We start from the raw sequence: 72,089 nt of genomic DNA on the forward strand, positions 1-72,089 counted from the left end.
CCGTCCTATGGGAAACATCCACACCGAGAGCCGTCCAAGCCCACGACTACAGGGGTATTAGATCGTGTCAGTGTCAAATTAAGCTGCAATTGTGAACTGCTTGTCAATTCTTCTATTTTTTTTTAAACATTAAAAACATTTGACATGACTGACCTGTCAAGGACTTTTGAAGCTGCTTTTCTAAAGTAGGAGGTTAAAAAAACGATATGAAAGCATTTCCTGTGCAGTTATAAGAACAATGAAAAGCACTTGAAGTTCTGACTCTAGAAGCTGATCTATGGCCTGGTCTCCACCATCAGGATAACATGTTGCCCCACAATGCTTTGCAAACTTGCAGACAATCTGCATGTACAGTCTTGTCTCAGGATCTAACTCTATGAAGTAGTTTGTAATCACGCCAAAGTGCTTTTGATACCAATTGTGAATAATGCTTAATTATATTACAAATGACTTTTGAGACATTGCCCTAGTAGTTTGTCATCCCAAGAGGCTTGTTTAAAGTATATGTGTTTTTCTTTTCTTTTTTCTTTTTTTTTAGCCCTGGCAGTCACATGCAACAATAAGTCATTAGCAAGATGTCAACAACATAGGTGCTTTAAGATAAGCAGTGCCCTCTGTTAATTTGGTTAAGTCAACAAACGCTGGCTACAGACAAGCTAAGTGAGTTTAATTCTGTAAAGGGAAAATCTTTTGGGTGAGGTGGGGATTACTGGCAGTAGGTTTGGGGAGGAGGGTTTTGGGAGGAAAGGGGGAGGGGAGGAGAAAGGAGGTGAGAGATTTGAAAGAGAGTTCTTGCTTCTTGTTGAGTCCAGCTGGGCTCGAGGGCCTTTGAAACACAATGTGCTCAATGAGCTGCAGAACCAACTAACAAACTAATGGCCCGCTCTGAGCGACTCTACCCCCTTACACACACACACACACACACACACACACACACACACACACACACACACACACACACACTGGAACAGTGAATGGGTGGGTTACAGGGGCTTGTTAGGAGGAAAGAGATTGGGAGAAAAGAGGGATGAAGGGACAGGATTGGGGCTATTTAGGAGAAACGGGGGAGATGAGAAGGAGAGAACAGAGAGGAAGGTATTAAAGATCTGAAGCCAGAAAGGGTTTCATCAAGACTGGACCTTCATTGTGGTTCCTTCGGAAATCTGGAATGAATAAACCAGATGCAAAAAGACGTGTCGTGGAACAGATTCATTTTCTTTTGTCAGATAATCTTCCTGGTGTGAAATAATTGGCCACGCTGTTCGTAAAGTACTGTATGTGCTGACTGGACGTCTGATAGATTGTTGGTCAGCCTCAAGGCTCTGATCTGTTGGCGCCATCGTTTTACCCAAAATTGAACTGTTTCTGGAAGGGCGAGGAGACAGTATGACAGCTAACTAATTCACAATCGCTGCATCACTAACAGTGAGTAGGAGCGCACACATGCAGCCTACATGCTGAGCAAAACAATTGCACTGCATCTTCTGTGTACTGTGTGTCACTGAGAGCTCCACAGATACACACACACACACACACACACACACACACACACACACACACACACACACACACACACACACACACACACACACACACACACACACACACACACACACACACATGCTTGCACTTTCAACCTATTGAAGCTTTCATGATTAAGTGAAGTCATTCCACCACAGCCCCACACAGACTTCTTCAGATAAGAGGCTACTTTACCAGTGAAATAATAAAGGAAGGGGAGGAGGGCTTGTTGGAGCTGATGAACATCTGCTCCTCTTTTCCTCCCCTTTCTTTACCCCCTCCTCAAAACCTCCCTTATTTCACCACTGACTTGGGTGCATGTGTGTGGGGTTGTGTGCATTTCTGTGGGTTTGTGTTTAGGAATTTGGAGGAGAATTACCTTGTAATTGTATGTAATCAATAACAAACTAACAGTACCCCCCCCCCCCCAAGCGTCATTGTGGTGATACTGTTTGTAGACAAAAGAAGTAAAACAGCGCAAGACCCTGTGGACGACAAGGCCTTTACAACATCTCAGATACTCAGCAATATTCACTGACTTCTCAATAAATAAAGAACTTAATATGCCCCACTCCCACATGGGGAAACACATGCACATCCAGAACCACCACACAGTAGGATTCTGCTCACAGGGCAAAGGTTATAATCCAACCTCTGGCCTCTTGACACAGCCTCCTCGTTCTCCTGCCGCTGGAATTCACTCCTGTGGATTCAATTAGGAAGCGAGAGAGGTGGGACCATTTAAAAACAAGTTGACAGACCAGCATCTGCAGAAAGACAGGCAGAGAGGATGAGTCGGGCGGAAGAGAGCAGCGGTGGAGAGCTAAGATAGAGAATCATAGTCATAGGTTTTGGGGAGTATTTCCAGTACAGTATATTTATGTTCTTGACTTTGGAACTGAACGTTCAACAATTACATTCAGCTTAAATATTTTGGTGTTTAAAATAGTTGGTTAAATGTTTTTCATCACTTAAGTTATGCCGTGTAATTTATATTTGAAGATAATTTCAAATATTCACGGTAAAGTTCATGGTAATAAAGTGCTGTGGGTTCAGTCACAGATTGTTTCCAAATGTAGATTCAGTGAAAGTTCAGGTTATATATATATATATATATATATATATATATATATATATATATATATATATATATATATATATATATATATATATATATATATATATATATATATATATATATATATATATATATATATATATATATACATAAGAAAAAAATAAATAAAAAAGGACATAAATATATGTTTACATCCTGTGGATGTTACACGTTGATCTTGCTGGTATTTTCTGTGTTACACTGCCCCCTTCTGGATTCACGTGTTACTACAAATGATCTCATTGGCATTTTCCTCACATCCTTGGATCGAACCAGCTCCTGGTTAAATGAGGAGCGTCAGACCACAGCCATCACATCTCTTACTTAACGTACAAACTCTGGATTGATCACTCCACAACCTAATTATGCTGAAGACACTCCTGTGGTGTGCATGGAATTGATGACTCACTGAAACCTTGTCAACCTTTAGTTAAGCATTAGATCCAAGAAAATCCCTCATGATTGCACCGTATCTCCCTGAATCCATCTTCCCCTCTATCAAGATGAACTTCCCAGTCTTCACCCGCCGGAAAACATCTCCTGTCCCTTTTCTGGTTTCTCTACATCTCATTACAAGCTTCCTCACTCTAACACACCACTAATGAGACCTGTTATTGACAGGTTCATGCAAAATTCATTCAGATAGGATCAGACAGGCTATAAATAAGATGTTCCAATGTTCAAGTGCTTGCCATACGGCTTTTGTCATTTTGGTGAATTTGGATGGACTCATGACAAAAACAAATCATTTAAATTCATTTCAAGGTGTCCTCAAATAAGATATGAGAAGAATACTGAAAAGTCACATTTTTTTATGAGCAGTGTTTAAAAACATTCTATATCAAAGTTTGAGCTCAATAATGAAGACGTTGTACATGATTTTTAAGAAATTAAGACATTTTAAAGATATTATTATTACTATTATCATATCATTATCATGATGGTGAATCTTAAGACCTAGTTTTGCTGTATAAAGGAAATGTTGTGTTGGGTGGGAAGGGGACAAAAAGAAAAAACCTCTTGCACTGGCGTGGCAGCACCTGTGTTCAACTAGACCAGGGGTCGGCAACCCAAAATGTTGAAAGAGCCATATTGGACCAAAAACACAAAAAACAAATATGTCTGGAGCCGCAAAAAATGAAAAGTCTTGTATAAGCTTTGGAATGAAGGCAAATGGTGAAAGGCGAAATGTCGAGAAAAAAGTCGAAATGTCGAGAAAAAAGTCGAAATGTCGAGAAAAAAGTCGAAATGTTGAGAAAAAAGTCGAAATGTCGAGAAAAAAGTCGAAATGTCGAGGAAATAGTCAAAATGTCGAGATTAATGTTGAAGTACAATCTCGAGAAAAAAGTCGAAATGTTGAGAAAAAAGTCGAAATGTTGAGAAAAAAGTCGAAATGTCGAGAAAAAAGTCGAAATGTCGAGATTAAAAAGGAAAGGAAAAAGGAAGAAAAAAAAAGAGAAAAAAGGAAAAAAGAAAAAAGAAGAAAAAAAGGAAAAAAAAGAGAAAAAAAGAAGAAAAAAAGGAGAAAAAAAAGGTCAAACATTTAAAAAAAAAAAAGCTCCAGGGAGCCACTAGGGCGGCGCTAAAGAGCCGCATGCGGCTCTAGAGCCGCGGGTTGCCGACCCCTGAACTAGACTCACAGCAGTCTGACCAGCACTTATCCATGCTGGACCCTCCTATGTGATTTCTTGCTTGTGTTGTTCTCTCAAATGTAAATCGCTTTGGATAAAAGTGTCTGCTAAATGACAGTTGTAGTAGTAGTAGTAGTACTAGTAGTAGTAGTAGTAGTAGTATGATTATTATTGTTTTTTATCTAAACTGCATGTTGGCAACATTTCTAGTTATTTCATATTTTAATTGATCTTCTCCTTTTCCTTTTAAAGCTTAAACCACTTTAAATTTCAGCATACTTTGTATCGAGACAATGAAGAAATCAGGAATATAAAGTACCCTTGTGGTAGGTAAGTTGTTATGTCGTTACATCTTTACAGAATGATGATTTAATAGCAATACTAGATGTGAGGATACAATTTCTTTTGCACTTTTACACAAAAGGGTTTACATCAGACTTGTGTAAAAGTAATTAGGAACTATTTCCTGGTTGAAAAATGTATCTATCACAGAGCAGTACTGAGTAGGCTATTATGTATAGGAAGACATGTTGGATGTTGGATTGACCAGCAGTGGGAGCCACTGCTCTATGTCCCTGCTCCTGTCGCTGGAACCTGGTGTCCTCCAAGTTTGATTAATTTGACTAATTTATTCTACATCCCTTTTATGCCTATGTCTGTAATGTATCACACTTTTTTCTTTCTTTCTCCAGTAAACTGAGGTTAAGAGGCATTGCCTAAGAGTCAGCATGGAAGAGGGAACACAGGCAGAAACGGGAACTTGCACAACCTGGAAGCCATCCAGCCACTGTTTGCAGTTCCTGGAGATCCAGCTGAACCCAAAACAAAACAAGCAGCCACATCATGGCTGCAACAACAGCGCTGGTTGAACACTTTGTACATTTGTCAACCTGACATGTGACCATGGAATAGCACAGACATAAAATAGGTTCCTCCCAAGAAACAGGATATGTTAAAGAAAGAGAAAAAGGGCTCATGAATAAGGGAATACATCTGCCAGATGATCTGTGTGGTGTTATATATTTAAAGGACAAAAGTCAAAGGTACATGGGCTGTTATGAAAGTGTAACTTGAAGAGTTTACCTCCATGTTCACATTGCAGATTTTTATTTGGATATAAATATAAAATATTTTTTTCTTCTCTTTTTAAATATATCTACATCACACAGCCGAGAATCTGGGAAAAAAGAAGTTTGCAAATGTAAGAAGAGTTGAGAGTGATGTAAGATGTTTCCTTACCGAAAGGCCGCCAATGTAGAACGAGCGTCATCGGGTGCTGTGTTGCAACGATTTTATTTATTGAAGAGGAACAGACAACATAAGCATCACTCTGCTAATCTGCAGTGTCAGACATTTTTGTGTGTGGCATACTTCCCAGGAAAATGTCACCATAAGTTTTTCGTCAGTTATTTGTCAGAACTAGTTAAGATGAAGAAAGCGCCTAACGTCACATTTAAAAACTTTTTTATTTTATTTTTTTTTACAATGGAAAAAGAAGAGGGATTTTCAGTGTTTGGAAATGCTGTGGAAAAACAACGTTTAACAGTTTTTATTATATTTATTTCTCTGGCAGTTCCAGCAGTTACTGTATGCTAAAATAGAACTGGGACAAATCAAATTGAAAATCAAGTTCCTTTAGGGAAAGAAAATGCTGTTTTTTGCCCACAATGATATGGCTGAACAGATGAGGAGATTCTCTCTCCAGACTTTCAAGGCTTGGATAGTTGTAAAGCAGGCCAGACTTTTCCACATAATCTGTAAGAACGTGCTTTAGAAAGCTTTCTGTGTATTCACATTTCTGGTATTGATAATATTAGCTTCACAATGGTAACACACTGTGACAGGGTTCAAATTGTTTGCACATCATCCTGTCATTCCCAAGTGGTATTCCCATCAAGAGGTTGGTCACGGTGAATTAGGTTCTCCTTTTGCCCTAAGTGTGTTTATGCATAGCTGGGAGTGTTTTCCAGCAGGTTTACTCTTCAGTCCATTCATAACTCCATCAATGTCCCGTAACTCACCACAGTTTGTTTGCAACCATCCCATTCCAGGCTCTACTCATGTCAGATTTCATGTTAGCGGTGGGAAGTTTATGTGATTGCACTGAAAGGCCTTGTTTCTATCTCTGAGCTGCGTAATGAGCAGATGTGGCTTCAGTGCCTGCATCAGTATCCACATGAAAAGTGAGCCAAAAGGATGACTCCTGCTCCGCATCTTCTCACACCCGGGCTCAGCCGACTGTTTCCAGGCAACAGCTCATAATATTGATGAGTACATTGATTAAAAAGCTGTTGATGGAGCTGGAGTCTTTTCGCAAATGACGTCCACTTTATTTTTATTTGTAAACTGGTATCCAGGAAACTTGTAAAACAAAAAGAAACCATATGGTGGATTGTGTGCACCTGTGGAAGTCCCGCGCAGGCATTTAGACATGATTTTTTTTCCATTTCCTTGTCCTTTCTCATTGAAAAACTGCCAAGTTTCAAATTTAAGTTTCAAAAGGCCTCTTTGAGGTTTGATGGCTGTGTACGTGTTAAAGGAGCCGTCTCTGCCACAGTATTTTTTCCAACTTCCCCTGTAGTTACCATGTTTTGTACCAGCCTGCAACACTGCCATATGCCTTTAAGTCATGGAAATGACATTGTTTCATAATTCCTTTGACGTAGCTTTGCACTTGACGTTCAATGTTTGGCACAGATCAACGATTATTGATTAGAGTTTTCTGTTTCAGAGACCGTTGAAACCTGACCTATTTCTTTCCTTTTTTTCTCTCTCTTTTTTTTTAAGAAACTCTTTCTGTATATATATATATACATATATATATATATATATATATATATATATATATATATATATATATATATATATATATATATATATATATATATATATGACACACTTGGTGTTACAGGGTTTTTTGTATTGATTGTAAAAACTTTTTAATGTTACAGAAACATGGCCCACAACTGAGAGAGATGTACACATGTCTAGATCCCCCAGTTAAAGTCCAATATTATGGACTCTTATACTTACAAATGTTAAGTTCTTAAAGATCATTCACAAGCAAGAAAATACAGAGTCTGATTCAGCAAGGCCTCGCTCCACAGCCCACAAGCTTTCACAATCTTTAGTGGTTGACTTTAATTTTCCTGGTGATGAGCGTATCTGTCATTTGATCCGGGATTTACAGAATGTTTGCAGTCTGTTCTCAAAGAAGAGAAATGTAGTTTGATTGCCTGAAGAGTGTGTTATTTTTGTAATTTTATCCTCTGTCAAGCCCCATCAGATTCATGTAAACTTGGTGGAGTGGAATAATCAAACACAACTACACAACAGTATTTCCCACCATAGCTTTTTTCTTTGCACATTTTTAAACTGTAAATGGTTCAGTGAGTCGAGGGCTAGGGGTTTTAGTTTGGTCCACCATGGGGCCTTTTTCTTTTTCTTACCTGCAGATTTCCACAACCACAAAAGCGTGTTTCTTAATGAAGCCATGATGATGAAGAACCACCATTTGTTTCCAGCTTAAACCCAAAAATGAATCTCTTTTAAACTTTTTAAAAGTTGTGTAGCCTAAGTAACCAAAACCTGGGCGTTTCCCGATACCCCTTAGCAGACATTCTAGTATGGGTTTCATTTCTGAGTGTGGTATGTGACTGTCTCTCACTAGAGAAGTGTAGACCTCTAAGTTACGTGCGTATCTGAGTAAAACTACAGTAAAACATACCCCGAAACAACCAAAAGCTGCCTTCTGCTGAGGAAAAGCAACGAAATTGTGCTGCTACCCTGGAGAGAACAATCATGAGGAAGCCCCATCAATTCAGTCCTGTTGTAAACCCATGCTCTTTAACGTGTTGTCAGGCTGCCAAACACCCTGCAAAGCAACATAAAATCCTTAGCTTCCTCTTTTTAGAGTCGTCACTACCTGTAATCCACCTCAGTCAGCGAGTCACTTTCCAAAACATCGACTCGTGTCTGTGTTTACATGCTTACAGTTCATGCAAAACTTCCCAGTTTGGGCTGTAGCTGCAGGTCAGGAGTGTGTGTGTGTGGTCGATTCTCGAACCAGAGTGTTGAGTTTGCATAAAACTGTAGTTTCTCTATTTCCTGAAAGTGCTTGTGAAATCCCAGTGGAAGGGAGGAAGCTGTGGGCCCGGTCACTTGTGTGCTCACGTTGAACACAATTATGTTGAGACACAGATTTTTATGTAACTGACAAACTGTTGTAAGACAACAACATAATAAAACTATTAGAGGGTAAATATGGTTGAGAAACACAGGAGATCACTGTTGCCTTTTTGTAGGCGCACAGTACCTGTCTTCTCTTTTTTAGTTTTCAGCCCCATCTCGTGACTAACCGTTCATTCTGTGGTCATTTATGAGAGGAAGTGAGTGTTTTCGTAGTTTTGTTTACCATGACTTGTCTAAACGTATATGTCATTAATGCCTATTCTAGTGTCATTGTCTAATGTAGAAACTTGAACGCAGTCAAAATCAGTTCATTATGTGTATTTTATTGTATAAATATATAGCCATTCATGGTTATTGACATTGACCCCGTATGTTCTCCCTTTATCTCATATTTTACTCCTTTCCTGACCGTTTCCTCCTCCTCCCTGGCCATCTCACGATGCTTATTTTCACAAGTGTGATTTCTGCTGTCGTCGGCAGAGCTCGTGTCACTGCGGTATGTGTTCCTGGGAGGTCAGCCAAGGCTAAACACACATGTGCCTTATCCATTCCTTTCCTTTTAATAACTGAACTCACCTCACACACACACACACACACACACACACACACACACACACACACACACACACACACACACACACACACACACACACACACACACACACACACACACACACACACACACACACACACAGCTAAACATTTCTTTTTTTTTTGACCACCTGTTTAAACATAGCACTGTGTATAAGTGCATGAGTATGTGGGCGCTTGCTCACAAAGAGGCCTTTTGTGCTCCACACTTCGAAGTCCGTGCTGTGTCATGAATTGGCTCCACGGCCACAGGTCCTCTGCTGATTTTAGCTTAAAATGAAACACCCGGGCCTAAAATAAGACGGTCACTTACCAGAAGCAGCTGAGCCATGACAGTGCACCCTCAGCTGTGACTCTAAAGATAGATACCTAAATCACAATATCTACAGAGACAGGGCACAGAGGATATTGCCAAAAAATGCAATGTGGGGATATCATCATCTGGAGGGGTGATTATTCTGATCATATAATTTGAAAAGCTATTTTCAAAGAGGTACTGCACTTCTTATTTTTTTCTTGAGTGGTAAGTTAGAATAAATCATCTAAATTAGATAGGACATTAAATACGATTTTCCTCCATAGTGCAGTGTGCATGATATTTGATTGATCCCCTGTGAAAATATGGCCCATCAGAGTTTTATTTGGTGTATGTGACTTGGTTGAATGCATTTATAATCCCTGAAGGGAACATATAGCCTATATATTCAGTAACCGTTGCCTTCAGTACCCGGGCTGAATCATTTTTTGATATTGACTGATTTTGTATATTTCTTGTATCAGCTCAGAGGGATAGATAGGTTGGTATAACTTAGGTTTACTTTTCATAATAATAATTTCATGACTACAGCAAAACTCAGTCACTTTTATTTATTATTATCATTATTTAAAAGAGATATGCTTTTAGGGGTACTGTACAGCTTTTCCAGCATAACCACTTTGTCAGTTGTTAAAGATAATACATATATAGGGAGTATATCCTGTTTAGCATAAAAGTTGCACTGGAACCGATTGACCTGCATGTGGGAGGAAGCAGACATGGGACGTAGGAGTTTAAAAAATCCCCACATTTACAAGTTGGTCTAGGTGAATGTTTTAGCAGACAGCTACATAGCTACAGAGCGACATGTACCACCCGATGTGTTTACGAGGATTCATCAACTCCATCAAATGGTTTCACGATCTCCATATCTTGTTTTCTATCATCTACTGACAGAAACATTTAACTGTCACCTTCTCATTAGGGACTTTGTCTCCGGGCTGTTTGTGGCGCTACGATAAGTTGTCAGTAAAAGCAGCTTTGTGCTTTGCATGGAAACAGGTGTGATGAGGGTGGTAAGGAAACCCAAGTTGATGCTGAAATGCTGGAGTAACCCCTTTAACAGTTCAGATTATTAACATAAGAAAATTATTCATAACAATCTCAAAACTGAATTCTGACATATCACACTTCATTGTATCAGTCTCATGTTGTGTTTAAATGTAATGAACACAGTGTAGTTGAGCGTGAGACCCAAAGTCTCTTGTGGTCTTTGAATTTAGCAAAATATGATCATCCTCCTCCTCATACCACAAAAGTGAACTCAACCCCCCCAAAAACCGGGCTATATTAATGCAGATAAAATAGTCAAAGGGCCACACATTATCAAATTCAATCAAAACATTAACAGTTTAAAATGTACCTCTATCGGCACTTCTTTTGAAAACTTTGCCAACATACGGAGGTTTGTTTGACGTTGGCTTCTACAATAACAGTGAGCTAACTCTTGTTGCCAGTTTTCTTCCTGGAAAGTCATTTGGAGGACATTATCAAGGGTTTTCATATCTAGCTTATCTTTCAGGGGTCTTGAAAGATAAACTTTCTTGCTTTGTCGAACCTACGGCCGTTAAATCGATACTTGTGACGAAATGAGGTTAAAATCTGGACATTCTAAGTTTATATCACTGGTTTATGTTTCAATTGAGAGGTGAGTCAAACGCTTGTGGTTTCAATATGAAGGGAAATTAACTGGCTTTTTGCTGCATCACCGCAGAAAATCCTGTTGTTAGCTGTCACACTTGGTCAATGTCAGAATACATGTTAGTTAGTTAGTTAGTTAGTTAGTTAGTTAGTTAGTTAGTTAGTTAGTTAGTGATTTATTCCATGTCAAACAGATGTATTTGACTTGATATCATCGCCACTCTTTAGCTTTGTGTTGTTTTAACTTTTCAAGCTGTTGTTTTTTAAACAGACATGGACTTTTGCTTCTGTTAAGTTTAAAAGAGGTTGCTTTAAATGGACAAAGCCCCGTCTTTTGCTGTCAGTCTGTCTGCACACGGAAAGGATCCGTCTGTGACATCAGCGGCTTCCACTCAAAAACCCCCCCGAAAAACAAATAAAAAGTAAATCTGCTTTCTTAAATTCAGGCCTCAACATTACTCTCACATGAAATGGTGCGAAGTGTCACACTGTTTAAAACCAAACCAGCCGTTTCTTTGGGGGGATATTTCAAACATGAAGTCATTTGGCATTTAACACTGAAAGCTGTTTTTATTCCTCTGTGCGAGTTACACAGCTGTAGTTAATAAACCCACAGACACAATGGTAATTTATTTCATGCCAAAATAAGAAAAGGAAAAAAACAGGAAGTGAAGTCTAAAAGGAGAAGCGCATACTGAGTGCGAGCATGAACAGGAAGTGTGCCATGAACATGTATGGGCCAGGCTGTTGTGAAAGATCTATTTTAAAAACACAAATAGATGTGAAACTAACTGAAGGGACTTTCTTGGCACCTTAATGCAAGAATTAAGAAAAAGAAAAGAGAATAAACAGTCTATAGAGTTTACAGAGAGGCTTGTTAATCTGGTACTGGGACACAAAACTATTGTCTAAATCTCATTGTTTCACTTACTCTCAGATGTGCTGTGATTTGGACCTTCAAACGGGTCTCAGAGCGCGGCTTAGGGACGGGAGGACTCGCGTCACCAGACTGCCGCGCTGTTCACACTGATCAGCAACATGGGTGACAGCCTATGGGTCATCCAGCAACTCCAGCAGGGCTCCAAACTATGTTTTGTTTGTTTTTATGATCCAAATAATATACATTATACTATACAAAAACACACACAAGAGAAAACACAGGAAATGGCACAAAGCCCTCTCTTTGTAGAACATTTAACATCATCTCCCCCCTTTTTACATATTTCTTATTCCCCCTCGGTGACTTCACCTCTTGCTCTACTACTCTTCTACTCTTCACTGTTGTAGTTCAAATGTGCAGTCGCCGACAGATACATAGAATACCATGATGCCAGACAAATGTCTAAACAAATATTAGGACGAAATGGGCTTGAGTAGTAAGTAGTTAAGTAGTAAACAAATAACGATCAGGTAACAAATGGTCTCAGTTTTGTTTCCACTCCAGGAAGTCCTGGCAACATACCATTTGGGCTTAAAATCGTGTAGTGTGAAGGCGGCTTTACTGACATTTGCAAGGTCTCTGTGTTGGTGGCGAAGCACTTCTGGAAATAACCCCAGTATTTTCACCACAGAAATGTTATCAAGATTGAGGTTACCTAAATATATTCAGACCAAATAAAATGTAAAACAGAAAAATCTTAACATCATGTTCGGAGACAAAAAAGGAGAGCCTTGATGATGTTAGCTCACTGCAGCTTAAACATTTGAAACAACACTATTGAAGGCAAAGCCCATTCACATGTATTTCTATAGTACAATTCAACAACAAGGTAATTCACGGTGCTTTACAAAGACATAAAAACATAAATAAAAATCACCCGTGTAGAAAAGAGTTTAAAACAATGATTAAAGACAGAGACATGTTAAAAAGAATTAACAAATGAGATGCAAGAAACAAAGGTGAGGTATCTTTTATATAGACAAAATTAACAGGCTATTCGTACTAAAATGAAATTGCCATTTCATAGATATTTTTGTTTGGGTGTTTATTGTATTTTTCTTTGTTTCTTTTACCTTTTCTTTTCCTTTCTATTCTTTTTCTATTGATTGATTTGTTTTGGTGATTTTGTATTGAGGGGGAGGATTTTTTATAAGCCCTCCGGGCTTCTTTTCCTCTCCTGCACAAATTATTTGTCCTTGTATGATAAAAAAAAACTTTACTGTTGTCATTTTGCAAATAAATAAATAAAAATAAATAAATAAAATAAAAATAAAAAAGGTTGCAGTGCATTATGGGAGATTACTGAAATGCAGCAGTAAATAAAAAGATTTTCAACCTTGATTTAAAGCAACTGAGAGTTTCAGCAGCCCTGATGCACTCTGGAAGTTTCTTCCACAGGTGAGGAGCATAAAAGCTGAAGTCTCAGTGTGTTTTGTTCAAACTCTGGGTACAGAAAGTAGGCGTGACCTTGACAATATGAGGGTTCTGGTTGATTCATAATGGACCAGGAGATCAGAGCTGTATTTTGGCACTAGACCTTTCAGAGATTTAAAAACCAACAGCAGAATTTTAACTTTATTACTTTTTATCTATTCTGTGACAGACAGGAAGCCAGTGTAGAGATTTGTATAGGTCATAGGAAATAAAACATGTGCTTAAAGATGTCCTCAAAAATAGCCATTTGACTTTTGAGTATATTTTTATTTATTATTTAGCATATGGGCAGGGCCCCAGCTCAGAACACATACAGTGCATATGAAGCTGTATTTATATAAATAAATGAGCAGATGTGTGTGTTTATGGTATGCTGGCGTGTCCTCTGTTGCTATATAGAGCACTTCCATAACACACTAATTCATAGCTTTACAGAAGGCTGCAGTCCAACTCATGAATTTGGGTTTTCATGCAGCCCATTTTAGTTTTCAGAGCACTTCACACGCAGAGGCCCTCTTACATTCACTTCTTGTTTTTTTAAAATAGGAACCAACTAAATTATAACATGTACTTGCTGTTTCTGTGGATAAGAACATCATGTGCTTTTTCATGCTGGCAGTCGTGACTTCCTACTCTTCCAGGCATTGTTTTGTTAAGATCAAAAAACAAACATTCTGCTTGTGTTAAGCTTAATAACATGCTTTGTTTTATCTAAGTGTACCTGCAGTGTCACCAGAGAAAGTAAAAGTTCAGAGAGGAAAAGTAGAGCGAAAGGAAAAGAGAAGTGGCAAAGAGAGCCAGGAGAGGGGGAGTTCAGGGAATTTTTCTGCCTTCGTCCCTGAGCGGTTCCTGCCCCCCTTTTTTCACCCCCCTCTCCCTTCACTGTCTCCTCCCCCTGTTCCCTGTTGTGCTTGCGTCACAGAAATGAAGTCGGAGGAAAAGGAGGACAAGAGGAGGGGTGTACTGAAGTCTGTAGCTGAGGAATGTGGCAGAGAGAGAGAACATGGCTATAAAAGGATAGCACTTCCCCTCTGCCGCTGTGATGTCACAACTCAACTATTTCCTCCTTCCTTCTCGACAAAGTCTTATTTACACCCTCTCTCCTTAATTTCACTGGAGCTCTAGAACTTCCATTCTTGATAAATCTGCAGTTAGCATGAAACAATGTGTTTTTTTGTCTTTCTTTTGAAATGGTGTACGGACTGATCAATCAGGATGCTGATCGAGAAGCCTCATATGTGCCAACACTGCTCATATGAGATGTTCCTTCATTGCTAAGAACATTTTCATTTTAAGTATATGATCCATTTTGCCAGTTCAGATGTACTGCTTTTCCTCTTCAAGACCAAAGAAACTCTTGATTGATGATTCCTAACCGATTTGACAGTTTGCATTGATAAAACATGACGTGTATTTTGTGTGCAGTTGCTTGGGAAAAGTTACACTGCAAAGACGGAACGTATATTCATCTTGTAGATGTAAAAAGAGACTTGTTTTTCTCATGTTTTATGCAAGACCTTTTACTTACAAACAGATCACAAAGTGCCTGTATATTTAAATGAAGCCACAACACAGGAAATGACAGTATTTATTTTGCTAGTATCAAGTGAGGGTTGTTTTTCAGCTTTTTTTTTTTTTTGTCTGCTGTCGTCTGTAGTTAGGGTTAGGGTTAGTGTTGACTTCCCCATATCATGGAGACTCAGTAAAACGTTTAGGTTTGACATCATGTTCAGGCCCAAAACCCGAGGACCACACAGTCTCAAACTGAAACTGCCTTGTTTTAACCTCAACGGCCGACATGTGCCACAGACGTATGAGGTCAAAACGACATGCTGACGCAAATGGTTTGCATCTGTAGCAAAAAGTGAAGTCAAAGGTTACCAATGTGCAGCTTTAGATTAATCACTGACAACCAGTACTGTCACAAGGAAAATGTTTCTTTTTAAAATGTATACAGCTGTAAAATAACTTGAAGAAAATGCAAAACTGTCTACATACTGAAATTAAACATGAATCGGACAACCTTTGTTCAAGTCTTTGAGTTTGCAGGGAGTCTTCGTCAACGGGTCTAGTTGAGATTTTGGTCTGGACTCCACTTCACAATGACGATGATAATGATGACTGTTAGCTATTTCTTGTTCCCTGTAGCTCTATACTTTAAACCATAATCTTGGATAATTCAATCAAAAGAAAAACAAAGTATAACCTTTTTTCACCACGGCTTTAACAAAAATGAAGCCAAAAAATGATTAAACATCATATGTACCACCTGACTGCTTAAACAGGATTTAAGAAGGGATGTTGCCAGTATTTTGTTAGTCTAATGTGCAGCAACGACTACTTCCCTAAGGGCATTGCTTATGTCCTTCCCTTTTTGTATTGTACTAAATATACATCTGAATGCAGAACAGCAATCTAGAGGGTTATAAAACTGAGTTCAGAGTCCAAGTTCAGCAGCCGACAGCGAGAAAGACTATTCACAAGTGGAAAGAATTCCAGATAGTTTCAATCTGCCCAGGAGCAGATGTCTCAGCAAATTTACCCCAAAGTCAGACTGTGCACACAGAAATATGAAAAAACCCAATAAAACAAAGCTACAGCTACAGAACCTGGGCACCTTCATCTCTTTGAGTAAACAGGGACTCCCATGAATAGTATTCTCGGGGCAATGACACGGTGGCCCGCTGCTTTTACACAAATAAGACATGAGATTAAAAGACGCAGTTCACTCATGACTGGAGGCCCAGTTCAGCACTAGCTGAAGGATTTCCTGCCAACGGTTTGATATCTTCTTTCAGAATGTTAATGTACTAACCACCTGAGCTTAAATGTATTTGTGAGTCACTACTTTAATTACTCACACACCAACACAGACACACACCACTGTTGTGACGAGTGTACCATTTTGCGTGTATCTACCCCCCTCCGACTTGTCTTGCGGCACTTAAGTGTGAGTCATAATAGGAACTCTGCAAAACATCAATCTTCACACTTCTCTACCACCTACATCACATGAAACACAATATACAGACAAAAATTAAATGTGCGAATGTCAAATGGGATCACTTGTCTTCATAGACCCTATAAGTCTCCTCCACTTTCCATTATTCTCTGAGTATGGTTTGCATCTCCTGTGGTGGTGCTGCTGGAAAATCTGAAATGAAAGGAAGGTTTCAGAAGGAGCATTGGGAAAAGATCGGATCATTAGTATTCCAATGTTTTATGGCACTTTAACTCCTTTCACTTTAACTTGTTCCAAGAAAATGTTAATGCTTTCCAGTGAACAGGTTAGTGGAGGAAAGATTACATAAGGTATACAGTCATAATGTGAATGGCTGTTGATAGTTTGGGGTTAAAACCTTAACACTTTATCCTCAGGTTGTGACAGGAAGATAAGGAGGGAAGGGAGAGGGAGTGTACACACTGGAGTATGACAACACACACACACACACACACACACACACACACACACACACACACACACACACACACACACACACACACACACACACACACACACACACACACACACACTTTTCAGGTCATCAGTCCCGCTTGCTAGATTCCGACCTGGAAATGGGCTGACCTGGAACTGAGAAAAGGCTGCTGACAGAAAGTCCTTATTTTACCTGGAGATGTAAACAAACTCAAACTCTTCACAACTTAGGTTATTCCCTAAAAAGCAGACTGTTTACTGCTTATTACCTTTATGCAGTTTTGAAGTTTACAAGTCGTCTGCCCCACCATCTTCAGATAGGCTGAACTAAACCTCTAAACCTGTCTTACTGTGATTGTGTAACGTGTAGCTGCTTTAACAAGTCTATGTCTTGAATGTAGGGTGTGCGTCTGTGTGTGTGTGCACATGTGTGTACGTGTGTCTCGTGTACAGATCAGGTGACTTGGGTAAAGAGCAGCAGCAAAATAGCAGCAGCTTTGTGGTTGATCATTAACAGTTTCACAGTGGGGGTGGTGACATTTTTCCTGTGTTAAAAATGACTGTGAACAAAGGGGGTATGAAACAAAAAGTCAAAAAGTATAAATGTCAATACTTCAAAAATGCCCCCAGCATTTTTCAAACATTAAAGTTTGCTTTGCCGCTCAGACCTGACTTTGGTGCAGGTTACGTCAGAAAGCCTTTTTGAAATTCTCTGGAATAAGAACTCCCTTTTCCTCAATACTCAGCTTTGTAGATTTCCACGGATTTTCACTTTTGTTCCACAGGATTCTTGTAGCTTGATGACGTTGATCAGTCTGGTCTAATGAACAGACGAGGAAGTTCATGTTTGCGAACACACAAGCACTTACTGATCTTCTCTTTTTTGGTTTGCTGTTTACACTATGTGGTCATTGTCCATCACCATAGCAACATATCCTGCTATTGGTTCAAAAGAGAACAAGGTTTAATGACACAATGTACTCTGGTGGCCCAGCCTGAGCTTTATTTAGGCTCTTAAATCAAGTTCTTTAAAACAATCAATTAATAATAAAAAAATATATGTATATATATATATATATATATATATATATATATATATATATATATATATATATATATATATATATATATATATATATATATATATGCTATATATATATTTCTCCCATATTTCTCCCATATTAACAATTTAAATTCAGAATTTGAATAATCAGTATCCAAAATACAGCACATGACAAATAAGTATAAGTTAAGAGGTATACTTGAAATACATCCTTTTAAATTAAATTTGCTGATTGCAAAATGTTTTTTTTTTTAAAGTGATAAAAGCCAAACAAATGACTGCAAAGAGTTTAATGCATCAAAACAATGATGGAGAATCACATACCCAGTTTGGTTGATATGTGGATTCTGATATTCACAAGCAAACCAAATGCAGAAAGTTTTATTGACTCTTGCTTAAAAACTAATCTAAAGTTGTGAAGTGATAGACCATTAGTGATAGGAAAATGTAAAAAAGAAGCTTTTTGTTAATTGTTAAGTATTAAGTATAAAGTAAGTATTATTAAGTAATTATTAAATAATTATTAAGAAATGTGAATGGTTTTCATGTTCTACTCATGAGGGTAGCGCATATTCGTCTGATCTTGTTCACGTCGTAGCTGTTAGTGAAAATCCCCACACTCAAATCCAGACAGAGATGCACTCACCCCATCCCAACAAAAACAACACACTTACATGGTGTGGAAGTGGATGCAGACCATGTGACCGTTTTGACAGCAGCCTAAATGGACCCATGAGAATTTAGCTGAACTGCACCAAACAGTTGAAGCGTAATGCCAGATCTTCCAGACGGATATGGAATAAGTGAGAGTAACTGGCGCACAAGTTACAAAGAAGCAGCCACAGCCCACACGTGTTCTTTAGAAATCTCATTTAAATGATCTCCCACATAAAGACTTCAAGCAAGATCTTTTTTTTAACAACCTACACAGTGCAGGAGTCATAATCAAATTGGAGTCAAGAATGTAAACAACAAAACTGCTTAGACACACATCAAAGATTAGCCGCAGTTGTAAAATGTTGTCGGTTCAAAGCAAGTAAAACTGAAATTAGACTATTATAGCTTAATTTCAGTAGACCAACCAAGTGGTTTCATGCACCAATCAGCCCTAAGATTATTTTAATATCGACCAGGCTCTGACAAGACACGAACTGGACAAAGAAGGTTTAAAAGTCTCCTGGAGAATCTGATGGATTTTAACAACAGATCCTTTGGGCACTTTTTATCTTTCACTTCATCTGTGCTTCCTGCAGATGCCTTCACATCCCAATAGATTCTGGATCCGAGGAGTTTGAACACCAACTGAAGGCCTCTGGTCGAGAATCTGATACTATGCTATAAGGAAATGTTTCCTTATGCTAACTGTCATGCCTGAAAAGTGTGTTTCCAGCCTTCTTTCATGATACCCACTGCTCCGACTTGTGAAGGTGGTAGCTGTGGAAACGTGCAGGTTGCACAACACGTCTCGCTAGAACTGCAAACTGGAAATTGCAAAAGGGTGATTTTGTGAACTTCTGCTTAATTTCTGGATGTCTTACACAATCCAGCACATGCAGCACATGCGGCACACGTCAGCACTCGTCAATCAAACTGTTTGAAAACTAGAAATGTCGGCAGACCATTTCTACTGAAAACAGCTTCTTGTGGCACCCAGATCATTTCCTTAACAGAGATAACACGCACATCTAAAGAATTTAGAGTGTGAGAGTTCCTCATTTCTCCTCATTGTTTTTAGTCCCAATTCGCTACAAGAGTTGAATGATGAGGATCAGACACTAACTAATCTTTAGTTGTGATCCACTTGTTGATTTCATGAGGGTAACGCTCCCTGCGTCGATTATAAATCACAAAACTGCTTGAGATTCTTAATTATTGACCAACTAATGCCTTTTAACACAGGCCAAGAGCAGAAACCTTCCTCCAGCAGCCATATTTCCTGTGTTTATTTATCCTGTTTCTTTTTTCTTTTTCTTCTGTCATTTCTTTGTTGATCTCCTTGGCAACCCCAGTCTTGCTCAACAAACTAAATCTGATCAGAAAAGTCTGCAAATTTGTCAGAATTTACGTAACATCTGAAGTTTGTTTGTTGAGCATTTGACGTCTCAACACGCCTCAACACTGAACCATACTTTATATTGCTTGTGCAAAATATTACAGCATTTACCGGGAAATGATAAGCTGCGTGATGGTGTGCAATGGAGAGGTGAACTACCGGGAACACAACAAAGACAGTATATGGAGCATATCACAAAACAACATTGGGAAGGAAACTGAAACGAAAAAAAAAAAGTACTATGTGATGGAAAAGTCACTCTGTGAGTTCATTATGAGTCCAGTCCGGTCAGACCAGTATTATTATGTCTGTGTAATTTGGGTTTAGCTGTCTTACGCAGCTGCAAAGACGATGTTTTGAGAAACTGAATGTTATTTTGTCTAAAGAGCTCCCAGCTCTATTCTGTAAAACCGTCTGTGTCACTCCTGCATTGAAAGGTCAGATGTACGTTTTGACCCTTTAGCATGCAAAAGATAATTAAATAATTCACTAAGTTGAGCAATATTTCCAAGTCTTTATTTAAGACTATATTATTTCAGACTTACTCAGATACTCCAGTCACCTAGGGGATAAGATGTTTTTATGCAGAGATACTAGATACTTTTTTTCCCATCACATAGTAGATTACTTATTTTCAGTTACTCAGAGTGTCAATAAAGAGCTTTATATCTAAATTAAAGTCATATTTGACTCAGCAATCTAACATTCTAAATGAAACCAACGTGGGGAGGTGCTGCTTCTCTTCAGGGTCCCCTTCAGGTTGACTGGGATTCTTGCTGAAATTCACATGTGATGAATCTATCTGTATGTTTCTGTGACAAGTGTGCAAAAGATACCGTGGTGGAGAACATCGTGTTCACTTTATGAGACTTAGATAATACGAGTAAAACAAATAAAAGAAAAGAAAGGGATACTTTTTATTTTCATGATGCAATTTATTTTGTCCTTTTTAGGCAATTAAAAATATAAGATTCTCTCCTTTTTTTTTACTGTTTTTTTCTCACATTGGTATTTCACAGAGCTCGAAATATTTCTCCATAAATAAGTACAAAATACATATTTTTTTCTTTAAACACAAATAAATATAATAATAAATATGTTAGTTTAAGTTAAACAACACAAGGCAACCAATAACCAAATGGAATACTGCGGTGTTCCCTGAACCAGGCTGTCAAACAAACAGGGGGTAAATAAATGAAGGTGTGCAATTTACAAACTGGCAAAAAGAACATGACGTTTTACAGACTCAAATCTCATCAAGTGTGTCAGGACACAGATATTCAGATCTAAACCCAATGACATATCTTTGTTTTCAATTAACACGATAAGGTCTCAGAAAAATAACACATACATCCTAACATGCATACTTTCAAACACACACATTCATCAGAGTGAAGCTTTGGCTGAATGCTACAGGGACTTTTTCCCATTTGAATTAGCTGTAAAGTGCATATCATGGACACATGTCAGGTCTCACTGATTAAGGCTACTGAACCAAACATACTGTTTGTGGCACAGAAGATGAATAGCCTACAAGGCAGAGAAAATCGTTAAGGCACAGGCATTAATGATTATCGCTACAGATAAGCCTTTTTGATCACAACAGATTTGTGGTATGTATAAACCAGGGCGCACTGGTCAAGTCAAGACCTGCAGAAGAGGTAATTCCCATGGAAGACCACATACAAAGGTCTATTAGGCTACACAATATTTGTAAGTACAAAAATAGAGTCTGATAACATTTGGGTACTAAAATTATCTCTGTATCTGTAGTTTGTGAAAGATAAGTCAGATTTATGTATATATATATATATATATATATATATATATATATATATATATATATATATATATATATATATATATATATATATATATATATATATATGTTTATATACAGAAATATAAATTTAAGATCTTTAAGTGTTATTGCTTCTACTTGTCCTGAACAATAATAATTTTGAAGAAAGTTCAGGAACACAGAAAAGTGTCACATCTTTTTTCTTTCCCTTTGGATCCATTTAGTCAGACAGGGATAGACGCTCAAACACAGTGAGCCTCTTGCTGGCAGATCCGTCAAACGTTGGAGACTCGGTCCCACTGGAGCTGCTGCTGCTGTAGCTGTCCTCCAGGGACTCCTCGGAGGAGAAACGCTGCAGTCCAGTGGGCTTCATGAGGCCTCCGTGGCTCCCAAGACCAGGAAACAGCAAGTTGCCGTCACGGAGAGGCCCGTCCTCCCCTTTGGTGAAGACTCTGCCGTTGCTGCTGTTAAAGTTATTTCCATGGCCACACACACAGTGTGAAGCCTTTGGCTCGAAGATGACAGGAATGCTGTTTATGTCTCCAGTGCTGGCACGGGTTTGATGGCTGCCAAACTGGAATGCTGGTGTTTCTCGTTGCATTGATTCACTGAACACAGGAGAGAGGAGATCAGCAGGAGGTGGGGAAACAGAAGGAGCACGGCTGAACCCCAGGTTAGGATCGTTGAGGGATGGGAATGATGGAGGGGATGAGCTGCGGGAAGAGCCCATGAAGCCAGCGAAGCTGACACTCTGCCGGAGCTGGTGGCGGGGGTTGTGGCTTGCCATCGGAGCCGGTTGCCGCTGGAATTTGCCAGACATTAATGGACCTCCACTGGCTCTCTCCTCGTGGATGAAGTGGCAGCGTGAGCCGTAGGGGCAGTAGCCAAAGTTGTAGAAGGTTCTGCAGGGCTCCGTCTTATACTTTGGGTGACGGTACAGTCCTCGTAGCTCTGCCTCGCCGTGGGCAAACTGGCACTTGTTGCCGTACTTACAGCTGCCAGTCTCCTGGAAGCCGCGGCACAGCTCTGTCTTGTAACGGTTAGAGGACAGCATGGGCGGGAGCTGAGCTTGGAGGTTTGATGAAGGCGGGAACCCAGGTGGGGGAGCCACAGTAGTAGCAGAGGCTTTGGGAAAGGAATCCAGGTTCTTCATCTGTCCAAACGAGGAGAGCAGGCTGCTGGTGTACTCTGTCAGGCTCATGGAACGGTCAGCCCGGAAGGGGAGCTGCTTTTGGTTTGAGACAGGGTCGTTGCTCCAGATGTTGGGCGACCACAAAGAGCTCCCATTGTCTTCATTGTTAACGTGCTCAGTGCTCAAGCTGAGGCTCGAAGCTGAAGGATGGGAGGGGTGAGAGAAGAGGGAGGTTGATCGGCTCAACCCGCTCTGCCCGTGGAGTTTGATTTGAGACTGTGTTGGGACCAAGGCATCGTTCAGGGCCAGATTCAGAATGTTCTGCAATAGATCAAATAAAGAGTTACTATACAGATATATAGATACTTTTACAAGTCCTATAACATTCAATCTAAAATCTTTTTATCAGATAGATCATGTGTACAGATAGTTCTTAGTTTTTCAGCAATAGCATTTTCAGCAATAATGTCGTAGCCTCCAGTTTGCAGTTGCATTCGTCACAAAATACAAATGTGGTTAATTGCAGCTCTGTTGCACTACATAAGTCATCTGATATTGGAAGATCGAATTGCAAGAAACATCTCGGCTCTAAATGTCTCCCTTATCTGATTATCTAAATAAAGTGAGAAAACCTTCAAATACTAAAGTCGATTCAGTTGTAGTTCCCTCTCCCATAACCAGGGGTTAAGAGAGGAGAAAGGCAGGAACATAAACAAATAAGCTCTTAAAGAGGAAGATTAAAAGCTAAAACATAACAACTTAATATATATGTATATTTCAACTAGATTAAAAACATCCTATATTTTGACTCACCTTTGTGATGATGTCATCAAGCATATCGGACATGCTGTATCTCTTTAGACACAGGAAGAAGGTTCAGCTGTTATCCACACGTTAGTTGTTGGATCCCTGTGTCCAGACTTAACTCTTAACTCTTTGGGAACTGTGTATTTATAGGCAGATTTGGGTTCCTCCCTCAAATAATTTGGGGTTTCCATTCGCTGTGTTCCCGCATGGCCCTCCCTCTGCCTCAAGTTTCAGGGTGAGCTCACAGATGGGCGGGACAAGCTACCCCTCCCAGAAGAAAAAAAATAAAGAGAGAGAGAGAGAGAGAGAGAGAGAGAGAGAGAGAGAGAGAGAGAGAGAGAGAGAGAGAGAGAGAGAGAGAGAGAGAGAGAAGCAGGGAGGGAGGAAAAAAAAATAAAACCATATTTTTTGTCAGCTGGGTCAAATGTTTCAGTTTCATGGAGTTGTGAAAGAAAAGCGGATGATTTATTCAGCTCTTATGCAGGCTCTGGACCGAAGCCCTGAGCAGCTTACACTTGTTTTTCTTCTCATTCTGTTGAAGCACATTCTTGTGAAAGATTAAACACTTCCTGCACTGTTCCACCTATGTGAAATAGTTCAGTATTCTGAAGCACTCGCATGAAGTGGTGAAAAGGGATTGTTTTTTTGTCCCAGCATTTTCATCCCAGATGTACAAGTAGCGTTTTCTGCGCTAAATGTCTAAACATGTCATCCAACCATCTAATGACATGTTTACAGTATACGGTCCTGTATCTTCCAGTGACTAATACTGCACTTTCAGGAAGCATTGTAAAGCATGTAGTCACATATCACACAATGTATAGTTTCTGAGTGTTTTAACCACGTACTGGAGAGAATATATTACTATCGTTCGTGTTTACCAGAATACATATATTTCCCATTATACCCTCTAATTTTAGTTCAGTACTTCTGATAATCTGGCTGAGTGATGAGAGGGACCAGCAGTTTCACAGCAAGCAGAGGTATTGATTTGCAGCAGGCAGAAACCTTTGGGCTGTAAACAAGATAGGAGTGAGTAAAAGTAAACAGCAAGAACAAACAATCTAATCAGAATTAACTTGAGGACTGAACTCCAACCTGCTCTTCAGAGATTAAAAACAAAACAAAGCCCTGTTTCCCGCTACCTTACAACTCTTTTTGTGATTTTAATTATTATGTCAAATTTGATGTATTATTATTATTATTATTATTATTATTATTATTATTATTATTATTATTATTATTATTATTATTATTATTATTATTACTATTATTATTATTATTATTATTATTATTATTATTATTTACTCTTAAAACTCCAGTCAGGTGCTGCCATAAAGCTTTGTTGAGGATGTTTTTTAATGGAACATGTCCCACTTTTGACTTTTCATCTCCAAGTGACCTCACGAACAAAAGTGTTAGTCATCAGAATCATATTGTTGGCAGCTGATAATACCATTGCTGAGTTGTCGGTCACTCACGCCAGCCCCATTTGATTTTAAATACCACATATTCTCCTGTTGTCTCTTGTCTGTACACTTATCAAAGAATAGAATATATATATTTTGATATTTATTTTTGGTTTTATGCATTGCTGTGTATTGTGAAACTATACCCTGTGGAGATAATATTTTGAGCTTACCAGTAAGTTCTGGTAAAAAACACACACCGATAACTGCATCTGCTCGTTTCTGTTTTGTTTCTATGAATTTCTCTGCGCTCATCAGCCCATCGGGAAACAACTCAATATTCTCTGTATTTAATCTCAACGGCTGCTGCATGTGTCACCCACTCACATGAGTCACGATCAGCGCGCGACATGATAGTACACACATGCTGCAAGTCCAGAAGTCACTCTCAAATTAGTCTTGATGCGTGAAAGTGTCACGAGGGAAACGTAACCACAAACTCCTCTCAAGCAACTTCACAATCTGGTTTCATTTATACCTGAAAATAAAACTAGGAGTTACTCAAAGGTTGCTGCTGGTTTTAATAAAGACAAATGTTACACTTCATAACTGCCACTACTGGGAGGTGAAAAGTTCCTTTGTTAGATCAACTTTCATGCTCTCAGTCATTTGCATTCAGAGGCGTGTTGATTTTTGAAAAGCAAAGTACATCCTCAGCCAGCATAATCCTGCTCAGTTGAACCAAAATATTTTATGAATTATTTGAAAAAAATACAACTTCAATACACAAAAGAGGCAGTATATAAATAAGCTCAGTTAAAGCTCAATTTTGTGAAACTGGGTTATAAAACCGTTACGTTTCAGCATTACTTACATACAGAATGTGTGTGTGTACTTTACCTGTTGAACCCTGGGGGTTATTGGAGGGGAGGTTTGCTTAAATAGACCTATCCTAATTAAACCAACAATATCTTCACAATTATCAGGACAATATGCATAATCTTGGTGTCAATCCTCCCACAGCACTTCAGTAACGTTTTACACACATAAACTGATGCATTCAGCTGGTTAATGGCAGCACTGGGTCTGGAGGGGTGTAGGAGTTAAGTGTATAATCACATAGTGACTTCTTCATTAGAAGTTTATACATCTCATTTGTTCATTTAGAGCTTGAATGCCAAGAATCTTTCTTTTAGACAGATTAGTTCAAGCGCTGATAGTAAACTTGATCAAACATTCTGAATGAGGCCGCAGTTTCAGTAGTTTTAAAAAAAGAATATAGTTATTATTTTGCTTTATTCTTTTTATTTCTGTCACATAATTCTCCATTTGATGTTTTAAACGATTTTGGAAATTCTTGATCCACGCAATCCCACTGTCACATCTCTCAGAGCTGTAAAGCCGACAGCCGGACGAACTGACGGGATGGCCGAAACCAAACAGGCCTCTCATGTTCAGCTATTAATACCTGCTGTATAAATAAGTTACCTAAATATAAATCTGACAACATTTATGAGCCCAGAGGCTGTGGAAAAAAAAAAAAATTGTTTCCACCTTTACGGACTTTTCCTCCCAGGCCGGTGTGTACACTGGCACGGACACACACAAAACAAAAAGCCAGCAGTGACAAATACTTGTTTTTGTAATTTGCATGTTACAGTGGTAACTTTGCTCTACCGGTTTTTTTCACATGATCACAACCTCTAAAGAGCATTCCTGTGAATGGAGACTACCAGGTTTCTCTGTGGTGTGTGCGTGTGTGTGTGCACGCGTGTGTGTGTGTATGTGTGTATGTGTATGTGCTTCTTTCACTGGTGACTAAGTGGGTGAGGGATTCATGCCAACCTTTCCATTGGGGGTTTTTCTTCATCGACATACCAGCATACGCACTGTTAAGTCTCGTAATATGTTAAGATATTATCACTGAAAAGCTGTGCCCGTGGGACATGACGGAGGGGAAATCTGTAATACGAGAAACAGAGTTAATACTTTGCAAGCCTGTTACTAATCCACAGGAAAAAAAAAAAGAAGAAAAAGAAACCATGTGATTTAGCAGAACATGGAAAACTGTGGAACTTGGGTGTTTGTTTTTTAAATCATAACCAAAACCTTCTTAATTTATTAAACGTTTGAATCAGCGATATTCTTGTGTTTGTTACTTTAAAAAATAAAATAAAATTGCAGGTGTCAAAGCTCGACAGCAAATACTCTTTAAGCTTTAGTTTAATTTCTACAGGGAGGAAACCCACACTGCAATTATGGGGCTTCATTTACACAAAGCTAAATCAATCACTGGCATGAAAGATGATGCAATATAACTGCATAGTGCTGTAAATGGATTCTTGTTTGCCATATTGTTAATGTGAATATAAGATCATGCTGTCATATGGTGCCTGAAGTGAACTGTAGAGGTCATACAGAAAACGCGCCTTAGTCCTATATCTTTGTACTCTGTTATCTGACTCAGCCGTAAAGTTAGATCATTAACTAAAAGGAGTGTGCTTGCCCTTATCTATCACGTAGCATCTGCTTCTACACTGAATTGCTTCAAGTGACCATAGCAATGGGTGAAAATGTGCTGAGTCAGTTCAGTCCAGTGTCCACTCATTTCACTACAGACAGTTTGTCTTTGTTTCACTTGCACTACACATACCAAAACGACTTTTAGATCTTAACTTTTGCGTGACTTTAGTGCTTGTGGTGAAATACATTTTAAGCTCTTTGTCTTATTTGGCCCCAAGAATGCAAGTAAAGACTCCCATGGCTTACTGGAAGTCACTGTCACTTCTCCCACAGCTGTGATCAGATGTTTATTGAGAAGTTACACGCTCCTTCTGCTATAACAGGGGTGAGATGAAACTCTGTCTACTGCTTTGGTCCAGTTACATACATAATACATCCTTTGGTACGTATCAAGTGAACCCATGAGAGACAAATTACGGGGGACTTTTGAGGAGTCTGACTCACAATTGGTGACTTCAGATTGCAAAGTCATGATCATATGTTTCATGATCACAGGCAGGTTTAGTCAGAAAACACCCAAAGCGTTCTGAGGTTTCTTTTAAGCTGAAACAAAATTGATGCAACTATCCAGGTCATTAATAACAAATTTTGTCATATTCTACTTTTTTTTTGCATGGCTTATCCATGTTAGACTAAAGGGATTTATTGAGGTTATATTTGGAGGTTAGTTGATTTTTCCTTTCATTCAAGCCTCTGCCCTCCCCGTCCCAGTTTTACCAAAAGCTCTTTGACAAATACAGTTTGGCCTGCTTGTGTCTGTAATAACGAATACTTTACAAATATTTAACAATGCCCTACATAAGATTGCTATGGTGACATACAAACATTGCACACCTAAGTGGGAACAGGTTCAACAGTTCCTTAGCAACAGCTGTGAAGCAGGTTTGTAAAACTAATATAGCTCCCACAGAAATATGATGAGGCTGAGCTGCCCATGTGCTTCGATTTCATAAAAAGCGATTCATGAAAAGAAATGGAGGGATAGTTGGAGGAGAGGTGGGATCATGAAGAGGGGTGGGAAGCTGAGTCAGGTGCTTAAGTGGGTAAACTCTGTTGACATTATGAGCAGGGGAAAGTACCTGCCTCTCCAGACTACTGGTACACTCATAATGTCTGCGTCTTTATCTCATGTCATGTAAATATAGACGTTACTTTGTAAGTTCACGTGATCATGATGGCAGGCTTTTGAAATCGTGTACTGAGCACTTTGCATGAAAATGTGGTGAAAATTTCATGCAAAAAATGTTTCCCTAGGGGCTAAATTAGTTTTCAAAACAATATAACTGCCAGGGATTAGAAGCACCGCTGGAAATGTTGCATGGGATGTGAAAATGAGTGCAAGAATTTCTTACATGGGTCCCCAGTAATATGACTCATCTTCTTTTTTTAAATTTAAATCTTTTAAACTTTTTTTGTGGACAAAAAACTCAAGGATTAATATATTAAATGAACCCAAATGAATACACATCCAACACTTAGTGAAGCACGACTAGATGAAAAAACTAAATTGATTTAAAAAAGCAAAATTGGACAAGTTGAGTTAAAAATGATATTCATTAATTTTTTTTACAAAATTATCCTCAATATAATGGCCATTATTTTGTTCACTTTTAAATGTAAAGCAAATATTTTTTATACAAAAAATTGTGAAATTTGTGGTGGTCAAACTTAATTACTCCCCCCAAACATTTTTACCTTCAAACCATACCTGAGCAATCAATCACCCTTCCTCAACAATTCAAGAGCAGGCATTGTGTCAATTGAAGCTACTGACAGAGAGAAACTCATATCAACTTCTTGTCAACTGCTGTTTCAACACTAAAAAGTTAGGAAATCTGGCCAGAACTCAGGCAGAAGCTGATTCAATTCAAATTTCAGTTTCGGTTAATTTGTCCAGGACCAGAGCCACTTCGCAACAGTCATCTGATGGCACTTTGCACAGAACTCAAAGTTTACAAAGTTAGCCCAGTAAATACAATTCAGGTCAGTCTAATTTATTTGTAATATATGTATAAGTAAATTCCAATTGAGTCCTGAAGTCAATATTCATATGATGTCAATTCATACATAAATGAACATGCTATTAGCCTAGCTCAGGAAAAGACCTGGTTAACAGGTTTAACAAAAGCTTCTGAACATGATGTTTCTAATGGCAGTATTGTTGTGTTTGTCACAGTGGATTTCATGGTCATTGCCAGAGAACTCCAATGTTCATAAAGCAACACAGTCTGAAGCCAGACTGAAGTTTCCCATGAACATCTGGGTCTGACTTTTGAAAGTTTGTTCTTCGGTCTGATGGATGCTGATCTTTTTTCCAAAGCAGTAGACAACGCTTCAATAAAAAAACACAGTTCCCACACTGAAGCATGGTGGTGGCAGCATAATGCTAATGGGCTGACTCGCTGCTTCAAGCACAGCAAACCGTGTACGTGTACATGGGAGCATGAGAAATGAGGATTATGTTGATATTCTGAGGAAAAATGTGAAGAGATCTGCTGCCACTCCAGCTTTAGGTCACTGCTGGGTCTTCATACAACACGATGACCCAAAACATACATCTAAACTTGTCCAAAACTTTATGAAGAACACCAAAAATCAAAGAGTCCTTAAAGGGAAAGTTCCATTTTTTACAACCTGGACCTTATTTCTGGCATTTTTTATGGTCGTATACTCACCCAGAAAAGTTTGGTGTCATTTGGAGTCCTTCGGAAGATATTAGGAGTTTTGTGCGAGCCGCTTCTCCATATAATGGTAGCGCCTGGGGCACAGCGGGACACAGACGATGCAGCGTCTAAATAACACATGATTGCCGCGAAACTCGTTCATTTCTTTTATGAATCACTAGATCTGCGCGCACTCTGTGCGCGCACTCTGTCCTCCGTTCAGTGAGCTCTTCAGCCGTATACTCTGGCTCAAAACGGTAAGGACGTCCATCATATTCAAAGTCGTCGTCCTCAGAATTTGACAAATATTCAGACATGTTTCAAATAACTAACAGTAAACTAACAGTAGCGAACTCCAGCTGTACACGGAGCTGCGTCTGGGATGCGCGCACAGAGATACAGGTCAGAGGTCTTGTTTACAAACGGATTTCTTTGTTACACACACAGCCCCGGATGTAGACAACAGGTATGGAAGACGCGCAGAAGCAGATCTAGTGATTCATAAAAGAAATGAACGAGTTTCGCAGCAATCATGTGTTATTTAGACGCTGCATCGTCTGTGTCCCGCTGTGCCCCCATTCGCTACCATTATATGGAGAAGCGGCTCGCACAAAACTCCTAATATCTTCCGAAGGACTCCAAATGACACCAAACTTTTCTGGGTGAGTATACAACCATAAAAAATGCCAGAAATAAGGTGGAAAAGTTACATAGTGCTGCTTTAAAGTGGCCTTCTCAGGCCCGGATCTCAATCCCTTTGAGAGTCTATGGAGGGAGCTCAGGGCTAATGTCCACGCTTGGAAATCCCACAGTTTTTTAGCCAAGCCTGGCCAAGCATGGCAGTAATGTATTATCATTTAACTTAATGAAAAATGAGTTTGTTCTTTTGGAACGAGATTAACTATAAGCACTTTTTGGTCATGGTCATTTCCATTCAAAAGCTGACAGATTTGTTTGATTTTATAAAGGGCTAATAATCTTGACCTTGTTGTTAACTCTTCTCTCTCTATCTGCTTAGTAAGATTGCAGTGGTTACAGAAAATTCCTATCTTTTGTAACTGCTTGGGCAAGGATTTACCTGTCAGAGGGATTGCCAACATTGTCAGATGTCTCGTACTCTGACGGTGGCGCTGTCAGATGTAAAACGTTTTTTTTTTTAAATTAGTCATCAAGTACTGCACATGCGTCAGCACTTAGTAGTAACATAAGACCCTCACTTGCCAATCCTTTTCAGGTCTTTTCCTTTCTCAACTATGGCAGTGACTCTCATTTTCCACAAATTATTGCTTCATAAATAGCAGCTAAAAAAATGCTTTTAATCCAAAACAATGGGATGAATAAGAGGCTTTGATGACATCACTTTATGTAATAGGCTTAAGTTAGTATATTTCCCTTCCTCTGGTTCTTGCTTGTTTTATTTTGGTAAATTTGTAATCCTGTCTTAGTGGTTATTGAACAGATTTAGTTTAAATGTGTGTTGGTGGGCATGAAATCATTTTTGATACACAATAAGATACTACTGTACTACTGTAGCGCTGTGAATCCACAGTGGGCTTTAATAGGCAAAAGTGTAAATTATAGGAATGAGAAGTGTGGGTTGATCAAGCAGCTGCAATATCAGAAGTGTTTTCATGTGTGCCTTGCAGATCATATCAGCAATGAAGACTTTTCGTCCTACTTCCTCTTTCAGACACAAAAGTGGTTTGGAAGAATTTTTGCTCTAGACCCAAGAGCAATAAAGGTATTTCTTTGCTAGCCTAAACTGTTCTTTAAGAGTCTACGTTGATACTGCAGTTTATGTCTATGACTGCCAGTATGTAACATCAGAAATGTTCATTTTCCTTCTTTTTTTTTTTTAAATTTCACAATGCTTAAAGGCTCCTCAGTAAAGAGCGATATGTAAAATGTGTCTGAGTGTGCATTTTCACTCTGAAAGTGTGTCTTCTCCAGTGAGTTACACATTTCTCATCCACATCCCAAACAAATTCCTATCCTATGGGTGGACGCCCCCCCCCCTCCCCACACACACACAAAAAGAGAGCAGATGAAAAAAAAATGAAAAAGAAATGAAGTCACATGGCATGACCCACAAACCCAACACCAGACGCCTTCATTCAGAAATTGAGGGCTTTTGGACCAAAATAAGTCCACCTCAGTTGTGAAGCTGATTTGATCTTCGGACCCAAAGACAAACATATCATATACCATTTCACTTTTCGGACAGGCACAAAAGCAGGCTGCAGAAAGCTCAAAATCTGTTCATCTCTGCAAGTCTAGTCATGTGGCTGCAGCTGCCATTTGCCAGTTGAATTATTTGCTTTTCCTGATGTGTTCTCCAAAAGACACAGAGGAAAGGAAAAAAAAATGAAGGACTTGTGCAAGAGAAAACGATTCAAATTGTGTTGAAATACCAACTCGGGTGTTTGAGATGCTCTACCTTTGAACAGCACTTACTACCTCATGAGGGCTAACATTATTCATGACCTACTTACATTTTCTGTCTTAGTAACATAGTTTGGGAAGGGTCAAGGGAAGAATTCGTAGTTTATATAATCCATATTCTCTATTCTTAACCTAATTGGGCATTATGGTACATTCACCAAATGTTATCCCAGATAAAATATACAAACTGTATACAAGCTTTGAAATCCTGTTCATTTGCACACTGACTACATTTGCAAATCTAAAGTACTAAGTGCAAAGTAATCCTCCGTGCTTTGGAAGTCTCCAAAGCTAATCTGATGGTTTCTCTTCCATTTATAAATGTAATAATAATCATGAGAAAAGTACCAACAAGTGTGTATTTCACAGCAAGTATGTCTCACACTGAGCTATCCTGTTCACCTCAGCTTTGGCACACCAAGTGCTTTCTCAGCAAATCGTTGACCCAACCCCTCTGTGTGTGTGTGTGTGTGTGTGTGTGTGTGTGTGTGTGTGTGTGTGTGTGTGTGTGTGTGTGTGTGTGTGTGCGTGTGTGTGCGTGTGTGTGTGTGCGCGTGTGTGTGTGTGTGTGTGTGTGTGTGTGTGTGTGTGTGTGTGTGTGTGTGTGTGTGTGTGTGTGTGTGTGTGTGTGTGCATGTGCATGTGCGTGTGCGTGTGTGTGTGTGTATGTGTGTGTGTCGCACGTTCCCTCTTGATTCAAGGTCACTGGTGTGTTTTGTAAGGAGTTCTGCCTGTTTGTTGCTGCGTTGTGCCTCTGGCTGCGGCAGTCATCCAGGTTTCATCCTGTCTATCAAGCACTTTCTTTAGCTGTGAAAACCCAACAGATGTTTAAGAGTTTTATTTTTGGGACCATTTAATTGAGTTGCTCTTTTGCCAAATCTGGGGGAACATTCCAGATTTGAGCTCTCTCTCAGTTACAGGAAATCATTGACTTGCAGTCTGTTTGTGTAAAGCCACAAATGATAAACTTTGTCGAGGAACAGCATACACCAGGGTCAAATCAAGTGAGCACCACAGATGCAGCTGATCATGAGCATTATAGCTTCTCTTTCTTTCTTTTTTCTTTGTTCTTTACAGATTCTTTCTTTCATCTATTTATTTTGGCTGAGAGGAAAAGCCAAAATAACTAACTAACACATTTATCTGAAGATCCGTTATTTTTCAAAGTCTCTCCACCCCCTCCCCCATATGTACCCTTTTTCCTTTGCATTTTCACAGAATATACGAGTCCTCTTCCCTCTCACACGGAAACAGGCGAAGAGAAGCAAAAGAATGAGGGGGGAGGGATAGACGGGAAATCACAGTCGGAAAATGAAACACAATGTTCTGTGCTGCACTCTGGAGTGACTGCCAGGAAATGAGCTTGGGCTACTGAAACTACGGCCCTAAAAACCAATGAAAAACATCCCCATCTGGATGCAGAAGCACTCTGTAGTATAAAGAGATTGCAAGTAAAGAATGATGGAGATGGGGGAAGACATAACCAGAGGAGGAATATGAAAGGAAGTTTCTTCCTAATACAGAGTGTGGGATGTCCATTTTAAAAGTGGACTCTGTTGAGAGAAAGATTTTATATTTTAAAGTACAAAAGTAGGACATCAAGATATGACTGTGGAGATTACAGGCTGCTTATTTCAGAAAATTTTGGCACCATTTGTCTTTAAATATTTCAGACAAGGAGGACAGTAGCTGAAGGGCAAAAATATCTTTCTTTCTTCTCTCCTTCCTGGGTCTCATGTGCTGAACTAAAAGATTACAAGAGTTAATGGTTAATAGGATGGTATGTACGGTAACAGGCTCACAGTTTTTTTTAAGACCAAAAATAAGGCCTGGGGAAATCACCAGAGCAGAAGTCCACTGAACTAAATCACAAAGATCCCACTAAATTAATGTTTAAAGCTTAATTTTCTGTATATTCTGCTCACAGTTCTGTGAACTGTTTTTTTTTTTTTACAATAGTCATCTACGTCAGTACATCTTCGTCTCATTTGATGTTGATCTAGTATCTTGTTTTATCCCTCAGTCCTGCTTCACTGCATGCCAAGCTCAGCAGATAGCAATCTTTATGTTTCTAACCTTTATCCCTTTTAACGCAGCCCGCCTCTCACGGTGCCGTGGAAGTGTTCGTCCTCACACTTTCTGCCTAACTTCGTCCCTCTCCTGTTTCTTTAAAAGGAAAAGTATGCTCCTGGCAGAAACAGCACACACGCAAACACACACAGGAGGAAGAATGAAGAAGGGGAGGGCGGGGATTTTTTTCACAGATGTGCTTTGGATACGGTTGTAATAATATGTATAAAGCGCAAACAGAGTGAGAATATTTATCTGTTTGCGTCAGTGTGCATTTTTGCTCACACTTAAGTTACAGTTGTTTTTTATTAAAATAATTTCATGTCACATCTGTAACTACTGAAAGCTCATTTGTTACTCGTCAGTCATCATTGTCACACTGTATTATTTTTTAATTCAGTTACAATAGGATGAGAAAAGGAGACTGCATGTTGTTATATGAAATAAATAAATACTACTCTGAGCTATCCTCTCTGAGCTAATACTACTCTTCTTCTGCAACAATTTAACTAGGCGAAAAGGAGCCAACAAATTACAGACAGATGACTTAATTAGTTTACACTAGATACAGATACAGTTGTTGTTTTACACACTTCTCTGGAGCTTCTTCACTGCTGCCACCTGCTCCAACCATCCATCTAAGTCAAGTTAATGGGAGTCTGCTGGAGCCAATCCCTGAAATCTTCAGGCAAAAGGTGTGGTATAGCCTGGACAGGTCTGTCTGCTCCCCGTGATTAATCACATTATACATCAGAGTAGAGTATGAAAATTAATGAAAAACAAAAATACTGCCGAATCCAAAGTAAAAACCCTAAAAAGAAAAAAAACAACCACTTCTCTTTGTTGTTGTGTATCTTCCACTTGGTCCTTACTCTAAGTTTCTATCTGAATTCTCAAATTCCTTCTTATTTTTAATCTCACCTAGACTAAACTACACAAAAAAGTTGAAATGGGAAACCAATAACCCAAATATATATTTTAATTCTATAATATAATAATGATTTTTGGATGTTTCTCAAAATGTACAGACTTACTCACTCCTACCTGCTTGACCATGTTCTGACATATGGTATGTGTTCTGACAGGGGGTTTGCCCTGCCCTGCCTGAACATTTCCAAACAGAGTCATGGCTCACCAGGGTTTGGTGGTTTCATCCTCATTCCCTCCATTTGTTGAAGTGTTCTTGGGCAAGACATCGAACCCCATTTAGCCTTTTGTATGCATTGGGCACTGTAACTTGTTCGTAGTGTGCACTCCCATATTAAGAAATGCGCTATGAGTCTGTGTATATATGGGTAAATAGGAAATATAACGCAATTTGTAGAACCTACAGTACATGTATAACAAGGTTAAAGGGAGCTGTATAGGTGTGGACCAATTAAACATAACCGAAGTTAGAGAATCTATCCATTATCTACTCCTACTTCTTCTTATCTGCAGTCATGGGGATCTGCTAGAGCCTATCGTAGATCTCTTCAGGCAAAAAGGACTGGTACGCCCTGCTGGGATTTGAACCAAGAATCTTCTTGCTGTAAGACAACAGTGTTGAGGAGGTCAGACTGGATGAGGAGGATGGACACACAGGTCTCCAGCAGATTCGTGTTTCAGACCAATGCTGACACTTCTGTCACGTGGTAAATATTAGGAAACATTACAATTTAATTTATGCAATAAAGTAAATTTAACTGCATAAACTCACATCTAACATTTTCTGCGTTGCCATGTTTGGAGGAACCCTCCTCATCCCAAAGTAACTGAAACAGTTCCAAAAGCAACACTGACCAAGTTTCATAGCGTGACAAGTGGGGAGTGAGAATTGGTTGCCGTGCATGTCTAGCATATGCCATTATTGCTGACATTTCTTCCCCCTTACTTGTCTTCAGATATCCCTTGCTTCAAGTTTTTTGTGCTTGTTGGTGTCCCAGTCGTCCAGTCCTTTACATCAGCACCCATATTCACACATTCACACAACACCACTTAGTGTGACACATGAAACTATCTGGCCACTCTGTTAAGGACATGTTCCCTTCCCGACTGATCATCTTCTATATTTTCAAATTACTGATATTTTTGCATAAAAACAAGCCTAAAATTGGCACTGCGTTCCACAATGTAATTCTTTTCCTTGATTGTATATCTTAAGTTAATCTATATGAATAAAAAAGTCAATAAAATTATGAAATACCAGTTTTCACATAATCACGCAGAGCCTAAGGTCTGGATAAAGAAGGCTACCAGGGAGAGAGATTACAGACAGAGAGACTGAAACTCCTTTGTCCTCTGTAAGTTCCTCAGCTCTCTTCCTCTCTCTCAAGTACACTTTGTATTTCCCACTACAACATTACCGACACACGCACATACACGGACACACACTGACAACCACAGCTGCAACCCTCTCTCACACAAAGCGCGTGGCACTCACCCCTCATATTTGAAAGGCTCACTTGTAAAGCGTGTGAAACGATATAGAAGTGCAAAGACGAGATGGGAAAGTAGTGCGTGAGTGTGTGTCTGCGAGTGTGTGTTTACACACAGTTGGTGAAAACACAAGCTCATGTTTATACGTTACATTCCAGATCTTTAAAAATCTAAAATGGAGTAAAACAGGAATTTTGGAAAGTTGCTGTGGAAAGATTTGAGGAGCCCAGATTTTCTTTTTAAAAGGACGCCCACATTTTATGTACTTAGAGAGAAACTGCGACACTCCCATTATTATGCAAGTCGTGAATATTTTAATGCATACATTAAACATTTTTTGCAGTATTTGTTTGATTTACATTACTTAAACTGTCTCCATAATGTTGAGAAGAACTCTTCTACAAAGAGGAAGTGTATTTGCAGCACTCATGCATTCAGTGGTGTAGTGTTTTCAGTGGGATTTACAGTCAGTATCAGAAAGGGTTGAAATGACTGGGTGAGAGTTAAAGTTCAGAAAGTTAAGCAATCCAAATATAGAGGGTTATGAACAACAAGTTGACTTTATTTTACTTCACTATTGAATTAATCTATGAACATATCAGCAGTTTGCATTTTCCTAAAAATAGGAGACACTAGCATTTAAATACTGCATGAAATACTCACTATAACATTATCCTCATGGTTTCAATGAAAAGTCACAGATTTTAGATTACATTTTTTTCCCCCTTGTGCATAAAAACTTCTCTAAATATAACCACACCGGATTTTCTATTTGGATACCCTCACTGACATAGTAACCTGCTAGAGATCAGGGAAGTGAGACAAGGTGGCCACCAACCCAACATGACAAACAATCTTTTTTAATGAATAATCAGAGCATTAAATCGAGGTCTTTACTGGCTGAAAGTGCCAACACCCTGTTTGTAATCCTAACAGATTGCTATGACTTAAATCCTTTTGCAAATGTTGTTATTCACTCAAAACGTTTCTACACGCTAACTAAACAAAACACTGAAGACAAATTCTTCTAGTAGTTACATTCAACCAGGCACTGCTGCGAATCACTGGCACCTGTGAAGAGAATTGAAGAATGGATTTCATGCTGAAAGTTTTACTAATAGATAAAACTGTAAAGCACTAGGATGAAAAAGGTATTCATATGCTAAAGAGCAAAGGAGCATGGATCCAAAGCACTGCCTGTGGTTAAGACCATAGGTGGAACAATGCACTGATAACCACAAATCAGTTGACATACCCATCTTTATGCGTGTGAGAGGCCTGGAGACAAGTTCCAGGGTGTGGCCTGACATTGCTCAAGATTGAGAAGGTGAGGCATTATGACATAGGCAGGTGAAACCTGTTTTTCATTCGTGTCAGGAAATGATGCAGGCGATGTGCGCTTGTGTGTGTGGGTACAGTGACAAAAAGTCCTTTCACGTCCGCACAGGTTTGTTGGTTATAAGAAGTTATAGTCTGTGGGTATGGGAAAACACAACCGCACCAAAAGAGAAAGAAAAAAAAAAATTATATATATATATATATATATATATATATATATATATATATATATATATATATATATGGTATATGTTATTCTTGATTGTGTATGAATTTTAGCTATGCATTAGATAGGACTTCCTCTTCATAGACAGCAGCCGTGTTTTTTGACTGTCAGTTTGGCAGAACTTATATAATAAACTCTGAGTCATACCCTTGTTTATGTGACAAACACCACACACTCTCGTGCTCATGCGTATATTGTGGAAGTTAGTAGGGATAAAAGATGAACACACACAGACACACACGGACACAGAAGTTAGTGAGTCAGTGAGGAATGTGTGCTATGCGGGTTTGAGTGAAGCTGAGTGCGTGGAATAAAGACAGCTGTTGAGACCGTTCATGCCAGTGCTTGACAAGCTTGAAGGAATGCCACATTTCTCAGACTTGTCAATGGAAACTCTTTCTAAGCTTTTAAGTTAAAACATGCATTCATATGGATCAGGTAGTGGTGGACAGAAAGCCATGCGTCAACTTAAAGTCACCTGAGAGTTATGCATGAATAATGCATAAAAAAAACCAAAGGGTTAGTCTATCTTCCCAGCCAGATAATTAATAGTAATTAATCAGCAGATAAATGTATACAACCCAATAAAACCTTTATTTCTTTTCTTCTTTAAACAAACAAGAAAATGATCAATATAAAATATAAATAATCCTCAAATAAAGTACCTAAAAATATACTAAATATGACTAAATGTTAACTGGCTAGTGTCAGTATTCCTGTTTGCCGTCCTTCATTAGGGCCCGAGCACTTGCAGTGCGAAGGCCCTATTGTAATTGCAGGAATTATTCTTCTTCTTCTTATTGTTCTGACAAAAGGAAGGCCTTTTTGCCCCCCTAAACGTGCCCAAAAAGTCACCAAATTTTGCATGCAAGTCAGGCCTGGTGAAAAATTTGATATTTAAGGGTTTGCATTAATGGGCGTGGTAAAATGGCTCAACAGCGCCCCCTTGAAAACTTTGTGCCTCAAGCCCCACAATGCGGTTTGTCGTACATGCACGAAAATCGGTACACACCTGTATCATGGGACAACTTAAAGAAAAGTCTCTGGGCGCCATGGCCGAAACCCAACAGGAAGTCTGCCATTTTGAATTAATCGTGTCACTTTGGCGCAATTTATGCCATTCCTTCGGCAGTTAATACGGCCCGAACCGTAACGTGCCCCCAAGTGTGTTATACATCAAAATGTGCGTCTTCATCCTGCGACAACACGCATTACTTTTCTCTTTCAAAAGCGTTACCGTGGCGACGCTAGACGCCAAAAAGCGCGCCCACCCTTCATCTGGTTGGTTCAGACAGAAAAAAACGTTGCGCCTCAAGCCCCAGAATACGGTGTGACGTACATGCATGAAAATCGGTACACACCTGTATCATGTCGCAACTTAAAGAAAAGTCTCTTGGCGCCATGGCCGAAACCGTACAGGAAGTCGGCCATTTTGAACATTCTGAATTAATCACGTAATTTTGGAGCAATATATGCCATTCCTTCGAGAATTAATACGGCCCGAACCGTATCGTGAACCCAGATGTGTTATACATCAAAATGTGCGTCTCCATCCTGCGACTACACGCATTACTTTTCTCTTTCAAAAGTGTTACCGTGGCGACGCTAGACGCCAAAAAGCACGCCCCCCCTTCATCTGATTGGTCCATATTTGATAGTTCCCCAAAAGTCACCAAAATTGGCACGCAAGCCAGGCCTGGCGATAAATTTGATATTTCATGGTTTGCATTAATGGGCGTGGCAAAATGGCTCAACAGCGCCCCCCGGAAAACTTTGTGCCTCAAGCCCTACAATACGGTTTGACGTACATGCACGAAAATCGCTACACACCTGTATCATGGCACAACTTAAAGAAAAGTCTCTTGGAGCCATGGCCGAAACCGAACAGGAAGTCGGCCATTTTGAAATCTGATTGGTCCATATTTGATAGTTCTCCAAAAGTCACCAAATTTGGCATGCAAGACAGACTTGGCGATAAATTTGATATTTCATGGTTTGCATTAATGGGCGTGGCCTAACGGCTCAACAGCGCCCCCTAGAATACTTTTCTCTGCCATAACTTTTGAATGGTTTGACATAGGAAGTTGTGGGTGGTGTCATGGGACTCTGTATGGAGTCTTTGAGCTTCGTTGGCCTTAATTAGCCCCGCCCCTTCTTCTGATTGGTTGTCCCGATTTTCTGCTATAACTTTTGAATGGTTTGACATAGAGAGTCGTGGGTGGTGTCATCAGATTCTGTATGGAGTCCTTGAGTTTTGTTGGCCTTAATTGGCCCCGCCCCTTCTTCTGATTGGTTGTCCCGATTTTCTGCTATAACTTTGGAATGGTTTGACATAGAGAGTCGTGTCTGGTGTCATCAGATTCTTTATGGAGTCCATGACCTTCATTGGCCTGAATTAGCCCCGCCCCTTCTTCTGATTGGTTGTCCCTTTTTTCTGTTATAACTTTTTAATGGTTTGACATAAGAAGTCGTGGATGGTGTCATGGGACTCTGTAATGAATTCTTAAGCTTCATTGGCCTGAATTAGCCCCGGCCCTTCTTCTGATTGGTTGTCTCTTTTTTCTGCTATAACTTTTGAATGGTTTGACATAGGAAGTCGTGGGTGGTGTCATTTCTGATATGCTTATGGGGGGCGGTGGCCGTGAGTGCGAGGGCCCGTTCATCGCTGCTTGCAGCTTTAATTCTTGTTTAAAATTTTTCAGCCTTTTTTTCACTTACACTTTGACCTATCAATAAGTAACAGAAACTGAACATGGCTGACAAAAAGAATTAAAAGTGGACGACAGTCAGACACCACCGCTGTTTTATTTTTATTTTCCACCGCCTGCTTGTCCTTCAGTGTTTGTGACACTGTTTCCATGCTCGTTTCAACTCAGTTTTACTTAGTCAGCGCTAACAAAAAAAAATAAAAAATGAAAACAAAAAACAAACCTTGTGACATTCAACCATCAGGCTGCCAACTGTGCTACTAAGCAGTTTAAATCTTGATTATATTGTATACTTTATACAGTGCACATGACATTGATAACACTCACTATAAATATAGATGCATGACTTTATATATCATGGTGTTCCTTATTGCTGACAAAATGTAGCTGATGAGAAAACAGTTTTCTTTTGATGTCATAAGAAAACAAATCAGAGAAATGTGTGTTCTATTTCGTTCCTACTGACCGCCAGGCGGTGCTGTAAGCACTGGATATCTCCCCTCGCGCATGCGCATGTCGAGTACAATACCAACAATGTCACGTCACCCGTGACCCCTGCATGACCCCCGTGACCCCCGGAAGGGGTATAACTTCCGGCGTCAGCATGGGATCGACTCCTCAATCTTCTCGCGTCGCGCTGAAGTACAGGACGGAAATAGAAGGCTGGTTGAAAGCTTCTTCCTTTCCTCACTAAACCGCCGGCCCCGGTGCAGCTTCGTGCCGGCAGGTAGGAGTAACGATCTCTGTCGTCCTCCGAGAGGCTGTGGCCGCGCGGTATTTATTGGTGTTCGGTTGCGGCGGCATCTCCCCGCCCCGCCCCCCGGCCCAGCTGACAGAAGGTAAGCTGTTGGCTGCGCCCGACACCTGAATATTCTGTGCAGTTGTTTTTTCTGCTAAAAAAAAAAAAAATAAAAATATTTTTCCTTGCAGTTATTTTTTTCTTAAAAAAAAAATATATAAAAAAGGAAAAGAACAGCACCTTTTTGGCCTGTTTTTGAGGCCGTGGTGACGGCGGCGTTTCCGCTCCCTATCCCACCGGCTCGTTCATGGTGACGGCAGCATTCGCTCCCAGCATTCGCTCCCTCTCCCACTTATTGATGTGACATTATTATTTTTCCTTGCAGTTATCTTTTCGAGGGAGCTGGGGCGGCTGATGTCCACCCTGGTGCACACGCGCCGTCATGTCTGGCTGGCGCAGTCACCCCTGACAGAGACTGCTCGCAGGGCTCTTCGTCAGGCACCGGCAGAACCGGGGGAGCTGTTTGGGGCAACTGCCCTGGAAGCTCTGGACCGTACCGCCCTGGCCGATGAGACCAGGCAGCGACTGGTGCACCTTCACAGGAGGGCGCCCGCTTCCAGTACACCGAGGGGTCCTTCGTCCGCCCCTGGACGTCTCCCCCATTCACCTGCCCGCGGGAGCCAGCGCAGCTCCCAATGGCCCGTTGGACAGCCTGCCGGGGGCTTTTGCCCCCCTGTGCGCGGACCGCCCCAGCAGAGTCTGGGTGTTGACCTCGACCATCGCCCCCCCGGCACGTCCAGTGGCCGGGGGAGATGGCGCTAGGGCCACGGGGTCGGTCGTCGGCTGCTTTTCCCGGCAGCAGCTCAGCCACTGGGCTGCCTGCTCGTTGGACCCCTGGGTAATTTCCACCTTAACCCACGGGTACGTGCTGCAGTTCCGACACCGGCCCCCTACCTCCGGCCGGGTCAAGATGACCGTCATCAGAAACCCGGCGAACATTCTGGCTCTGACTCAGGAGTTATCCGTCCTGCTGGCCAAGGGCGCCATTGTGCCGGTAGACCCCCTGCTGCAGCCCCGGGGGTTCTACTCTACCTACTTTATTGTCAGCTAGAAGGACGGCGGCCTTCGTCCAATCTTGGACCTGGGAGGCCTCAACAGGTACATGAAGGCCCTGCCCTTCCGGAGGCTGACCACAGCAGATGTTCTGCGTGCAGTCGGTCAGGGGGAGTGGTTTACGACGGTAGATCTACAGGATGCTTACTTTCACGTGCCGATTGCGGCACAGCACCAGCGGTTCCTGAGGTTCGCCTATCGCAGATGCCTCCCTCTCGAGGTGGGGTGCTGTTTTGCGCGACAGGCCTGCCCAAGGGCAGTGGTCTGCGCGGGACCGCACACGCCACATCAATGTGCTGGAGCTCCGTGCTGTACACCTCGCACTCGAGCACTTTTTGCCTCACCTATGGGGGAGGCACATACTGGTTCGGTCGGACAGTATGTCCACTGTCTCCCAGATCAACCACCAGGTCTGCACAGCTGCTGCGGGTGTCCTGGGGCCTTCTGACATGGGCCGCTCCTCGCCTCCTCAGCCTGCGGGCGATGTACCTGCCAGGGGACAGGAATCAGGTGGCGGACTTCCTGTCCCGACACAAGCCTCCCCCGGGAGAGTGGCGGCTTCATCCGGAGGTAGTGGGAATGGTTTGGGTCCTCTTCGGCAGAGCGGTGGTGGACCTCTTCGCCTCGGGCGTCTTGGCTCACTGCCCCCTTTGGTTTTCCTGGACAGAGGAGACCAGTCCTCTGGGTCAGGATGCCCTAGGGCACGAGTGGCCCGACGGGCTCCTATACGCGCTCCCCCCACTCCCTTTGATCCTGCCGACGTTGCAGAGGGTCCTCGAGAGAGGTCACAGGCTCCTCTTGGTGGCCCCCTTCTGGCCGGGGAAACCGTGGTTTCCACTACTCCGGAGGCTCTGCTGCTGCACGCCATGGCGCCTACCCGACCGGAGGGACCTTCTGTCCCAGCTGGTCAGATTTGGCATCCCGACCCCCGTCGCCTTTAACTCTGGGTCTGGCCACTGCAGGACCCGACCCGTTAGTGTCAAGCTGTACTGAGCCCGTCAGGGCTGCCATCTTGAACGCCCGTGCACCCTCCACCCGCCTCCAGTATGAGTGCGAGTGGAGGAGATTCTCTGCCTGGTGTGCAGAGGACCCTATGCTTTGCCCTGTGGCCACGATCCTGGAGTTCCTTCAGTCCCTCCTGGATGGTGGCCATGATCAGTCCACTTTGAGGGTGTACGTAGCGGCCATTTCGTCACGGCATGCCCTGGTCGAGAATGCCACCGTAGGGTGCCACTGGCTGGTTTCTCTCTTTCTTAGGGGGGCTCTAAGGCTGCCCCCCCCGAGGACCCCAAGGGCCCCTGTGTGGGACCTGTCCATGGTGCTAGGTGCCCTCTCTTCTCCACCTTTTTGAGCCCTTGGCCCAGGTGGACCTGAAGTAGCTTTCTATGACGTCGTTTCTCCTCGCTATGACGTCGTCAAAGCGAGTCAGTGAGTTACATGCCCTGTCAGTCAGCGGGTACTGCCTGAGGTGGAACCCGGATGGCTCAGGGGTTATGTTGTGGCCGAACGTGGCGTTCCTGCCCAAGGTCCTGCCGCGTGATCATGCTAATCGGCCTATCCAGCTTGCCCGGTTCGACCCCGAGCCTGCGGGGGGTGGGCCGAGCCCTTTGTGCCCCGTACGGGCCCTTGCTGCTTATGTTGCTGCCACCGCGCCTGTGCGACGGTCGGAGCAGCTTTTTATCTGTCATGGTGGCCCTAACAGGGGGCGTGCTATTTCTAGGCAACGCCTGTCCCAATGGGTGGTGGACACCATCGAACACGCCTACAAGGCCAGTGGCCGCCCCTTACCAGTGGGGGTGAGGTGCCACTCGACCAGAAGCGTCTCAGCTTCTTTGCCTGCCCTGAAGGGGGTGCCTCTGGAGGACATCTGCACAGCGGCTTCGTGGACGTCGGCGGACACGTTCTCCAGATTTTACCGGATCAATGTCGCCACTCCCCAACCATTGGGCGTGGTTCTACTCCCGGGTCCTTCTGCCCCTGGTCAGTGAGGTAAGTGACCGGGATTCTACGTGACATTGTTGGTATTCGTCATCTAGTGCTTACAGCACCGCCTGGCGGTCAGTAGGGACGAAATAGAACGAAAGTTACGCCTGTAACTACGGTTCTATGAGTCCCGGATGACCGCCAGGCCTGCTGGTCACTCCGAATCCTCGTGCTCTCGCGAGAAGATTCTAGGAGTCGATCCCATGCTGACGCCGGAAGTTATACCCCTTCCGGGGGTCATGCAGGGGTCACGGGTGACGTGACATTGTTGGTATTGTACTCGGCACCGCCTGGCGGTCATCCGGGACTCATAGAACCGTAGTTACAGGCGTAACTTTCGTTTTAGATAAATAATCTGTCAACCATGATTCCCTGAAAGCTCTGTTTGGGCCGTATTGTATCACATGTTGGAAAAAAGAAAAATATAATTTCCATTAGTTTAACCCAAGTTAAACTTCCTGAGTTTAGGAATTATTTTCAAGCAACTGGAAAACTACAGAGACTTTTAACAACTCCTCCTACCTCACCCCCACCTGGATTCCTTATTGTCTTAAAGGTGTTTACTACAGAAATGGGAGATGCCTCCTCTGTGATTCATTCCCTCTGAGGAAAGTTGAAACATTAACAACTACCTCATTGACTTTAGGATCGAATTTAGGAATTGCTTAGGCAAGGCAAGATTATTTGTATAGCATGTCATGTACAAGATAATTTAAAGTGCTTTCCATAAAAACATAAAAAAGGGCATTAAAAAGTAAGTAAAAACTATTGTGGGAATTTGCTCCACAGATCATGGAGAGCAAAAAAGCTGCACTCTGGCTCTAACTGTGACTTAACTACTGTCTTAATGTTTCTGTTAAAATTCAGATGTGAGTCCAGAACCACTCCCAGATTTCTCGCTTAGCTATTGGTTTTTAGCTTCATTGCTTGAAGTGTTGACGTTAAATCTTTCTTCCTTGCTCCAGACACTATTATTTCTGTTTTGTCTTCATTTAACTGAAAAGAATTCTGGCACAGCCACTCTTTTATTTGATCAATGCATTTTATTAATGTTTGAAATGGATTATAGTCTCCCGGTGAGATATATAGATGTGTGTGTCATTTGCATAGTTATGGTAACACATTTTGTTCTCTTTCATAATTTGAGTTAGGGGCATATAGATGTTAAGTACAGTGCCCATGCGTTACTCCATGCGCTATTTCTGTTAGCCATGATTTGTAGTTAACTAAAGATACAAAATGGTCCCTGCCTTTTAGATAGGTCTCAAACCAGGTAACTGCTGTGCCAGAAAGTCCGACCCAGTTATTCTACTGGTTTATCAAGAAGTTATGGTCAAATACAGCCCTGAGATCCAGTAAGACCAAGACTGAAATGTTCCACCGATCTGTATTAGAGCTGATCTCATTAAAGACCTTCACTAGAGCTGTTTCAGTGGTGTGGTGTGGCTGAAAGCCTGACTGGAAGACATCAACGCAGTCATTTGGCATCACAAGGTTGTACAGCTGTTGAAAAACAGCTTTTAGCATGATTTTACTAAGAAAGGGGAGATTTGATACGGGCCTATAGCTGTTCATGAGTGACCTGTCTAGACTATTCTTTTTAGAAGGTGGCTTAATGATGGCTGTTTTTAAGGGCTATGGGAAGACACTTGAAAGCACAGACGTATTTACAATCTCTAGGAGATCTGAGGCCATACAATGGATAACACTTTTCAGAAATCCTTCTGGCAGAGTATCAAGGCAGAAAGTGGTGGAATTCAGGTGATGTATCCAGGTGTTTTTTGAGTGATTGGACAAAACTGTGTCATGTTTACTGTAAGCGGAACCAGAGGCAGTATATATCCTGTGCCTAGCACACGAGCACTGTAGAATTTGTTCAATGTTGTCAGGAAAAAAGAGGCAAACTGGATGCAGGCACAGTTGGATAGAAGTTCAGGGGCGAGTGACACACAGATATTTGTTAGGGCCAATCCCAATACACCCCCTACTTTCTACCACTAGCCCTCACTCACTACCACTAGCACTCACTCACTACCACTAGCCCTAAAAATGAAGCCACAAACCTTAGGGCCCTTGTAATCTTCCTTAGGGATTGGGACACCACTTGCTACTTCACTGCGTTCGGGTACGTAAGCGACTGCGTAGTTACGTTTGCACATAGCCTACGTCACACCATATCAGGAATCCGAGCGTTAAAAGCAAGCTAGAAGCTGTTTTAATTTCCGCTGTAGCGCTGTCAATATGCCACTTTATTAAAATGTTTCAGGCGTAAAAGTAACCGTTAAGATCCCCAACATGGGCTCAGTTTATCCAAATAACGCCTGTTAAGAAATTTGCTCCGACGTTTTCGGGATGAGAACATTCTGCCGGCTCGGGAGCTGATTTATGGTTCCGCGTTAAATCAATGCAAAGCCTACGGCGTAGGGTACGGCGTACGGCGCACGTCGCCGCGTAACCTACGCCGTAGGCTCTGCGTTGGTGTAACGCAGAACCATAAATCAGCCTTTATTCTGGCAAGATCTTTGCAACAACGAGCAAGCGAGTGATTATGTACATTCACTGAGTGAATATTATGAAAGTAAAATATATATTTCTCGCTAGAAATGTAATCAAAACGCATTTTTATGCAGAAACTAACTCAAAATATTGATTTTATTCACAAAAAAATAAGAAATGTCCGCCATGTTTTTTTTGGGGATTCAGTCTGCAAATGATGACGTAAAGCATTCTGGGAAATTTTCTCAGGCCCTCGGTCGCGAAGTCAGCATCTGAAATCCCTCGCTGTGAAGGGCTAGATTGATAACCACTAGCCCTCGTTATGCCCACTACCCCTAGATGCAAAGAGGAAATGGGACACCACTACCCTCACGGGAACGCGCAAAATTTAGGGGTACTGCTGAAAAGTAGGGCTAGGGGGTGTATTGGGACTGCCCCTTAGTCTGTCAACAACAGTGAACAGCGTACATGCACTACAGTTGTTTTCAGTTGAGATGGCTACTGAACTACTGAAGTCACTGCCACTTTTTCACATAAAAGTTATATTTATGATCATAAAAAAATTAACACTATAGAGTGCAATGGGGCAGCATGGTGGCTTGGTGGTTAGCACTGTTGCCCCACAGTGAGAAGGTTCCCAGTTCGACTCCCGGGCCCAGCGGGAGTCTTTCTGTGGAGTTTGAATATTCTCCCGGTGCTTGCGTGGGTTCTCTCCGGTTATTCCATAGGTGTGAGTATGAGTATGATGGACTGGCAACCTGTCCATGGTTTACCCCTGCCTCTCACCTGTAATGAGCTGGGATAGGCTCCAGCAGACCCCCGTGACCCTGCAAAGGATAAAGCAGGTTTAGAAAATGGATGGATGGAGTGCAGTGAGGTTTGAAGATGCACAATATTCATTATCTCTATCAAAATTGGAACAGTTGATAATGATTTACAAAAGCATTCAAACCCATGTGACCTCAAAAAGTTATAAGAGAGTGTGCTAATATGATTAAAACCCTCTTTTACACTTGAAAGCATATTACTGTTATGTTGGATCTGGAAACAGGAACTCATTATGACATTCTAAATGTACATGATAAGTAGAACACTGTGTTTTTAAAAACAGCCATTTGGGTCCCTGGAACCTTATTCTGTTATTTTGATGTCATGATGTTAGATTTCCACCTCAGCTGTCTGTTTTCGTCAAAACAAAAAGTGCTCCATCTCAGCTGCATATTATTTGCCACGTTAGCCATTTGTCCCGTTTGAATACAGTAAAAGAAGCTAGGAAACTACTGAGAAGTTTCCAAGCCGATAAAACACTTGTTTCCCACCACTTTAAGATTCATTTCCCCCTTGTTGCTGTTATGCTACAGTAAGCCAGTGTACATATTCTGCAGCAACTAACCACAGAGAAGCAGATTCACATGATGAAGATCGCTGCCATCAAAGATCTAACTACAGTGAGTCATGACCACAATCTTTTGATTTTAGTGTGAATCACATGAGCCGTCGTAGCTTCCCACGTATTGTACCAGTGACTGTATACGTTTAATGAAATTACAGTATGTATTTATGTCATTGCCGCTTTTTTTTTCTTTTACATTTTCCTCTCCACCTGCTGCAAAGTTCTCACACTTTTTGTACTGTATTATCTTTATGAATCAAAAGTTAACACCTGCATAGGAGAAATGCAAACAGAATATATCATGTCAGTCCAAACTGTACAATGTATTGTAGCTTAACTGGACAGAGAGATGTTTATGTAATGCAGTAACATAATGGTAAGTTCTCTTGAAAAATGAAAAAAAATTGATTTTGAAACACTAATATATCTTTCAAATGTAAAACCTATGAAATAAAACACCGTAAAGATCATGACAACATTGTAAAGAAGTCATTTTCTATCTCATATCAGGGTTTTTAACTAATTTAAAAAAAGGTCCTGACTTGTATGTATCAATGAAACGTAGCATATTCACTCAAATTGAGAAAGATTAAAATACTAGAAATGTTTAGATTTGATTAGAGGGGCTTTGATGACCTTGTTAAAAAGTATATAAATTACATAAATTATACAGTTTTTGAGACAAACATTGATTTCCAAACCATCTTGAATGCATGGAAACTGCCACCCTAGTCCAAGTGAAAACTTGTTAAATGTTAAAAGGCCTTTCCAAGCATGCTATTCAACTTTGTTTGAGATAGCATTAATAAATCCACAAGATCATAATATATTCCTCCTTATTCCTCTTAACTCATGTTAAAAGAGAATACAGTTATTCAGACATAAATGTATTGGATAATTTTTTTAATTACTTAATTAGCCCGCTTTAATTGCAATTAAATTAAATTACATTTTATTTATATAGCGTCTAATACAACAGAAGTTGTCTCGAGGCGGTTTCCAGAGACCTGATCTAATTAGGAGATTACTTTTTTCCACTCGGTAAATTCTACCCCTCCATGCCTTATAAACATGTCCTGCAGGCAGTGCAGCATACCTGACAGTCACATGTCTGGGGTGGCTTTCATTATGACGCACCCGAGAGCAGTTATCTATGACTCCATTTGGTACATACTGTAAGCAGAAAAATAAAGCACACTGTCTTGCCAAAATCAAAACACCTTGACGAGTCACAACAGGAAGTAAAAAGGTTGCAGTGTGGTTTGTGTATACCTGTGTCCAATACACAGCCTTTGCGTGGCATCACGTGACAGATGAAACACTGACAGGACAAATTTTGTATCAACGAGCAGTACAGATTAGAACAATGCAATCAACAGTAATAGTTAAAAACAGTTATCCTGTGTGAGCTTCGGACTGGAAATATGTGTTTTCATTATAGAAACAATGTGATCATTCAATGTTTATTGTTAGTCAGTGACAAAAGAAAAAAAACTGTGATGGCATGGGAAATCTAATTTTACATAAAAAACAAGTGATTTTTATCTTAAATTGGACTTCAGTTTCCATCTGTCCATTTTCCTCTGCCTATCCGAGTTCAGGTTGCGGTGCCAGTAGGCTGAGCAGGGTAGCCCAGACTCCTCTCTCCCTGGCCACTTCGTCCAACTCATCTGGGGGACCCCAAGGTGTTCCCTGGCCAGGGGGATATAGTCCCTCCAGCGTTTGCTGGATCTTCAGTGTCTCCTCCCAGTGGGAAATGCTTGGAAAACTGACCAGGCAGGCATCCACACCAGATGCCCCAGCCACCTCATCTGGTTCCTTCTGATGCAGAAGAGCAACGGCTCTATTCTGAGCCCCTCCCAGATGACTGAGCTTCTGACCCTGTCTCTAAGGGAGAGCCCAGACACCCTGCTGAGGAAACTAATTTCCTCCGCTACCCACAGCTTGTGACCATAACGTAAGCCAACTGATAAATCGAGAGCTTCGCCTTTCAGCTCAGCTCCTTCTTCAACACAACAGACCAATGCAGAGTTTGCATCACTGCGGACGCTGCACCAATATGCCAATTGATCTACCGCTTCATTCTTCCCTTACAGCCTGTCCTAACTGCACGCAACGCGAGCGTCAGCGACAAAATCAATTCCATTGCTTTATTTTCTATTGGACTGTCCTAACTGGCTGTGAGCGACACAGCGCAGCGCGACCCGGCGCGCCGTTTTGAGCTAAAGATTTGTCGGACGCCCTGCTTCTATTTTCTTCCTGTTGCTCGCGTTGAAAGCCGGTTGAAAGCGCTGTAGGAAACAGTCATGGATGAGGAACGGCTGATCCATTTACTGTAGTTGAAATAATTAATTAACCGACTTGCTGTTGGCTACATTGTATGTAATTTCCGGTAAAGAAACATAACTATAAGAAATAAGAATAAGATAATGGGATAAGATAATAATATAATATTTCTTTCTTCCACTTTATTGAGGTTTTTGTAGTGAAATGAGGAGGTATCATAGAGATAACTCCTCATTTCAACTAACTGGATCAGCCGTTCCTCATCCGTGACTGTTTCCTACAGCGCTTTCAACCGGCTTTCAACGCGAGCGACAGGAAGAAAATAGAAGAACATTTAAATATCACAATATCAAACTTGTTTTCTGTTTAGAAAGTACAAACGTAGGAAGATAACAAGTACTCACCCATCTTTTACTTGTCTCTTTACTCTTTTAGGAGTTCTTTTAGGAGTTTCTTTCAGGAGCGCACAGGCGGTGCGTAAAAGGCGAGTTTCAGCTGTCAATCAAAATAACGTGGGGGCCAACGCTTTCAGTTTGGACAGAGAGGGTCCGATGCCACGCAGTGCGACGCGATAGTCGGACGCTCGCGTGCAGTTAGGACAGGCTGTTACTCGTGAACAAGACCCCTAGATACTTGAACTCCTCCACTTAGGGCAGTATCCAATTTCTGACCTGGAGAAGGGACTCAACACTTTTCCGACTGAGGACCATGGTCTGAACTACTGAAGTCACTGCCACTTTTTCACATAAAAGTTTATTTATGATCATAAAAAAATTAACACTGTAGTGCACTGAGGTTTGAAGATGTACAATATCACACACAATATTCATTATCCGAAATTGGAACAGTTGATAATGAGAGTAACAAAAAGGATCTTACAAAAGCATTCAAACCCATGTGACCTCAAAAAGTTATAAGAGACTGTGCTAATATGATTAAAACCCTCTTTTACACTTGAAAGCATATTACTGTTATGTTGGATCTGGAAACAGGAATTCATTATGACATTCTAAATGTAGATGATAAGTAGAACACTGTGTTTTTAAAAACAGCCATTTGGGTCCCTGGAACCCAAATGGCTCAAACACTTTTCCGACTGAGGTGGTCCATGGTCTCGGATTTAGTGGTGCTAATTTTCATCTCAGCCGCTTCAAATTTGGCTGTGAACCGCTCCAATGAGAGTTGAAGGTTCTGGCCTGATGAAGCTAACCAAACCACATCATCTGCAACAAGCAGAGACCCAATTCTGAGGTCACCAAACCAGACCCCCTCTGCTCTTCAGCTACACCTTGAAATTCTGTCCATAAAAGGTAATGAACGGTATTGGGAACAAAGGCCAGCCTTGGTAGGAGCCTTGGAAAACAAGTCCATCTTACAGCTGACAATGCGGACTAGGCTCTGACACAGGATGTAGAGGGACCAAGTAGCCCGTATAAGAGATTCCGGCACCCCGTACTCCAAATGAACACCCCACAGAAATCCCAGCATGCCTTCTCCAAGTCCACAAACTACATATTGATTAGTTGGGCAAAATCCCATGCGCCCTTCAGGACCCTGCTGAGAATGTATAACTGATCCATCATTCCACGGCCAGGACAAAAACCACACCACTCCTCTAGAATTCAAGATTCAACTATGTGTTAGAGCCTCCTCTCCAGGACCCCTGAATAGACTTTACCAGGAAGGCGGAGGAGTTTGATCCTCTATAATTGGAACACACCCTTCTGTCACCCCCCTCTTTAAGAGGGGGGCCACCACCCCGGTCCACCAATCCAGGGGCACTGTCGCTGATGTCCACGCGATGTTACAAGCGTGTCAACCAAGACAGCCCCACAACATCCAGAGCGTTAAGGAACTCAGGGTGGATCTCATCCACCCCTGGTGCCTTCCCACCTACGCATTTTTTAACCACCTCAGTGACCTCAGCCCCAGGGATAGGAGAGCCCACCTCCAAGGTTCCGATGTTTGTACTCATCATATGGGGTCTTGCACTTTTTCCTTAACTGATTCCACTTTAATAGCTGATTTAACTAGAATGCTGTGTTTCAAAAAATCTTTTTTTCTTCTTTGAACTATTCCCTATAGTGGTCGCTACTGTGGGTCATCCTACAGTGGGACCTGGTCTTCTGCCGTTGTTCTCTGTCACACCAACCAAGCGCACCTCCTCTTTCATCACGCCCAGTTCTGCCTGTTATACTACAACATTCCCACAACTGCCAGCAAGACAGAAACTGACAATGAATGTCACACAAAAACAATATGCATTTTTGTAGTGGAAACCGTGAGAACTGCTCCTGTGATGTAGGCTGACAGACACAGACAGCTGTGATTTCACTGACTATATTCTCATCTGTGTGAAGCAAATACTCCTAAGGATGTTTTTATCAATATGCATCTAATAGGAAGAGCATTTTGCTGCTGCTAATTGTTTGACACATGCAGTCGTCACTCATTCTGATGTTTTGTGTTCAATTGTGGCTCCTTTGACCTTGCATTGGGGTGCGGTGCTGACTTATTACACCATAACATGGAAGACAGTTGTTCATTTCCCCTTTCCAAAGAGCAAGACCACAGAATGACAAATACAGTATCATTTTTCCATCATTGTAGTGTCATTTAATATTGCCACTGTAACTTTTTTTAAAGCAGGGACCTTTGCAATTTTTAGCTGTGGATGTCAAGTTGCTCTTTTGACACAAAGATTTACAGCAGATGTAAAAAGTAAATAGACCATTGTGAATTTGTGAAAAATAAATATTAACACAGAAATAAGAACAACATAAATACCAGGCTTGAAACATCTTTAATGAAGAACTACAATAAACAGAATTCCAGAAAAAAAGAAAGATTTATTTATTGGGATTATTTTTATAAAAAGAAAAGCTACAACAAGTAAATTGGAAAATGTGAACACTATTCAACCAAGATTTTGTGGAAGCACTATTTGTCTTTACTATGGCATCCAATTTGTGTCAGTCTATATTAACTTAATACATCTAGAATTTGGAATTTTATTTCCCCCATTATTCTTTGCAGAACAGTTCGAGTCTGGACTCTGACTGGACCACTCCAATACTTAGATTTTTCCTTTTCTGAAGTCATGTTTTGGTTGATTTTGGTGTGTACTTTGGGTCATTTCCATTTTGGAATGTGAAATTCTTCTTCATTTTCAGCTTTTTGACAGAGGACAGATGTTTTTCTAACAAGATATCTTGGTATTTGGAGTTTTTTATTTTAACACCCAACTTGACATATGCCCCTGCTTCACCTAAAGAGAATCAGCCCCAAAGCATGATGCTATCCCCACCATGCTTTGCTGTTGGTACGATGTTCCTCGGATTATGCTCTGTATTGGTTTTGCACCAAAAATACCTTTTCAAATTATGGCCAGAAAGTTCAACCTTCTTGGCTTCTTGGCAACCTCCTTGATACTGTAGGTTTTCTCCCCATCCTCTCATCAATTTTGTAGGGTCATCCCAGTCTTTCCATATTATTGATTTGACAGAGCTCCATTTTACATTCAGGTCCTTCACTATTTTTTTATATCCCTCTCCTGACTAGTACCTTTCAACAATTAAGTCCTGCAGTTTTTTGTTTTTTTTTGGCAACTCTTTGGAGTTACATTCTGGTGAAGCCTACAGGACAGTGACTTTTGCATTAAACATTTTGAAGAGTGGGAGGAGAGAAAAGCACTGGACTGGTGGCTTATAGTTTTGTGTTAATGACATTTAAATTTGATATAGAATAATGAGCTTTTGGTGATTACTTACCCATATATGTGTGCATGGATTTGTGATTGCGTTCAGCACCTGCTCAAGTGTGAGCATATGTGTGAAGTGTATGAGTAGGGGTGGGCTGAGTGAGTGTATGACTCTTGGCCCGACATTTTGTCCCAGTACGGCCTGGCCTTCAAATGAAACTAGAATAAGGTTTTCACAATGAAAATTAAATTGTGTTGCTTTACCCAAACTATGACTTTCAGCTAAATCTCTCTAAATTTGTATGGATGTTTAATTAATACATTTCCTGATCATGTGAATTATATGCTTTCACACTTTAATTATAGACATTCATCATTTTTTTCCATGATGATTTCTATATTTACTACAAGTATCTATTGCCATCAGCAGTAGTGAGTGGAAGCCAAAAGTTCAGCCTCATGATTCATAACAGTTACAGACAGCAAGACCGTGGCCTGTTAAAGAAATAATGGCTGGAAATTCTGTCAAGAAGGCGCTTCCTCATGCCATTTTTTAAAAACGTATAAATAACTTTGCGCTGTTTGTGCAAGGAATAGTTTTACAATTAAATAGGAGGACTGCTGCAATGGAAGTTTTGTAAAAGGTTAACTTCCTCATTTTAGCAACTGGTCAAGGTCACGCTGTGTGTGCGTGTGCGAGTATGTGTGTGTGTGTTGTGTGTGTATGTGCGTGTGCGTGTGCGTGTGTGTGTGTGTGTGTGTCCGAAAGGGACATTACAATATACATCAGTTTGTGAGTTTGATTCTCTTTCAGTATGTTTTATTTTATTTAATATCAGATCAGGCCTGATTATTACTGAGCTTTTTTGCAAATTGCATCATTTAGCATATTGATGTTGTTTTACATGTGCAGACTGCACTTTGTAAAAAAGAAAAAAGAAAACAAAAGAAAAAACAACACCTGAGTATGTCTTATCATATTGCTGATAACACACAGAGTTGAACTGTTTCTTTAAATACAGTGGAGCATGACCATAGACTGAATCATATCTAAGTGGAAGCTGCTGCAGCAGTTATCTGTGGGTGGAAACGTTGCTTCTTTGTGATAATCGAGAGCCACCAGCTCTAGTTGGTTTTTTAGACAGAAGTAACGTGCAAATATGTGAATATGAGAATTAACTAAGAGCAATGACAAAGCTTTTTTTTTTTAAAGAGTAAAAGTAAAATAGAATAAACACAACTGAGTTAAAGAATCCATCACAACTTTGTTTGCTAGACAACAACAATAAATCAAACAAAATAGTATCATATCTACTGTACATTTGCAAACACATACAGGGCAAAAGGTATTTAATTTATTAGTACACATTATTGTTAGTAACATCCCATCTACCAAATATACATTGAATACATTTGCTTTGTTTTTCAGGTAGTTATTTAGCTCAGGAGTTTTATATCTGTTTTTGTGAGCCCTTGTATATATTTTTATTCTCTTACATTTTTTAATGATGCTGGCTCTGTGTGAGGAGTAAATTTTGGCTGTTGACAATGTGTGTGTGTGTGTGTTTATTAGCACTCAGACTCATAAGTGGGTTAAGTCCATATGTCTACTGGTTTCTTACATAAATGTTTACGTCCTTTATGATCTCAAAAGCCAGATAAATGTCTGACAAAGCCTGAAGTTCCTTGTAATTTATGAGAATTAGACTGGAAAGATTTCCAACACCCTGTGGCCCTGAATAGGAATAAGCAGTTGGGCCCTGAATAGCTCAGTTGGTTGAGCGGGGGCATCATATACAGAGGCTATTGCACCTTGTGCAGGTGGTGCAAGTTCGAATTCCAGCCTGTTGATTTTTTATTTAGTGTCTTCACCACTCTCTCAACCAAAATGTCCTGTCTAGCCACTTTCATAGTAAAGGTCACTAGAGCCCAAATAAAAAAAAAATCTTAAAAAAAAACAGATGATGGATGGATAGATGGCAACAACCAACATAGTGATCCAATTTATCTTTTGAAGTTTTTAACCAAATACCATCAAAATTAACTAATAGTTAAGTACTGATTAGTTCCTCATTTGTTTCCTGGTAATTAAGCAACATTTTGCTAACCTTATTGTGAAGTATTACAAAACGATTAATATTTATTTATAATTTTGTTTTTGAAACACTTTTTAAAGTTTGTGTTACTTTAAGCAAAACACACTAACAATAATTTCCTAAAGCCATGTTTAATTAGCCGGCGGTAATGTATCCTTGCTCTCCCCTATGACTCTTGGCTTTTCATTTATTATTTTCCATTTAATACAAATGTATTTCTTTACTCATACATTATGTTCATAAAATAATTGACAATGTTAATACGTTTTCTAGATCTAATCTTTTGAAAAAAATAAACATTTGGTATGAATTAACATTGGTGTATTCTGCTGGTATGTGAGAGGTTTTTGAGAAGTCTGTGTGTGTACGAGCATTGCTGTCATCGAGTAAGAGAAATCACATTAAATGCATACATTCACATCTGTAGTCAAGAGCCCAGGCACATTTTGAAATGGTGGCCATTCTTTAGTCATGAAAGACCACCCCCCCCCCTCCATTTTCATCTAAGTGAAAATAATTCCCCATCATACAAACACACTATCACACACACCATCGTTACATATACATGTTTGATGGGCATCCCTTCAGGTAAATATACATGTGCTTACCTGAATTCTGAAAAAAGATATATCACCATGACAGCGCAGATGTTCAGTTTTGGTGATGTAACGGTAATAGGACATGTCATGTCAAGCAAAGAGACTATAGAGAAGTTTATTAGCCAGGGGAGTGGGAAGTGCTATCATAGAACATTTGATGAGCAAAGGACTCATTTTAATTCAAAACTTGACATAATCCTAAACCTAACCCGACAGTCTTGGTGTGTAGACCTGATCAGAATGTGAATGAAAAAGTCTTTATAGGACATAGGATGTAAATGTATAAAACCTTTCTTGTTCAGTGTAATTTTATCAGGACCCCTTACTCTCTTAAATCACACCAAGGGCCCTTTACAACCCCCATACCATGACTACTCGGTCAAAGATCCTGAAGAACTTTCTTTTTTTTCCGTAGCTCAGACACCACATGCTTTGACAATCTGGTGATAAAGCATTCAGCTGCAACTGCTGGAATGTGGCTTGTGGTACAGCTCTTTGAGCAGCCAATAACAATTTCAATGGAACGCCTTTATCATTTTTTCAGGAATGCATAACAGATCCTATGGTGTTAAAATGCTCGGTATAAAATGGATTAAAAAAGAAAAGCAAAGCCAACAATAAAAGAAAAAATATGTTGTCAAACAAAATATATTTTGTTGTACATACTGAGCAAGGAAAAAAAATTGAGTGTAAGTATCTGTTTGGTTTGGGCTCATTAACTCAAGGAAACTCTCCCAAACAACTTCCTATCTGTCAAAATCGCGAACAAAATGCATGAAACTAGTAGACTGTGATACTTAGGCTATCTAGAGACAGTAGGATATGATAAAGATACAATTGTCACTATTTAGAATAGTTTGATTTCACTTCCCTTTTTTTAAATTCATAAATAAGTACGGATAATGATATGAATAGATGTATTTTATATATTAGGCTTTTTCTTTGCTTTTTTCCCATCTTTGTGAAATTTTAAGTTATGGTACTGCTGAAATGCCTAATAATGTAGCTTATGGGGTATAGTTCTTCAAAAAAAAAAAAAGCAAATGAGCATAACTAAAAAAAGGGTGGGGGGATTAGTAATGTAAGATCATTTTGTATTTGCCATGCATGACTGACAAGGTTTACAAAAGTGGTGATACTGTGATGCAAGTACGTAATGGCAACGGGAAATGACAGTAATGGGTTGTACTACTGATGTAGTCTATTCACTTGGAAGTGTTGCTACATTATATTCCAAGAAATTATAGATCTGCATAAGTTCAATAGTTCCTTGCCAGAAATGTATTAAATCTAAATGTCTCACAGCCAAAGGAGGCAATTGTCACACTATTTTTGTCATACAGTAATACTTTATGACTATGAGAAATGTTCAGGGTTTTGGAAGACTCCATTATGGTTCAAATCATAATATTTTCCTTATGCCAACTAGTAGTTTGGATTCCAACAGTAGTTCATATGTCTTTGGACTGTGGGAGGAAGCCAGAATACCCAGAAAAAAACCCACACAAGCACAGGACGAACAGGCAAACGTCACACAGACAGGAACCCAGCCAGGAGTTGAACCAAGACCCCTAAGCCATTGTGGTGTCTTATCTTGTAAAAGCTATGTGTTGGTGTAATATGCTTCTATAGCCATATTTTGGCATAATGGTCAGTCTCCATCCGACCTCAGTTTATACATACCTCAGTCATTTAAGCTACCCCTTGAAGCTTACAACTACATCCTTTAGGCATTGGATTAGACCCCATTCCATAGTCAGGAGGTGTTATCAAGGGGTTCTGTATACATGATGGCCCCACTGCTTGGTTGGCCTTGCTGGCAGCTTGCAACAGGATTTGTGGTGTGGCTGCCCCCCAAAATTGTTTAACACAAATCAAAATACGACCAGTCCATCTTCCTCTGCCATTGCTGACATCGTGGTCAACTGCCTGTAACTTCTTTCAAAGGCTTTCTTAATGACACAAACTACGTTTATTGCATCTTAGTAGCCAGCTGCATATTAAAATTCCCATTAATGGCGTCCTTGGCTCAGAGGATGAGGAGCCTGACGACATCCTCGTCTTGTTATCAATCAATCCCACCCAGGTCCTACCATTCAGTGTCAACTGATTTATATCAGAGCAGACTCGCATTTAAGTGTACGCCCAGTGGCAAGTTATTGAGGGGCCAGCTCTGCACCCAACCTTGTACAAGTTAATGTATAAGGGACAACACACTAAATTGGGGTCGGAAATGTGGGGTATCCAGCAATGTAAATGGGGCTTGTAATTATATCATTTGGTAGATTGTTTTTTGACTGACCTAATTAATTTCACATTCTGCTCATGGGCTTGAGTATGACATCTATTCAATAAATAAATCAACTGTAAAGTCTTTGTTGATATAATTGTTGGAACAAAATGGCTTAGTTTTTTCTGCTTATATACTTTTTTCCCCCCTACACTATAGGGTGCCATGTTGCAAATGGGTGGGACAAGCAGGTCTGGTAGCTGGCTGGAACATGTTTCACTTAGCTCAATCACCGCACGCTGGTCATTTTAACTTGTGTGGCCTAGCTTGTGCTAACCTATGATGCAAATTAATATTACATTATATTCAGTATAAACCAGAGGTGTCAAGTAACGAAGTACAAATACTTCGTTACCTTACTTAAGTAGAAATTTTGGTTATCTTTACTTCACTGGAGTAATTATTTTTCAGACGACTTTTTACTTTTACTCCTTACATTTTCACACAATTATCTGTACTTTTTACTCCTTACATTTTAAAAACGGCCTCGTTACTCTATTTCATTTCGGCCTTTAAAAAAAAAAACAGAGTGAATTTGGTTGTGGTTGTGGCACAGATGTTCTTGTCCAGTTTTGTTCTTACATCCGTTGCCCTCAGATTCCTGCAACTAAACTTGGATGTACATTCCAATAAAGGTTAGGATAAATGATAACATGCCTCTGAAGTTTGACTTTTTGCACCATTACAATACTTATAGGCAACTATTCATCATATCTCCTGCTCTCTGAAACACATGTTAATGCTCAATAGTACACATATATGGTTCTTTAATATATTTGCATTATACTAAGATGCATCCATTTTCAATGGCTTTTGTCCTTAATGGCTTTTTCCCCCCTTACGTTACTTTTACTTTTATACTTTAAGTAGTTTTGAAACCAGTACTTTTATACTTTTACTTGAGTAAAAAACTTGAGTTGATACTTCAACTTCTACAGGAGTATTTTTAAACTCTAGTATCTATACTTCTACCTGAGTAATGAATGTGAATACTTTTGACACCTCTGGTATAAACAAATCTGTCCAAACATCCTCATTTCAAGAGCTGCTATCAAACAACATCCAAAATGAGTACTGCCAGAGTACTGCTGTTGAGTAGTGGGAGAGGTTCACTGGGACCTGCCATCAATACGTTTATAATTCGTGGACCTTTGGTGGTAGTCAATCCTGACCTGCAGGCGACTGCAACCAGTCTAGCCCTGTGTAACTGGCTGAGCTACGGTGAGTCCTAGCAGAGCTCCTCATTTAAGATCTGGAAGAACCTATTTCTTATGTCCTTGGGTGGTGGTTGACCAACTTGGAACGAACTTTGAATGATCCGAGGCAAAGATTGCTTGGCGGGAAGACTCACCAATCATTCCAAAAATCTAACCATAATTAAAAATAAAATTGTGGCTTTGCATAATTTTGCCTGACCTGATTACAAAAACTTCACCTTCACCTACAGTTGTCGTGGTTGTAAAATCTAGCTTTGGAGACCAAAATAATTTGTTTGAATGAGGCTGTTAATACATTTACTTTTGCTTCGGTGATAAAAAAACATGGGGAACAGTGGACAATAACTCACTTTTTGGAGCACGCCCTCAGTGTTCAGTGGAGGAAATGCAACTAAGATCACTTCCTGCACGGCATTTCACTTGTGAAATGGGTATCAGGTAGGTAGGAAACATTGCACCTTTGTGGGATCAAATTGAATGCACAGCTGGAGAATGGGAGGGATGAAAACGGGATCTTTACACCACAATTTCTATGTGAAAGTGGCTAAGCAAACTGTCATCCAAACTTTGTTTTTAACTTTTGCTTTCACTTGCTATAAAATTAGGTTTCAGCACCCAGACCACATGGTGAGGTTCAGACGTTAAAACTGCTCTTTGAGGGTTAGAAATAATATAATGACTTCCCTTGATCTCTTATCTGTGGCACGTTATTCTACTTTTTATATCTTGGTAAAACACACAACCCCATTTCTGACACAAATTTCATGCCTGTGAAAATTAAATTAGAAATACATAACTTTGAATGTTGCCACAGAAATAGAGCTTTTTCAAATTTTTAACTTTAACTGTCATCATCTCTCCTGCCTGGGCAGCACGGTGGCTTGGTGGTTAGCACTGTTGCCTCACAGCAAGAAGCTTCCCGGTTCGACTCCCAGGCCCAGCAGGGTCTTTCTGTGCGGAGTTTGCATGTTCTCGTGTGCTTGCGTGGGTTCCCTCCGGGTACTCCGGCTTCCTCCCACAGTCCAAAAACATGCATAGTAGGTTAACTGAGAATTATAAATTGCCCGTAGGTGTGAGTGTGAGTGTGTCTGTTTATATATGTGGCCCTGTGATAGACTGGCGACCTGTCCAGGGTTTACCCCTGCCTTTTGCCTGATATTAGCTGGGATAGGCTCCAGCAGACCCCCGTGACCCTGTACACAGGATAAAGCGGGTTTAGAAAATGGATGGATGGATCGATCTCTCCTGCCTGCAAATGCATGACTGTGTGTTGTTCACAAGCCTTCCATCTATCCAGGTCACTGAAGTGGATTTAAGACACATAAAATAGCCGCATGATTAGAGGTATTAGTGGTTTTACAAAATTGGTGGTCTTTCACTCTGGTGGCTAGATTGTCTGATGACAGTCATTTTTTTTCGAAGACCTTGTTGAAGGACTGTCATCTCTTTTTTGTCTGTTATGAGTCACTAAAACCAATTACAGCAACTACCAATGCCAGAGTTACCCTGTACTGGAAACTGGAGGAGCTCACTTTCTTTGTTCCTTGGTGAAGAGAAAGAGAGAGGGAGTGTGAGCCGAAGTGTATTACGCACAGTACATCATGTACCAAGCAGTCTTTTGATTTAATATGAATAGCACACACACACACACACACACACACACACACACACACACACACACACACACACACACACACACACACACACACACACACACACACACACACCCTCGCTGTAACCTCTCCTACATACTGAGGGGCCTGACTTCCTTTTTTAAAAACCCTTTCCATTTCCTCTGTCTGAGGCAGAGTCCTGCTTTAAAAGCGACACTAGACACACTTGACTCCATAAAGAACACTTTCCATGCAATGAAAACAGATTTGTGTTTGGGCATGGAGACAATCAATTAGAACCTGTTTCAGTCTTACTAAATAACTGTAAACATAATACAAATTTTAGCCAAACTGAATGCAGTCAACACATCCACCCAGGCTGTTTCTTCCTCTTATAGGTCGTTGTGAACTTAAAAAACATTTTACTGTGGCCAAGAGCTGCTTTTGAATGTGATTTCTGACTTTTATGGCGTAAGCGTCAATTTTAATGGGCTGATAACCTCACAAACATTCAAGAATTACAATTATGAGGCTTCACAATGACTGAAAAAGTGAAATGATGTTATTTTTGTTATGACTTTATGAAAAGCAGTTAAATGTTGTCTGAGTTTACTTCATAATGCTTCTTAACTGGTCACTTGCCCACAATGACCTGAGTGGGAGAACACATATTCACGTGATGCTAAGTAGAAATATGGAACAACAACTGAACTATATTTGGGTAAAATGACGTGAAAAATTAACACTTTAGGGGAGGGTGGAAATAAAGCAGAAGTGCAGAAGTTTTTTAAATTTTGCTATAAAAAATTATTTTTATCCACTTATTTTTCCATGTCTGCTTTCAACCAGGTTACAATAAAATTAAATTAATTGTTTTCTTGTTTCTAACTAGAATTGTTTTGGTGATTAAATAATTTGGTTCTATAATTAGTATCTATTGCCAGGTAATCATCTCAAAAATCCTGTATCTTGTCACCTCACTGGCCCCTTCTCCTATATAGACCACAGTCTCTGCTATGGGCATCACACATGGCATGAATAGAAAAGAGGACAATCTGGAAAATCTCAGCACTGCTGAAACAGACATTAATCAAAAGCTGTGCATTTTGTTTTTGTTTGTTTTTTTCCTGTTGCTAATACAATTTGTGACTATGAGAAAAGTATATTTACTGTAGCACATGCTGACTGTCTCTCCCTCCTGGTTTACAAATGTGTTGCTGCCATCTGCTGCCTAAAGTCAATAAAACAGATTCAGAGATCAAGTGGGCCATACTTGGCTGATCATGTAGCACGCACGTAACCCCCTAGTGGTCGATGTCCACATAAGAGATGTTTGATACCTTGTCTCAAACCCAGGTGTGTGTTTCTGAATCACTTTTAGTCTGACCCATTCTACAAGGACCAAGTTGTCTTGGTACAACCAGAGGCCTGGACAGCATAGCTCCAAGGGATCACAATAAAGGAGGCAATTGAAGAAGGGAGGTTTCAAACATATCATTGATTTAATCTGCATGCATCTTGGTTTACTTGTTGATCTAAACAGATCAAATGGATTAAAAACAAAACCTCCTTTTCATTTTTAGCACAGATTGTGACCACAGTCACTCCAAGTCAGTGTTTCCCAACCCTGTTCCTCAAGGACCATTGTCCTGCATGTTTTAAATGTCTCTGTGCCTCGATGCACGCTGATACAAACGACTGCATCAGTAACAGAGTTGTGCAGACCTTGATGAAAAGATAATGTTGGCAGTAATTTGAATCAGGTGTGCTGATGCAGGACAGGGATCCTCGGGGAACAAGGTTGGGAAAAACTGTTATAAGTTATGTCCATTATACCAAGTTTTGATTTCACAGATCTTCTTCATGTCTGTTCTGCCTCTCCTCTTTCTGTTCTTCATTCTTTCTTTCTGATTTCCCTTTTTCCTGGTCTACCCAGCTGGCTCCGGCAAGAGGGTCCCCCCTTACGAGCCAGGTCTTACTCAAGGTTTCTTCCCTCTTAAAGGGGAGTTTTCCTTGCCACTGTTTGGCTTAAGGTTTTTCTCCCACTAGTGGAGTTTTTACCTGACTTTTTTAAGTAATAATTGCTCGGGGGTCATGTGCTGGGTCTCTGGAAAGCACCTAGAGACAACTTGTGTTGTAATAGACACAATATAAATAAAATGGAATTGAATGTGATGTTACACAGATAATCTTCTTCTATATCTCAATATATAATACTAGTAAGTTAAAACATTACTAGTAGATTTACCAAAATTGTGACTGGACTCATGAAACAGTCACAATTCTGCGACTGCCATCCACGCATAAAGCTGAATTTTGTGTTTTCTGAATAATATTGAAGTTCTTAATGAGCCTTACCTCTTAGGACATTGTTTAGAGAACAAAAGTTTGACCTAGGCTAAGACAACAAATGTACTTAGTTATGGTGTGCTCCCTTCTCTGAGACCGCATGTTGACGGATAGAGTTATCATTATTAGTCAAGGTCCTTTTTAAGAAATCAAGCCATTATTTCCTCTTGACTGATGAGGCTTTTTCAGTAGTATGCAAACTCTTACGTGCGCACGCACGTGTGCACAGACACACTCACACACAAAGACTTTACGCTCAAAAACATGTCATGCAGTATGTGCTCATCCTTAAATAGTGGTTACATCCAGGAATACACGGCTTCGAAACCTCAGCTGCTTACAGTAAACTGATGCCAGTGTTCACGTCAGTGGACCAAAAATGCTTCTCTTTTTCTTTTGTTTCATGTCATATGCTCATTCACCCCTTCAGGATCCCGTATTTGGACACTGTAAGTTGATTGTATCGTTTCTTCATTTTTAGATGACGTGGGAGGACAAAGGGAAACTTTGACTTCCTTTTGAACATAAGCTTTCTAGTGTTCAGACAGTGAAAATGTTTCAATGTTTAGTTTGTTTACCATTTTTGCTCCCTGATGACATAAATATCATCTCATTTAGATAATTTGTCATGTTTTCCTCCTTCATCCTCCTACCTGAAATGGATCTCATCATGTCTCGCGTCCTAACATGTATGTGCAGGAGACAGAAATGAGGAAATGGGGGGTTTTCGTAAGAAGCTTCCAACAATGCATAATTGTAGCCTTTGCAGATTTTTTTTTCACTTGCAGTATCTGAATGTGGCATAATATGTTATATATTGAATTAAAAGTAAATATACATTACCTGCAATTCTTTTAATGCCATTATATCTGTCAGATATAATAAAATACAGCAGAAGGCCAAACGTGCTATGACAGATTAAAATTATGAGAAAAAAGTAAGGATGTTTCATTTTTTTCCCAGTCACATCCACTCTCTTCTGCTTGTAACAGGCCTTGGCCCGGTTTCCCAGATCAGTTAAGTAGCTCTTAACAGCGAAAGACTTCTTTCAAACCTTCTTAAGGAGCCTGTGAAAGAAGTCTTTCGCTGTTAAGAGCTACTTAACTGATCTGGGAAACCGGGCCCTTGTCTATTCAGGTTGCATCTTTGGTGGTAGGTGGGAGGACCTGAGAAGTCAGGGAGGATAGGGATTGGAGGGCACAGAACTTAAAGTATAGGATAAGGCGATGGATTCAGCTTGCCCCATTGTGATCTGATTACTAGTGGCTTGTGAAAAGAAACAAACAAGGTGTGAAAAGAACCCAAGATGCATTAAGAGCCAACTTAGATCCATCAGCACAGGTGAGAATAGACTGGGGTTTTAAAACACTTCATACAGCAATGTATCTTAGCCACAGTAACCGGAAATATGCTATGTCAGTAAAAGCAAATATTCATTTTTGAGAAAGCCCTATCTCTGCAGAGGGTCAGTCATAGCCATGTCCCTGTCTCTACTGATTTCAGATTAACACTATTGAACCAGCTGAACCTAAACATACTGTCAGCTGTGCATTTATGTGGCAGTGAATTAAATACTGATATATTCAAATTTCAGTCTGATAATTTTCTTTTTAAGAATTCAAAGAGTCCTTATAGTTCATTTAAAACTAAATTTGAGGGGGAGCTAAAAATTATTACCAACTTCAAGGCAAGCACTGCAGTAGTTTTTGAAACTTTGCACTCCAAATAGTGGAAGTTGACAGCTCCAGGTAAGAAGTCCTTCTTACCAAAGTAATTAAAGCCGCAGGAGGTTTGCATAAGAGACCCAATCTAATACCTTATTATTCTGTGCACTGGAAAAAGATCTGCAATATCCACTACAGATTTGTAGTATTTAATAAGGGAGAACAATCACAAGCAAAAAGGAAAACAAATGAATACAACTTTAAAGGGGACCTATTATGGTATCTAATCCCTATTTTAAACAGGCCTTGAAATTCTTAAAAACAAGCTTTTGATTGTTTTTGCTAAATAAATTAGAAATTCAGCCTCTGAGCCATGTCTCCAGCATCCCAGTCTCTAACCTCCTTATCTATGCGGGATTCTGAGTGGGCGGGGAGGCTATGATAATGAGGCACTGTGCTGATTGACTGCCTGAATGACGGGATACACCGCTTTGAAAAAATGGCGGAAGTTCCGGCCGGCGGTGTTGTTGTTGTTGTTCCGGCCAGAGTTAGTTGTGGCCGTGGTTTCACGTATTGCTCCCATCGTTACGTAACGAAAGGAAGCAGAATCTGAACGGCTTGTAGAAGCCACATCACACTTGATGGCTCATCCGGACGGCTGTACAGACACTTCAGAATTTGGTTGCTTTCCTGCTTCTCTGAGTTGGCAGGCTGAGGGGAGACCACTTTATATATGCAAGAAAAAACGTGTTTTTCATAATAGGTCCCCTTTAAAACACAATACGTATTTTCACGACCATACAGCGCACCGTGTGGAAAGGCGCACCCTCCGTTTTGTGTGTCATTTTTGGTTTTAAAACACACATACGGCGCACCGACCCAAAAGGCGCCTTCTACAGAGACGGAGCTGCACACACACGCGCACCGCAAAAAACACACACGCGCTAAAAATAGAGCGGAAGCAAAACTTAGTTTGATATTTTATTTCACTTTTCACATCAATCAAACCCTTCAAAGGTTCATATTCTGTTTCTGCATTAAAGAATTTAAAAAAAACACCGGGTCCCGCACATAAACCTGTCGCAGCCACCAGCCCTTTTCATTTCACTCTGGCTGGAAAAGTCTGTTTAGGCAACGCTTTTCTTTTAAAAATCACCATCGGCGGCAGTTTCTGTCCATCAGCGTGGCAGGCAAGCACAAGAGTAAATAAACTTTTCATACCCCGTTGTGCTGCGGATCCCGACCGCGCTGGTCCCGGGTCCCGGTCCGCTCCGCCGCGGCGGTCCCGCGGCGGCCCCCCCCCGCGCTGGACGGGGTCCGCTCCCCGTCCGCTCCCCCGCGCTGGACCGGATCCACTGTCTCAGCCACTGGATCATCATCCCTTCATCCAGCCACCTCTTTTCATTCGTCCTTATAATGACTCCGGCTGGAAACGTCTTATGCAAAGTTTTTCTTTTAAAAATCCCCATACAGTTTCTGTCCATCAGCTGCGCCAGGCAAGCACCACATAAATGAGAATGTGTGTGTTTTGCGCCGCGAACACACACACACGCCTATGTCGGGATCCGGTACCGGGTTTGTAACCGACAGATTTGGCTCAAAATCTCGGAGTGTGAAGCTGATCCGACCTGGGACGTACCCCAGAAATCTCTGCTCCCAAAGCGGGAACCAGGTCGACCAGACCCCGCTTGGGGAACCAGGAAGTCGGGCTGCAGCAGCGCGCATCACCGCGGCTTTAACCGGGGAAAGTGACCGGTTCCGACCGGCCGGGACCGGAGGAACCCACATGGGCTGGTAGCAGGGGCTCCCGGGGAAAGAGCACCGGCATTTCAGCCGGATCTGCCCCGGGGATGCGGCGATCGGACCCCGCAAACCCACGGCAGGTGCATGCTCGGTTCCGACCTGCAAAACACTCGCGCGCTGCAGAACACTCACACACAAGTGTGCTTATTTAAAAATATAGCGGGAGCAAAACTTAGTTTGATTGTATTTTATTTCACTTTACACATCAAGCAAATCCTTACAAGTTTTCATCTTCTGTTTCGCATTAAACAGCTCAGTGGATGGTCTCATTCACGTCGCAACTCACGGGGGCTTCACCCGCCCCCTTCTCCCTTTACCGTTCTCATGGTGGCCGGCCTTACATTACCGTAATTCAGCTAATAGACACGGCGCACCGTTTCTTAAGGCGCCCGGCACATTTAAAAAAAAAAAAAAAAAAAAAAATGTGCGCCTTATGGTTGCGAAAATACGGTATTCTATGACTTAAAGGAGCATGCGGCAGGATTGAGGCAGGATTTATGAAAAAAATTTGTATACATTTTAAGTTTTCTAGTAATAATGTCAGATGAAGCGTTCCAAACCAAAAAGAATGAGCCCTCTAGTGTATCTCTCCGTTGCCTTGAACAGGCTGTGTGCTGCAAAATGTGCTGCAATTGTGAGACCGAATTTCCCGCGCTGTCCTGCGGATATGACGTCACATGACGCTGCATGCGCGTTCTCCCCGTTCTCCCGTGCCGGCTTCGCTGTTGGCTGCAGTACCCCCGACGGCCATCGTGGCGAAGGGTGGCGCTAGAGAGTCTCATTTCTTAAAAGGAGCTTAATGCTCCTTTAACACATGACTGGAGCACCAGAAACGTATCATTTAAAAAAAAAGAAGAAAGACATCTAGACATCTCCATCTTGTAAACACCAGTAGGGAAGTCACATGACCCTCTTGATGACCCTGAGTTAGCTTGATTTTATCACCCATTTACCACTATATGTCTCTTTTTCTGCATATTTACTGACACCCGATGGAGATTCGTTTCAACAATAGTTTATATAATGTCTAGCCAAAAGGGACAATTATGTCACCACGCAGACTCATTTTGTTAACATATGTCTTCCTAAATTATAGGCCTATGGAGCCAAATCAAGGCCAAAAGTTTTGCTAATTTGAAAATAAAATTTTAACCTGAAAATTCTTTTTTACAGTTTCAATTTAATTTTTTTCAGTATCAGATCTTTTTTTCAGTTTCAAATCTTTTTATTTCGGTTTCAAATCTTTTTTTCAGTTTCAAATCTTTTTTTTTCAGTTTCACGTCTTTTTTTTCAGTTTCACTTCTTTTTTTTTCAGATTCAAATTTTTTTTTCAGGTTCAGACTTTTGGCCCCGATCTGGCGTGGGGGCGTGGCATCAACTCAGAGGGGCGTGGCATCATGAGTGACAGCAGAACAGAGAAGGCTGTATATACACCATATTCACGTGATTGGCAGTGGAAAAAACTGATATTAGTGACACATTTCTGTTTGAAAAGCTGTTTTAGACTGTACTTGGCACCAATCGCAGTATAAAAGCAATAAACTATGCCAGACTGTACAGTTCAACAGCCACACTTTAAAGTTTGACATTTCCCACTTCCACATACTACCAAGTACGGTCTAAAACAGCTTTTCAAACAGAAATGTGTCACTAATATCAGTTTTTTCCACTGCCAATCACGTGAATATGGTGTATATACAGTGTTGAATCATACTTCTACTGATAACTTCTGCAACCTACGTTTCCTGAAGGCAACATGACTGAGGAACGTCCCCCGCCTTCTCTGTTCTGCTGTCACTCATGATGCCACGCCCCTCTGAGTTGATGCCACGCCCCCCACGCCAGATCGGGGCCAAAAGTCTGAACCTGAAAAAAAAATTTGAATCTGAAAAAAAAGAAGTTAAACTGAAAAAAAAAGACGTGAAACTGAAAAAAAAAGATTTGAAACTGAAAAAAAGATTTGAAACCGAAATAAAAAGATTTGAAACTGAAAAAAAGATCTGATACTGAAAAAAATAAAATTGAAACTGTAAAAAAGAATTTTCAGGTTCAAATTTTATTTTCAAATTAGCAAAACTTTTGGCCTTGATTTGGCTCCATATAGGCCAAAACAAAAATCTATACTTATAGGGGATAATTTCCCTCACTAAAATCACTACACTAAATGGAAACATGTACAAACACACACACACACGCACATGCACACACACATGTCATTCAAGCTAGAAACAATTGGCCCTAATGGTTTGGGGAAAATCACTGCCAGCTCCACCAGCACCATCAGTTCCAGTGACAGTGTTAAAGTTTTCAACAGGACCGCGTGGCTTAGGGAAGTGGGGCTCGTATGCTGTATGCCTCTGTGTTTTTTGGAGGAGGTTAAATCAGTCTTTTATGTGAAATAATTAACTTAATCAAGGCTGTGCTGACTCTGCAGGGTTTATGTTTAAATTATGGCTTCCAAACAGTTTAACTATGACTCATTTGAACTTGTGCTTGTTATAATTCTTATAGTGTAACTATTAAAGTCTAAATGTTAGGTAGTATTCTGTTAAAGAGCAGCTAAATAAGCGACCTGAGTGCAACTGACCCAATAGTTTTGAATGCTGGCTTTAAAGAAATTAAACAAAACACACAAAAATGTGAACTTTAAAAAAACATTTTTCCACCTGACAACTAGGTGTTATGGTCATTCAATGTTTATATCTGCAGTGTGAAATTTAAGCAGAGAAAAAGTCTTTGAAGGTACATTGTGCATCAAGAAGCTCCTCAGTCTCCATTTCCCTCAGCGAGACCTTTGGACCCTTTTGGTACGAAAGTGTCTATTCAGAAGAGCAGCAATTTAGACAGAATAAATCTAAATGACTACCTCAATAAATGCAGCTGGACCGAGGGCAACTTGAGCTGATGTTTGGAATGTCAATTAGCTCCCCCACATTAAGGTTTTAAAAGGCAAATGTGTTTCCCCACTTCGGGGAACTGAATCATTGGTACAACACGCACGTTTGTTCTGACCTTCTTAGTGAAACTGAAACTGCTCATGCAGTTTTTGCAGGTGTTGGTGTGCATGTGTCTCTGTGGGTGTGCACTTTTTAGTCTAATATGCTACCCACTCACTTGGCCTTGCTACTGTCTTTACAGCCCTTTGAATGTTGGTGGTATGTGTTTTTGTGCCGGGGGGCACAGAAAGGTGTCTCAGCTGCACAATTTTCAAAGAATCACCCCTTCCCGAATGAACACACAAACACACTCATGAGCATCTGAGAATGTATGAATCAGA

General features: G+C 40.7%; 1 protein-coding gene across 1 annotated transcript; it reads right to left on the minus strand.

The window, feature by feature from the left end:
* Positions 1-20,848: 20,848 nt before the first annotated feature.
* zgc:162730 (uncharacterized protein LOC564559 homolog) lies at positions 20,849-23,796 on the minus strand. The gene is made up of 2 exons (XM_061719270.1): positions 23,681-23,796; positions 20,849-23,188 (listed from the first exon to the last, which is right to left on the minus strand). Exons 1-2 carry the CDS (start codon positions 23,711-23,713, stop codon positions 21,956-21,958), a joined length of 1,266 nt encoding a protein of 421 aa, XP_061575254.1. The 5' UTR covers positions 23,714-23,796; the 3' UTR covers positions 20,849-21,955.
* Between the last annotated feature and the right edge of the window lie 48,293 nt (positions 23,797-72,089).

This window comes from Cololabis saira, chromosome 4 (genome assembly GCF_033807715.1).
Source record: "Cololabis saira isolate AMF1-May2022 chromosome 4, fColSai1.1, whole genome shotgun sequence".
Lineage (NCBI taxonomy): Eukaryota > Metazoa > Chordata > Actinopteri > Beloniformes > Belonidae > Cololabis > Cololabis saira.

Excerpts from the sequence above, each read along its gene's own strand:
- zgc:162730 (XM_061719270.1), bottom strand. The coding sequence starts at position 23,713 with ATGTCCGATATGCTTGATGACATCATCACAAAG. Across the intron at positions 23,189-23,680 it reads TTGATGACATCATCACAAAG|AACATTCTGAATCTGGCCCT; the intron begins GTGAGTCAAAAT and ends GATCTATTGCAG.